Consider the following 72,089-nt stretch of genomic DNA (forward strand, 5'->3'; position numbering starts at 1 on the left):
GCGCATTCATGCACCCTGAAAAAGAAGAGGCAGTGTGTAATTTCAAGTCACGGTTTTGTAGGAAGGAGACAAGTGTGTGACAGTTTCGACCTGGAGTAACTAGTTGGACTTGATAGGAAATGACATTGTATATATTGCTATAGATAGATTAGTTGTAAACATTTCTAGTATATATACAGTGTTTAGTTATTGTAAATTGATAAGTTAGCATATTGTGTATTTTACTCTAGTGACATTTTGTAGAGACTTTGCTTGTATATAAACTCCTGTCCCCTCTTACCCTATCCCTCGACTCTTTAATGGGAACATAAAAGCAGGGTTCACATCCCGTTCCATGGTTCAAATTTATTTTTGTAGCCGATACTTTCCTTTTCATAACTTTACAGTGAAAAGGTTTCTTTTTTCAGTTTGTCAATATTTTAGTAGCATAATGATGATTAATAACAGTAGGTGTAATTAGCTTTTTCATATCCCAATCACATGTACTGTGAATTTTATTGTTTTTTTCTCGAATAATGATTACTACAAAATTTAGTTTGTTTTGTGTTTTGCTGTTTTCCGCAACACTCAACAATATTTCGGTTATCTAGTGACGCCCAGGTTTTATTGAAGAGACCACCGACCTCCCGAAAGTAAACTTTCTCACTTACCGGCGCGAGCAGGATTCGAACTCGCGCCGACCAGAGGCTGTGTGATTTTGAATGTGATACTCTAACCACTCGGCCACAGAGACCCCCAAAATTAAGTAATTTCAACGACATGGATTTTGATTTTTCAGCTGTATCAAATTGTAAGTAGAGAACTAGGGCTGAATTTAAAATGAAAATGCATTTCTTGCACATACCTGCATTATTGTGGGTCCCTGAAACCCTCAGTCCTCAGATGGAAATGCAGCTCTTATCTTTTTAACAGCACAAGATGGTAAGGGGACTCTGACATTTTTCCCAAGGTAGCCCCAGCACCAGCACACAAGTTGTCGATATGATGTATATCTGTTCCTTCTGTGAAAGTTTGTATACATTAGAAAACCACTTATTTGTATAAACACTTATGAATGTGTTCATGTACACCTTTGTTTCCTGACTATTTAAAATGAAGTAAAGATAGGATGATTATAAAATGAAATACAGTATAAGTTCTTACTCTTCAATGCTGGTCTGTAATTCTCCATACTGGGAGCGGTACTGATAGTAGGCTGTCTCAAGCACATACACATCTAGGCACACCGATGAGAATCCAGGATGATAAGTGATGCAGGAAAGCTTTCGGTCAGATGAATCCTTTTTGCTGTTGACTCTGTCAATTTCACAACAGCAGATGCTCTCCCTCTGTGTAGGCATTAGTACACAGTATACACAAGTACACCTACAAATCATATAGTTATACACAAATTCCGTGTCTATGCAAGTCTAAATATTTATCTTTATTTACAAGATTCTATTATTAACGGTATTTAGTATTTTTGTTACTGTTGTTATGGACGTAACTCACAAATCTGAAGCCAATAAACAATATATATTAGAAAATATACGGCTTGGATACACGACTATCCGCTTGTCCATTAGATATATACTGTGTACCCTAGATAGAATGTCCTATCGTTAAAATGACTTAAGCAGTTAAAAACAGATAAAGAAACGAATTTTTATATTCGTTTATTTAGAATGTACCACTTTTTGAAAACTAATAAAGTTTTGGGTAGAAAAAATTGTAAGCAGGCTATATCGAAGTCAATTTCAATATACCAATCGGTGTTGTCCAGTCTCGGCTGATCTTCGAGGAATCTTGCTCGCTTTCATTCGATTCAGAAGCCTCAGGTTCAAACTGGTAAGGAACAATGTCCTGCAGGTCTTCTCCGTCGCTATCGTCACAAGATGAGACTTCAAACGACATGTGAAGTCCGATGTCGGAGGAAGTTGACGATCTGCTATCTCTATGTCTTACGTTGGCCATTTTGAAACTGATGTGTTGTGACGTCACAGACCCCAATCGCTATATATAGTAAAACCGGAAGTGCCGCTGATTGGTTTTGAGCAGGTGCGAAAATCGGAAATTTTACCGTGGATATCTCGCTTATAAAGGCACTTAGAAGCGTGAGACTTTCGAATCTGTATTTTATTAATAAAGATACATCAGTTCAGACTAACTTATATTTTGACTTCATGGACACTTTAAATAACAATTTAAAAAAAAGTAAATTGTTTCATTTATCTGTAGAATCAACGCTGTATTCGATAGATGGTACAGGATGTGTACGAAAGTAGACTTCGCCTTTTGAAAGAAATTATTTAATGCATGTATGAATGGTACATACGGTCTTGGGGCAGAGACAACAGAATCCAAACACTTCTCAAGCTACGGACAATCTTCAACATCGCAGAGGTGCTGACAGACCATTTGAAGATGCCTTGCGTGGTATTGGGGCCAGACAAGAGCAAAAACCCACTCCTTATGGACCAAATCGAAACAACTCTAGGTCTATGGAACATGGTGTGCCTAATAAGGGCCCGCAGACTAAGTTACCCACTTACGAAGGCCAGAACGACATAGAAGTCTTCGTTGTCCCATTTGAGAGGTTATCTGAACGTTATGCTTGGACAGAGGCTGAAAAGATAGATAGGCTGTATGAAAGCTTAAAGGGTAAAGCCATGTGGTATGTGTGCTCATTACCAAGGGCCTTAACAGCTGATTACAAGTCTCTCCGTGACAGACTTACCAAACGTTTTGGGAGAAAGGACCCTCCGGCTACGGTTCGCAGAAAATTGGCGGAAATTCGCCAAAAGAGTGAGTCGAATGATGAATTTGGGGAAGAAGTACGTCACCTTGTCACCCAAATCAACTTGCCGCAGAGGCATTCCTTAAGGGATATCATAACTCAAGGATTGCCTATGACGTATTAAACAGGGGTCCAAAATCTTTGAATGAGGCAATAGAACTTGTTACATACCAGGAGCATAATTATCGGGCGACCGTTGGTAGAGATTATGATCAGCAAAGAAGGGAGAGAACCAGACGGGTTGCTTGGACAGATGAGTTTGATGATGATGCTTCTTTAGAGGAAAATCAAGAGGTTCTTGGGGCACAGAGAGTACAAGACCTACTTATCTCTCCCTGGAAGAACTTGATAATAGACTGAAACAGATCGAGTTGCAGCTCCAGAGAAGTCAAGAAATGGACAAGGCAAAACGTGATCAAATATTCAAAGAGCTAGATTCTCGTTGTTTTCAGTGTGGGCAAACTGGGCATTACAAGAATGAATGCAGGTCACAAACTTCTCAAGCCAAGCTGCCGGAGCAAAAGCTACAGTTGGTGAAAAAAGGCTCATCGGTGAAAGATGACAAGATAAAGTGCACAAGACTTCACTCAGCTGGTAAAGGAATTATTGTTCCGATTGCTTTAATTATGTCAAGACAAGTGATGTGATAGAGACTGGGGCTGACGCGACTGTGATCTCTTCAAGTGTTGCTGCGGAAGCAGGAATTGAAATTGAGGGTTGCAGAAAAGTGTGCCTCCTTAATGCGGAAAGTGGAGCAGAAATGACTGCATTTGGTGGGGTCACTGCGACCATTCAAATTGGTATTCATAAAGTCTGCTGGCCTGTCTACGTGGCTCCTATACGGGATTTGGTCTTAATTGGGGTGGATATCCTGAAGTTTTTAAATGCCGTCATTTTTGCTGGACAAGACAACCTCCGTATTGGGAAGGAGGTTATCATGAGGACTGTGAGCTATGATGGTGGAAGTTCCATTTGCAGTGCAGTTGTGGTTGATGAAAATTGTTGGTTGCCACCAGAAAGCGAAAAGGTCATTATAGGTCGTGTACAAAATCCTCATGCAGGAACTCTAGCTTTTTCTTGATGCTTGTGATGATGGGCTCCCTGGAGGAATCCTAATTGGGTCTTGCTTGGTAAACATGAAAAAAAATTACCTATTAGAGTACTAAATGTCCGGGGTGAAAAAATCCGTCTTGTGAAAGGAACTCATCTAAGTAAACTTTGTGAGGCAGGCAGTGAAGTCCAAATAATATCGACATGCACTGAAGGAAAGCCGGAAGTTGGGTATATCTGTCATGTATTACCTCATGTCGCAAGTGAGAATATCCCAGCTTATCTCGCTGAACTCGTAACAAAATCCTCACAGAAGATGACTACCTCCCAAAAGCAAGACCTTACTAACTTGCTCTGCAAATACAAGGGCATATTGTCCAAAGAGGAATATGACATTGGTACTTTTACTGCCGTAAAGCGCCAGATTGATACTTGCGGAGCAAAATCGTTAGACAGACTCCATATTGATTTTTGGGACCCTTTCCTGTAAGTCTACGTGGAAACAAATACATCATGGTAATTACCGATCAGTTCACGAAATGGGTTGAAGCTTTCGCAGTTCCAGATCAGAGCAGTGAAACAACAGCAGGAAAGCTCGTGGAGGAATTCATTGCCAGAATTGGGGCCCCATTGGAGATCAACAGGGACCAAGGAAGGGATTTTCGGAGTGAAATGTTTAAGACCGTTTGAAAGTTACTTAGGGTTACCCAGACCAGGACCACCCCCGATCATCCGACTTTGAATGGCCAGGTTGAGCGTTTTGGTAGGACGCACCAATGTTATCTTGATAAGGTACAAGGGACCTGGGATGATCAACTATCCATTATCCTTGCTGCATATCGAATTACACCACATAGATCAACAGGGATTTCTCCAAATGCTATGCTGCTGGGTAGAGAAGTGCACCAAGTGACTGATTTAAGCTATAGGGACCTAGATACCTTCAGAGAAACTCTTGACTGTCCAACTTATTTAGGCAGGCTGAGGCATGCTTTGGAGATGGCCCATGATGTTGCCAGGAAATCTCTGCAACAAGCCCAAAGGAAACAGAAACATTTGTATGACATGCGTGTTCGGGAAAGACAGTATGAAACTAGAGATTTGGTATACGTAAACAAATTTTCTAAGCAGGTTGGAAAGTCTCCAAAGTTGCAACCTGTCTGGGAAGGTCCGTTTATCATTACAAAAAAGTTTGGACCTGTTTTGTACGAGATACAGGGGAGACGGAAAGCTGATGTAATTCACCATGACCGCCTAAAATTGTACCAGTCAGATTGTGTTCCAGGATGGGTATCTCGGTCTCAAGCTGACAAAACTGTACCTCTGGGAGCCATTGATGAAAAAGAAGACCCAGGAGAACAGGCAGAGGATACCAGTAGCCATCTAACAGACAAGCCGACCTACCACTGCATGCTATGTGAGGACACTAATTTAGGTGAGAAAGAGAATGTCCCAAACCAGCAGCCCCCAAACCCTGGGCCACTGCGGACCCGAACGGGGCGGAAGGTAGTTAAACCAGATCGGCTCGACCTTTAACGGGACTTAAAGGAGCCTGGAGAGGACAGTGTGATGCATTGGACTAGTTTTACATAACGCTTATATTCTATTTTTACCCCGTTCTTTTGTTAACCCGCGCAGAGTTTTCGCGGGCTGTTTCATAGAATACACTTCTTGATAGCCAGCTCGCGTCTAGTTGTTGTTTTTTCGGTCATATTGGCCGATATTTGTAGTGCTGCCACCTAAAGTACTACAATACTATAATACTAAGCAAACATATTTAGATCCTAACTTTTAATTTAGAGATAACGTTATGTGATTTTCAAATTTGATACAATTATCCAACAAAACCAATATAATATTTAGATATTTTTTCTTTGTTCTAGTAAATTGAGAAGAATGAAGTTTTATATGAAAATTAAAGAAAATCACAATATCGTTTTGAAATCATTTGAAAAGCATTCAAAATTATATAGATGTAAAACTTATACGGTACCAATTTTGATGCACCAGATGCGCATTTCGATCTAAGACTAATTTTCTTTCTTTTATTATCAAGTACCCCATTTTAATCCTCGCCTAGAGTGCCAGGGGCCCCTGGATTGGACACATCTATAGCACAGTAATTACAAAATCATATACATGTGTCAATTATTACATGTATTAAAGAAAATCTTGTTATATATTGAACAATATTCTCGCAGCCAATACTTTTCCTTGTTATCATGTGTATGATTAGAAACAAAGAAAAGTATTGGCTGCGAGAATATTGTTAAATTCAGAAATTTGATTTCAATGTTTTATAAAAGAAAACATAGCTCAAGGTATTTTAATTCTACACAAGAGAGTTCATCGATTACCCTGCACTACGCTACTATGGGCAGGGCACCTCAAATAATGGATTTCTAGGTAATATAAAGGAGTTATTGTTATACAATGTTATATAACATAATGCACAATGGATGCAAAAAGGGGCTTATTCCTCAACTAGGGCACCGTGGATTGGATACATTTATATGATACAAGTTCTAGGCATAATTAAGAACGTGTTTGAGAAAAGGAAATTTACTTTCAAATGTTTTAAGTAGTGTGATACTAACAAATTAAGAATTATTAACAGTTTTAAGAAATACAAGATACATTATGTAAAAATCTAAGTGGGAATAATTCGATTTAACATTTCTTTAGAATGTGAGATATATTGAGATTATACACTTAGATTTGATATAGATAATGAGGTATACTCTTGAGATTTCATCAGGCGAATGAAAATACCTTCGGAATCATTTGAGAACATTGAAATGATATGAAGTAAATATGTGAGAATTTATCAAATGATTTAGAATTGTTTTGGAATTATTTGAGAACATTCTTGAGATTGTCGAAAAATACAAATTACATTTAATCGAGAATATTTACATTTGCAACTGTTTTCTCCTACATAACACTATTACGAGCAATACGTATTTATTTCTGGATAAATCTACTACGGGGTCAACAGAGGTCACGGCTGTGCGTATGAACATTTGTTAAAAGTAGGTAACAGGTACTACTTTTACTAAGGTAATACACATCTAGCAATCTCTCTCACTTACTACAGAAATCTTTCAATAGATGATATCAACATCACAAAATGTATTTAAGGTTTTATTTGTATTCCAAGCAGTGGACTTTCATCAATAATTGATAAAAGCATTTCTGTAAACAATGTCTTTAGTTACTATCCTACTAGGCCTAATGTATGTCTAAAATTTCGTCTGCTACAACTTCACCCTGGTCATCGGTGATGCGGAATTGTACCTACTGCTAGACGATGACATTAGGCTTTAGCAAAAAGGTCATTCACAGGATGTATGGCCGATAAGTCGTCAAAGTGCATTAAGACCTACACACCACACTGCTTCCGTGTCACAGCAGCCATAGTGCTTGATGTCGGTTTCCAAGTTTATGTCGGGACATCGAAGCGAGGCGTCGTTAAAAACCTATTACAAAAAATGATCGAGTCAAAAGAAGCGTTCAGTGAGCACATGTTTATCAACAGTTACATATCCAAATCCAAACCGTCCCTTACCTTCGTGCACTTCCACATTCTCTGCGATGTTCAGTTCTTTCCGGAGATTCATCTGAGCTGCGTCCTCTGTCCTGTCTATAAATTAGTTGCCTACACCTGACGACTGCTGCCCTGTTCTTCATGTTCCTCCATCTCAGTCTTCTGTTAACTCCGTAATATCCACACAATATCTTTCACAGTCGGTCTTCAACGTCTTCACTTTTCAAAAATCAAAGCGCATCAGAAGTCTAAGTGTAACACTGCGCATCTCCGTTTAAATCATAATTCCCCCACCCCCTAAAATTAGACATATGGAAGAGTTTTCCATTATATACTCCCGAGTTAATGTATAAGTATATGTTGATATACTTGCTTTCTAGCGTCTTAATAATTAAAACAGTTCTTTATTTTATAGAACTTTGTTTTGTGTTGTCGTCATTTTGAACATCTATGACGCTTCGTTGTGGACGTCAACAATTTGAAATGTATGGAAACGTGTTGTTAACACAATTCAGCAATGTTACCGACCAAAAATGTAAATATAAGTAATAAGGTATCATTTAAAAATATTTATCGGGATATAAATACGGGTTGGTACATGATCAAATTTTCCATAAAGCCCGAAGGGCTTTATGGAATTTGATCACGTGACCAACCTGTATTTATATCCCGATAAATATTTTTAAATGATTCCTTATTTTTTAATGAAATGATGAGACATATTTCTAACATTTTATCAGGGGAATGAAAATTCTGTTGGGTTAATGGTTTATAATGTTTCTCTGAGTGGTATTGTGTGGTAACATTGTGTTAAGGAAAACCCAAATACTCTTTTTCTTAGATGTCATTTAATAAAAAGGTGTACTATTTACATATCAAAACGAGTTTGTAATTTATTCCAGTAAACTGGTTTATGCATAATATCTATAGCATTGCAAAATGCTTTTCTGGTGTTCTACAATATATCCAAGTTTCATTTGATTCAAGTTAAAAAATTTCGAGTTATCCTCCGAAAACCAATTTTTTGGGAATTTTAAATGTATTTTCGGTCACTGTGACCTTGACCTTTGACCTATTTTCTCCAAAATCAATAGGAATCTTCCTTACCTGGTACAAAACAATATCATTTGATTCCGATTTAAACTGTCTGAGTTATCATCCGGAAACCAAATATTTCTGAAATTTTCATTCTATATCGGTCACTGTGACCTTGACCTTTGACCTTTTCTTCTCCAAAATCAATAGGGGTCTTCCTAACTTGGTACCCAACAATATATGAAAGTTTCATTTGATTCGAATTTAAACTGTCTGAGTTATCATCCGGAAACCAAGTTTCTCTGAAATGTTCATTCTATATTCGGTCACTGTGACCTTGACCTTTGACCTTTTTTCTCCAAAATCAAAAGAGGGATTTCTTACTTGGTACCCAACAATATATCAAACTTTCATTTGATTAGATTGTAAGCTTTTTTAGTTATCATCCGGAAACCAATTGTTGACACCCAACCGCCCGCCCGCCCGCACCACCAAACCAATTGCCGAGTTCAACTTCGTTGCAACTCGGTTAAAAATAAAGATATTATTTAGAAATATTTTTGAATAGGATATGCTCTGTAGTTCCATAAAATCCAGCCCCCAAAATTGCGTTTTTCAACACGCTTATCAGTTATCATAGCCGGGAAACCACATGTGGAAATGAAAACACCAATATTTCTAGAATACTGATTCGATATGCAAGAGCTTGTTCTGCGTATAGTCAGTTTTTAAATCAAGGTAAGCTACTGACAAACAAGTTGATGGTACAGGGGTTTCAACAGTCTCGATTGAAGTCAGCATTTCGCAAATTCTATGGTCGTTATAACGATCTAGTTCGTCAATACAACCTAGCATAGGGTCAAATGCTGTCTAACGTGTTTCATACCGATTGTTAAGCTGTTCTTGGCACACTGATTTTGACTATGGATAACTCCGTTTACCTGATCAGGATATAGGGCTCACGGCGGGTGTGACCGGTCAACAGGGGATGCTTACTCCTCCTAGGCACCTGATCCCACCTCTGGTGTGTCCAGGGGTCCGTGTTTGCCCAGCTATCTATTTTGTATTGCTTATAGGAGTTATGAGATTGATCACTGTTCGTTATCTTCACATTTCATACAATTAATGCTAAGAATTCATATAAACGAATTCATGCAATTTTTCAGGTTGAGAATGGACACTAGACATGACAACGGGATTAAAGAACAAGTGTTATTATCATAAGACATGGCAACGGGATTAAAGAACAAGTGTTATTATCATAAGACATGGCAACGGGATTAAAGAACAAGTGTTAGTATAACAAGATTTAAAATAGCTGATACATCTATCTACTTAAAATGTTGATAATAAGCTCTGCCTAATCAAAATATTGATTGAGTGATTGTATATTGTTTAATGCCCCTCTCTAGAATTTTTCACTCACATGGAGACGTCACCATTGCTGGTGAATGTTTGCAAAATTTAGGCCTATGCTCGGCTCTTACGGCCTTTTAGCCGGGAGGGATGTTTATCGTGCCACATTTGCTGTGACATGGGGCCTCAGGATTTGCGGTCTTATCCGAAGGACCGCCCCATTTAGTCACCTCTTACAACAGGCTGAAGTTCCCACGGGATTAGCCTGAGAGAAGATACATATAATTTGTTACACAGAAATATATTCAAAATATTGAAACAACGCTTGTCTCCGTGTGTTTTACAATCACATTTCTATGGTACTTTGCAGGTGATGAAGATACAGAATTTTGCGTCACATTAAGACCAGAATACGTTGCGATTGGACATGGCGGAACTATTAAACTCGATGGAGAAATTTTGCCTCAGAGAGCCGATTATGAAATCAAATGGTACAAAGATCTTGGAGATGGCCCTGAATTGATCGACACTGGACAAATAAAGTACGCTGGTACTAGTGATTCTGAACTCGTGATCAACAGAGTGGAAGAAAATGATGCATGTGACTATCATATGGAAGTTTCACTGGAAAAGAAGACGTCTTGTAGCAAGAAGTCAGTTGTGCACCTATTTGGTCGTAAGTTTTAATATGGGATATGTTAAACACACACACACACACACACACACACACACACACACACACACGCACGCACGCACGCACGCACGCACGCACGCACGCACGCACGCACGCACACACACACACACACACACACACACACACATGTACACGCACACACGCATACACACACACACACACACACAAACACACACACACTCACGCATGTACATACACACACAAGTGTGGAAAATGTAAATGAAATGATATAAGATGCCACATGGGAAATATGAGCTCGTTCAAAAGATACTTTAAGTATCTGCAACAAGAGTAGAAAATTACTGAATATTAATGAATAAATATTATTTCGTAATACTTGACTTAAAGTTCAAGAAAGCATTTGTGATCAAAGTCTGTCACTACATGTTTATCCTCCTGTTAATCAGTATATCCAAAAAAAATTCCATCGCCGAGTCAAGCTGCGGTCAATGCATGCAGATGCATGCAATAAATAAAAATTTCGAAAAGTATACAGCCTATCTTCATGAAAACTATTCTACAGTATCTTTTACCGTTCGGCAGATTTCTACACTATTTCTAAATTAAGGCCACTATTGTACAACATTTCTATATTTACATGTAGGCTATTATTGTACAATATTTCTACAGTTAGGTCAGTATTGTACAATATTTCTACAGTTAGGTTAGTATTGTAGAATATTTCTACAGTTAGGTCGGTATTATACAATATTTCTACAGTTAGGCCAGTATTGTATAATATTTCTAAAGTTAAGTCGATATTCTAAATATTTCTACAGTTATGTTGGTATTCTAGTAAATATTTCTACAGTTAAATCGGTATTGTACAATATTCCTACAGTTAGGCCGGTATTATACAATATTCCTACAGTTAGGCCGGTATTATACAATATTTCTACAGTTAGGTCGGTATTGTGCAATATTCCTACAGTTAGGTCGGTATTATACAATAATTCTACAGTTAGGTCGGTATTGTACAATATTTCTACAGTTAGGCCAGTATTGTATAATATTTCTAAAGTTAAGTCAATATTCTAAATATTTCTACAGTTATGTTGGTATTCTAGTAAATATTTCTACAGTTAAATCGGTATTGTACAATATTCCTACAGTTAGGCCGGTATTATACAATATTCCTACAGTTAGGCCGGTATTATACAATATTTCTACAGTTAGGTCGGTATTGTGCAATATTCCTACAGTTAGGTCGGTATTATACAATAATTCTACAGTTAGGTCGGTATTGTACAATATTTCTACAGTTAGGCCGGTATTATACAATATTTCTACAGTTAGGCCGGTAATGTGCAATATTCCTACAGTTAGGTCGGTATTATACAATATTCCTACAGTTAGGTCGGTATTATACAATATTCCTACAGTTATGTCGGTATTATACAATATTCCTACAGTTATGTCGGTATTATAAAATATTCCTACAGTTAGGTCGGTATTATACAATATTTCTACAGTTAGGTCGGTATTATACAATATTCCCACAGTTAGGTCGGTATCATACAATATTCCTACAGTTATGTCGGTATTATACAATATTCCTACAGTTAGGTCGGTATTCTAAGTTTTTCTACAGTTAGATTATTATTGTACAGTATTCCTACAAGCAAGTGGTGTAGCAACCACGAAATATCTGTAATCTCTCAATTAAGTATTATTTTGATGTTTTCTTTTTCTTTTCGGAGTCATGTATGGTTTTGTAATGAAAAGGGAGACAATTCAGTGAACCATCAACCACATGATTAAGGAATTCGATATGTTTTAATCTTATGCTACATGTATCTCATCACATCTGACTGCGCTAGATTTATCCCTATTGTTTATCATCATACCCGAAAACAATGAAGCCTTCCCGGCAAACATGTTCGTTTGTCTGTCGCGGGCAGGTCGATGACATCAAATGTAAAAGGGATCGAAAAATCAAAGAAGACGGATCCTACTGGGACTGGACCAGTTCCTTGGAATATTTAGTAAAATGATCTTCAAATGGAGTTTAGAGTTTCCATTGTATCTAATTCGACCCTTCCTACCGGTTGTGCAGTAAAGATATTAAATATATTATTTTTCACAATCTAAATTCTGATTGTCATGAAGTACACTAAAAAAAACCCAAAAGCTCACATTTTGGAACATGATATTTCGAAGGATTTTCCGTATAATACATCTATTACAATGTACATGTAGTTACGAAAGTTGTCGAAAAAGTTCGTGGACATGTATAATGTTTTTTTCTAAATAATGACGACAATAGCAGGAATGTATGATAAAATTTTAATATAGACCATAATACTTTAAATGTATAAAAATTAAAACAATGCATATTCGTATAACAAAGTTATCAACGTATGTAGAATATATTTGATATTTTGCTCACCAAGACGCTTGCTCTGTTTGATATCGTTCAATGTGATTTTGAAAAGTTAGCAGTAAAACTTTCTTTACACACATTAATATAAACGGGATTAGCAATCCGACATAAACAAGGTTTGACCTCGTTTCGTGGCGTAATATAGGTCACTACTAACAGTTTTGTACTTATTGGCAGAGAGCAAATGTGGTTGGCACCCTATGTAGAATATATCACATAATTCAGAAGAAAACGTAGCATTTAGGGAAGAGGTTACTTCAACACGATAGAACTGTATATGCCACGTTAGGCGGCACCAAGTCACAAGTATATCGCCTTAAACCTCTGGTATATTGGAGTAGATGACAGGTTTATGCTATAGATTTTATTGTTGTAATTTTAGATAAGCACAGGAACATCTTGACAGTAGAGGAAAATAACTTTGTAAGATTTGTTCTCCTTATAAAAATAAGCGAGGACGCTCTTACAATTTTATTTGACAAACTTATCCCTCCATCAACTTTAAACAACCATCTTCTCCAGTATGAGAATAAGCTTGCAAAGAAGTGCACAGAAGAACAATACAACATATTGTTTCCAGGTAAAGTGTATGAAAAATTTTCATTGTTTCTGTTAATAACTGTTTAAAATGTAAAATAGAGTGAAAGTTTTTTTTACAACGACGGAAACAATATTATTATTTCACACTAGAAAATGTATGATGAAAACATGTATTTTTACTGTGTGTATTCTGCTTAATTTCTGTTGAAATCCAGTGCTTGTCATTTGCAACTATGAAGACACGTTCTGTTTCATTCTAGTTAAATCCGGTTTTGGTGCCGTCTGTCTGGATATGAATATGCACATTCCATGAACTCCGCCACCTATTTCGCATTTTCTGGTTCATTCTTCACCTTTTATTAGAATTTAAAATAACAAATAACGCTTACCTATGGTTTATTATTTTTTTTAGTTTAGAGTTTGTATTTATTGGACTATTTCCCTTTACCGTTTTTCAAATATGGAAATCATAACCAAATATGGCAACAAGTCAAAGTCATGATTTTCAGCTGTTACGTCTGAACAACTTACAAGTCAATAATATATATATATATATATATATAATTCAATAAAAAAGCAGGAAAATACACAGTTCCAAAATATATTTAAATCACTAGCGCTTTCTGGATTTTAACATCCATCCTCAGGTGAATACAAATAATGAATACAAAGTTGTTTATCTTAGAGACGTCTATTGTGACGTCATGACGTCATGATAGTCTTTGCGAGGAGGGAATAGATGCTTTTTTATTGAATTATATATATATATATATATATATATATATATATATATATATAGAGAGAGAGAGAGAGAGAGAGAGAGAGAGAGCACAGGAAATTTCACTTTATTTGGATACTCACTTCCGCCCCTACCCGGGGTTGAACTCACGACCTGCGGAACCCAATCTCCTAGCAGCATTTAACCAGCGCGCTAGACCGCTCGACCATCTAGGCAAAACTCTTAAACTTGCTTTCGATGACGATAGAATTCTCGCCACGCTGTGCTTTATATGAAATATTTTGAATGCAATGTGTATCATGTATGATCCTCTTAAATGTACGTTAAATAACTGTATCCCATTACCATTCTCAAAGACCGTGTAGCGTGTGACAGCGTGGCGAGAATTCCAACGTCATCGAAAGCAAGTTGAAGAGACTTGTCTAGATGGTCGAGCGGTCTAGCACGCTGGTTATATATTACATGCTGCTAGGAGATTGGGTTCCGCAGGTCGTGAGTTCAACCCCGGGTAGGGGCGGAGTGGGTATCCAAATAAAGTGAAATTTCCTGTGCTTTATATATATATATATATATATATATATATATATATATATATATATATATATATACACCTTATGTACTTTATAGTACTTATATTTGAAATATTTTTTTTTATAGAAAAATATGACTATAAATGATAAAATGTCTGTCTTTAAAACGGGTTATGCAAATTGTCTGCAGTGTTTGTGACATTCATCTAACAAACCAAAGCAATCATTTTATTATTCCAATATATGGTACTTTTTTCTGGATGGTATGCATATACTTTGTCTTTAAGGATTAAAAGTAATTTCTAATCATTTTAAACGATATAAAGTAAGTTTGGACAGAGGATGTTATATGACGTGGAGCACTATTGTCGTAGCAACAAAACGGAAATAAAACAGTCAATGGTATTGTGACATTGTTCATAGGAAATCATATGGTGGACAATAACGAGATCGATTCAACTAATATATACGATAAGTAGATCCTTGTAACTGATCAGCATCTTTCAGATTTAAAATAAGAAATAGTTTCCTTTTTAATACAAAAAATAATATCATTACTGTATTATATCAAATAAATGTTTTATTATAAATGGCTCACATGAAGAAAAATCCATGCATTGAAAAGACAGACGGGTCGACACTTAGCTTACATTGCCTTATAACAGCAAGGGAGAAAATGCAACGGACCAGAAAGGATTCGAACCCGCCCCTGAACCTCTAGTCGGGTGCTCTACCAACTGAGCTATCTGGCCACTGGCGATCGAACCCGTCTTACCGCCACATACCTACATCCTTAATGTGTTCACACTTGAAAAAGCACAACCCAGGATCTTAATCCCCTGACAGATATTTTACCCTGTCGGTTCCAAGGACTGGTCTATGGTACCAAATGTAACGGGAAGGGAGAAAATGCAATGTACCAGACCGGGATTCGAACCCAGTTCCCGTGAATCTCTAGTCAGGTGCTCTACCACCTGCGGTATCTGGCCACTGGTGATTGAACCGTCTGACCGCCACCAGAAAGGTCGACATTTTTTGCATTCAATCTATATGCCTTAAACGTTCACCGTAAAAATCGATACCTAAATGCAGAATTATATACCATTAAGTTGTCAGGTACATATCAAACCTGCATACCTTAATCCATCATCACAAATAATTAAGGTAAATCTCACAATCACCTGAGATATTAGGGTAGTCTTTGCACACAATTTGACTGATTAGGGCTAGACCCGCACCCACTCACGCCATTAGGGCTAGTCATCGCATATCATTCGACTGATTAAGGTTAATCTCGTATCCACCCAAGAGACATAACTTATCATCCTTACTCCAAAACGCAAGGCTAGTGAAGTCTCAGGATATCAACAGGACTTTGCTGCATCTGTCAACACTAGAGCTTCACGTGTCAAATATCATGGGATGCTTTTTTCAACAGTAGACTTAGCATGGAGTGTTAAATAAGTGCATTGACTAAATCATGTTATTTCCAACTCCTAAATATCGAGATTTCAAAACACTGCTTCCGGGCCAATAACACGTTGGCGGAAACATGAACATATTACACCAAATCTCATATCGCTTCACTGCTTCTGCATGGATTAGCTCCAGCATTCATCTAGGAGCTGATTCAAGTCTACCGTCATCTGCAAACTCGTTGGTCTTCGGTTTCCCTTCTAAAAGCACGTGGTCGTACTAAACTGTATGGTTAAAGACGGTTCAATGTGTCCTTATCAGCCCCATGGAACTACCTCCCTCTGGATCTTCGTTTCGAAAGTGTATTAGATGTTTTTGAAAATCAACTTAAAACATCTTTTTAAATTTGCATTCAATTTGTAATTCTATATTAATGTAAACAGTTGTTTTACATATTAATACCGTATAGCGGGATTTTTCTGATGGGTGATCAATTTGGCTTATTTTATTGATTTAACATCGCCGCATACCTCATGAAGCGGTATTGCTATATTTCACATTGATAGCACAAGACTGGATTTCAGTTTGTAAAAGGTAATATTTTCGCAATGTTTCATATATGTAATTAGGAAGAGAATGGGGCATCAGTCAAGGTCGGTGTGTGAATCCACGCCTTATATACCCATGATAATAAATGTAGCGTTGTAGTTCATACCCTCATGCAATTTTAAAAATGAAATATTTCTTATAGTTCCTAACCGTTAAAATAGGAGTTAGGAAATTGTTATTTTCACCTTTCATTGATCACTGTTTGTTATCTTCACCTTTCATTGATCACTGTTTGTTATCTTCACCTTTCATGATCACTGTTTGCTATCTTCACCTTTCATTGATCACTGTTATCTTCACCTTTCATTGATCACTGTTATCTTCACCTTTCATTGATCACTGTTCGTTATCTTTACATTTCATTTAGACCTGCAGTGCGTTCAGTGTCTGTTGTCATTAGAATTTGTAGAGACATGAAAGACGAAGATAACGAACAGTGATCAATGATGTGTCAATCTCATAACTCCTATAAACAATACAAAGTAGAGAGTTGGGCAAACACGGACCCCTGGGTATACCAGAGGAGGGATCAGGTGCCTAGGAGGAGTAAGCATCCCCTGTCGACCGGTCACACCCGCCGTGAGCCCTATATTGTGATCAGGTAAACCGAGATATCCGTAGTCAAAATCAGTGTGCCAATATCGGCAAAACAATCGACATGAAACACGCCAGACAACATTTGACCCAATGATAGGTTGTATTGGCAAATTAGATCGTTATAACGACCATAGAATTTGCGAAATGCTGATTTTAAACGAGACTGTTGGAATCCCTGCACCATCAACTTGTTTAGCAGTAGCCTGCTTCGATCTAAAAACTGACCATATGCAGAACAAGCTCTTGGGTATCGAATCAGTTGAGAGATATAAACACCATATACAAGTGATAATTGAATATTGCTACATAGATATGGGAAATTGACGATGGAAAAGTTGAAATCATCACGTTGTTATAAAGTTGAATTGTTAGTTCGCCGTTAATATCTACTTTCAATAAAATATCAAAGTATGAAGTAGAAGTGGACGACTCTTTGGTGTATTTTAATTCGAGTTCACTGGGATATATTGAATCGACATATGAATGAAAGTTATTATTGTTAATAGATAATACATCGTCGATATACATGTATCTAAATGTCGAATTGAATTCCACAGCAAGAGATTTTTTCTTTTCAGGTAGAAGTTTTTTTAATAACTTCTGCTTCCTAGGCAGTCAGCTAAGAAAGGAGCACATTCGTGCCCATGGGAATTCCAACAAACTGTTGGAAGTTTATCCAATAATAATAATAACTGATAACTAGATTGTTACTGTTAACTTTTTTGTATTTTCTTTTCCTTTAAGATACCGGGACTAAAGTATCCTCTGCAGATTTCGATACAACATTGATATACAAGCTAATACGGAATACGTGCAGTCAGAGTAACAGGAAAAATGGTATTAGAAATCCAAAAAATGGTTGGGGCAATGATCCAGATAAGAAAAGTATTCGTATTGGAGATGATCTTGAAAGAATACGGTTTCATAGGAATTTTACTTTCCATAAGAAAAGATGGCTTTCATTAGAAGAATTTGACGAGAAATGGAACGATTTATCGGAGGTTTGTGTAGAAAATTAACTACTTTGCATTGTAAATGTCAATGAATTAGTTTTGACTATATAAACAGTACTTTGAACAATCCGTAAATTTACAATTCAAGGATGTGCTTGCATATTTACGTAACCTGACATAGTTTTACTTAACATTGTGAAGCTCAATGGTAGATTATTCGCTTCGCGAACGGGAGGTCGTGAGTGGGAACCCCGCTCCTAGAATAGCAGCGTCAAAACTTAGACATAAACATAGGTAGTGGTATTGCTCATTTGCCTAACACTCAGCATTTAGAATTTTCGGATTTGATCTTCAAAATCAGAGGTACCGTGTTGCGGCAGGCCTTCGCACATTAAAGAATCCTTACTGCTATGGCCCTATATACTAGGCATAGGTCTACATTTGTGGTCCTTCAGTTGATGACATCTCAATGTAGGAGAAACATTCTCAAAGGGACGTACAACAAATGAAGAAACTATTTAATGAAAATAAACCTGGCTTAACCAGCTGAATCATTGCCTCCAGAATACGCGTGCAAAGGTTTATATTTTGAAAAAGAAAAACGCTTTTGCTTCATTGGGCTCGTCATAAGTCGACATTTTAAGTGAAATTTCATAAGCTTCCAAGTATTGTAATCATTCTTCCCATTTGCTTTGTAGGCTATTCATAGAATATGCGACAGAAAACTAGACGATGAAGTTGCAAAACTTAAAGTAAAACATTTAGATATTGGAGTGGACCTTGTACAGAGTTTTGAAGGTAAATGTAAAATTTCGAGGTAATATTGGTGCCTTTTCAATTCAAGAAAATAATTCATCAATGTTTTAAGTATGTCAGAATAAGAGTGAAACTGTTGCAATGCGATTCTTTCGCCATTCAAAACTGCTCTTGACAAGCGTTGAGAAGAAGAATGATGATTCCACATCGTATCTATTTTCCCTCATTATAGGTAACAGTGTACTATGCATATATTGTGCCTCAGAAAAATGTTCAATACATCAGAAGTTGAAAATAGCCTTAAAATACGTGTTAAACATCGAACACAAATTGTATAATACATATGTGCTTAAATGCTATGATGATATAAACATCCTTGGACTTTACTTACACGTTTATGTGCATTGTATTTACAAAGGTTATTTTACGTATTGCTTATAGGAGTTATGAGATTGATCACTGTTCGTTATCTTCACCTTGCATAAGCAATGCAAAATAGATAGTTGGGCAAACACGTACACCTGGACACACCAGAGGTGGGATCAGGTGCCTAGGAAGAGTAAGCATCCCCTATTGACTGGTCACACCCGTCGTGAGTCCTATATCTTGATCAGGTAAACGGGTTATCCGTAGTCAAAGCAGTGTCCCACGAACGATCCAACAATTGGTATGAAACACGTCAGACAGCATTTGACCCAACGATAGGTTACATTAGCAAACTAAATCGTTATAACGACCATAGAATTTGTGAAATGCTGACTTTAAACAAGACTGTTGAAACCCCTGTACCATCTACTTATTTGGCAGTCCTTGCTTAATTTAAAAACTGACCATACGTAGAAGAAGCTCTTGCGTATCGAATCAGTTGAGAGATATAAACACCATATGCAAGTGATAATGGAATATTGCTACATAGATGTGGGAAGTTGACGATGGATAAGCTGAAATCATCCCATTTATCATAAAGTTGAGTTGTTAGTTTGTCGTTAATAAAAATATCAAAGTAAGAAGCATAAGTAGACGACTCTGTGGTGTCTTTTATTTCGAGTTCATAGCGATATATCGAATCGACATATGAATGAAAGGTATTATTGTTAATATATAAAACGTCGTCGATATATCTAAATGTCGAATTGAAGGCCACAGCAAGATATTTTTTCTTTTCACGTAGAAGTTTTTAAATAAATTCTGCTTCATATGAACATAAAAACACGTCAGCTAACAAAGGAGCACAATTCGTGTCCATGGGGATTCCAACAGACTGTTGGAAGACCCGATGACCAAAGACCACGTAGATATTGTCAATGAGGAACTCTAGCATATTTACTATTTCAACTTCAAAATACTTGTGCATGGAATCAGAGTGGTATCTAACAAAGTTATTTTTTGGATTACGTATCACTAGATATGAATATTTCTGTTTTCCATTTTTGTTGAAGAAGCAACTGTCTACGATGTCAAAAAGACTAGTCTTTAATTTGTCGTGAGGAATGGTCGTGTAAAGTGTTAAAAATTCATAGATTTTGATGTTTTTATGTTTTCTATGGTCGTTATAACGATCTAGTTCGTCAATACGAGCTATCATTTCGTCAAATGCTGTCTGACGTGTTCCATACCGATTGTTAGGCCGTTCTTGGCACACTGATTTTGACTACGATAACTCCGTTTACCTGATCAGGATATATGACTTACAGCGGGTGTGATCGGTTGTCAGGGGATGTTTACTCCTCCTAGGCACCTGATCCCACCTTTGGTGTGTCCAGGGGTCCGTGTTTGCCCAACTATCTATTTTGTATTGCTTATAGGTTTTATGAGGTTGATGACTGTTCGTTGTCTTCACCTTTCATCTTGAATATGAAAGAAAACCAAGTAATATTTTGTGTGCAGCAAGGAAGAGCTTATTTTATATTAAGCTCTAAGTTCACCGCTCGTTCAACCATTACAATTATTTTCATAATGACCGCTTTAAAAAAAACCCACTGCACTACAGCTTATCTTCATACGTTATATATTTCTACACTATGAGTGATCATTGATAGTCATAAGTAATTGGAACATTAATTTGAATTAATATCTTGACAAGTACTCTGAAGTTGAAATAAAAAAAATATGCTGGAGTTTCTCATTGACAATGTCTTCGTGGTCTTTGGTGATCAGGTCTTTCAACAGTTTGTTGGAATTCCCATGGGCACGAATTGTGTTCCTTTCTTAGCTGACTTGTTTCCATATTCATATGAAGCAGAGTTTATTCAAAAACTTCTAAGTGAGAAGAAAAAATATCTTGCTGTGGCTTTCAATTCGACATTTAGATATATCGACGACGTGTCGTCTATCAACAATAAGTTTCATTCATATGTCGATTCAAAATATCCATGTGAGCTGGAAATAAAAGACCTCACAGAGTCGACCACTTCTGCTTCATACTTAGGTATTTTATTGAAAGTAGACATTAACGGCAAACTGACAACTCAACTGTATGACAAACGGGATGATATCAGCTTCTCCATTGTCAACTTCCCATATTTATGTAGCAATATTCAATTATCACCTGCATATGTTGTTCATATCTCTCAACTGATTCGATACGCAAGAGCTTGTTCTGCATATGGTCAGTTTTTAAATCGCGGTAAGCTAGTGACAAACAAGTTGATGGTGCAGGGGTTTCAACAGTCTCGACTGAAGTCAGCATTTCGCAAATTCTACGGTCGTTATATCGATCTAGTTTGTCAATACAATCTATCATTGGGTCAAATGCTGTCTAACGTGTTTCATACCGATTGTTAGGCCGTTCTTGGCAACTCCTTTTACCATATCAGGATATAGGGATCATGGCGGGTGTGACCGGTCAATAGGGGATGCTTACTCCTCCTAGTCACCTGACCCCACCTCTGGTGTGTCCCGGGGTCCGTGTTTGCCCAACTATCTATTTTGCATTGCTTATAGGAGTTATAATATTTATCGATCACTGTTCGTTATCTGCACCTTCATATACAAAAAATGAAAGATCTACCTTAAAAATTCAGATCATATTGAATAGATCAGACGTTTATTAAACATAGTTAAAAAATTCCAGGTCAAGTCCACCAAATTACACACCACTGCATCACATGATGTAATCGGTCAACAGGGGATTCTTATTGATCAATACCAATGGTATATACAGGAGTCCGTGTTTGCCTAACTCTCTATTTTGTATATCTTACTCGTATGTAATGAGATTGATCAATAGTACTTATCTTCACCTTTCATGAAAGGTCCTGCAATAAAGAATGTATAAACAAGGTTTGAGAGTCCTACCTTATATAGTTCAAGAGATATTCTAGAGACTTTTCCTTTACAGCAGCATATAAAACTTTCACATTCTTTTATGGACACACCTTATCCCTGGGTTCCATGATGTGCATACACTTGAATCTACTTTATATCAGGAAGCTTTCATGTACATCTCCACTTTTCTGGCCCAGTACTTGTTAGATGTCTGTTTTTATAAACAAAAAATCATTATATATTCCTATATGAGATTGTGATCAGTGTGTGCATGTTTACATGTACCATATACCAGCCTTGAGGAAGTTGCTAATATCTGACACTAAAAGGAAACACTTCTGCAGAAAAAGTAAACAGGTTACGGTGATCTAGTAGTTAGCACGCTCGTTTCTCAACCGAGAAGATCAATTCTCGATCCCGGGGCCATGACTAATCTAATTTGACAAGTAAATGTTCATTCGCCAAGCTTACAAAAGCAGGTTCCGTATCACAGTATGTAAAAGAGCCATCATTGTTACGATCCTTAGCACCATGCATAGTTCTCAATTTGTGGTATTTCACCTAAAGCTGTTGACGACTGTATATGAGTAAAGTAATATCGAATGGGATATAAACATTATTTAAAAAATCTTTTCCCCAAAAATAAACACTATAGCTGTGACAGTGACATAAAATATGACAAAAGTGATGTGAATTAAATATTTAGTGGACTCTAAAAAATTCTAAAACAAACTTTTAGTAAATTTGAAATCACAAAACCTTTCTCAAATCAACAAAATAAAAAGGTATGACTTTTCAACACTTTACACGACCATTCCTCACGATAAATTAAAAACTAGATTTTTGACATCGTAGACATTTCCTTCTTCAAATATAAATGGAAAAAGGAAATATTCATACCTAGAGATCAGTCATCCAATAAATTACTTTGTTAAAAACAATTCTGATTCCACGTACAAGTACATTTAACTTGAAATAAAAAATATACTAGAGTTCCCCTTGACAATATCTTCGTAGTGGTTGGTGATTAGGTCTTCCAACAATCTGTTGGAATTCCCATGGGCACGGACTTAGTTAGCTGACCTGTTTTTATATTCTTATGATGCAGAATCTATTGAAAAGATTCTTTATGGGAAGAAAAAATCTTTTCCTGTAACCTTCAATTCGACATCTCTCTCTCTCTCTCTCTCTCTCTCTCTCTCTCTATATATATATATATATATTGACGACGTTTTATCTATTAACAATTTTTGTCAACCTCCCATGATTATGTAGCAATACTCCATTATCACCTGCATATGGTGATTGTGACTCTCGACTAATTCGATACGCAAGAGCTTGTTGTTTTTAAATCGAGACAGGCTATCAACAAACAAGTTTATGTTACAGGGGTTTCAACAGTTCCATTTCGCAAATTATATGGCCGTTTTAAAGATCTGGTTTGCCCATATAACCTATAATTGGGTCAAATGGTGTGGTGTTTGACGTGTTTCATACCAACTGGTAGGCTGTTCTTGGTACACTAAATTTGAGTACAGATTACTCCATTTGCCTGATCAAAACATAGTGTTCACGGTGGGTTTGACTGGTCGACAGGGGATGCTTACTACTTCTTGGCACCTGATCCCACCTCTGGTATGTCCAGGGGTCCGTGTTTGCCCAACTCCTTGTAGGAGTTATGAGATTGATCACCGTTCGTTATCTTCGCCTTTTTGTAGCAATATTACATTATCTCATGCAAATGGTGTTTACATCTCGCAACTGATTTGATTATGCAAGGGCTTGTTCCGCGTATCATCGGTTTTTAAATTGAGGCTGGCTACTGACAATCAAATTGATATTACAGAGGTTTAAATGGCCTCGTTTAAAGTAAGGATTTCACAAATTATATGGTTTTTATAACGATTTTATTTGTGAATAGAACCTGTCATAGGACCAAATACTGTCTGACATGTCTCATACTATTTGTTGGGCCGTTATTTACACAATGATTTTGACTAAGGAATACTCTGTTTACATGAACAAGATGTGGAGCTCATGGCGGTCGTGACCGATCGACAGGGAAGATGTATCCTGCTAGTCACTTCATCCCACCTCTGGTATGTCCAGGGGTCCGTGTTTGCCCAACTTTTAATTTTGTATTCCTTATAGGAGCTATAAGATTGATCACTGTTCGTTATCTTCAACTTTTCATTACAGACATGAAGTCAATTGCATGATCCCACACTTGCTATTACATCATTATCTGTCGTCGTACTGTGATATATTTAAGATCGATAAAATGTTTCTAAAATCGTAAACGTCCATTAGAATTCAATTAAAAGAAAAACCGTAAGTTGTTCACTCTTTGTCAGTATTAAGAGATGCAGTACCTTGCTTCTAATATTGAATGGGAATCTATTTCAGACACTGATCAATTGGAATATGAAAAATGGAAAGACGAAGACAATGTTTTCATAAAAACGCGGGCTTATTATGAAGCAATGCTACGCATCCGAACCACAAAATGTGTTGCAATTATCGGGGGTCCGGGTGCAGGGAAAGTCACAACCGCCAGGCACTGCGCCTTAGTTCTTCAGGAGGAAGGTTGGAAAATAATTGCAGTGTCATGCGTAAAACAAATCCGGCAGCAAATGCGCAATTCACAAAACCATGTATATGTCATTGAAAATCCTATTGGTAGATACAAATTGAACCACGATGAGTGCGAGAACTTAAAAGAAGATGAATCATTTTTGGAGAGCATATTGAGTAGCACCAAAGGGAAAATAAAATTAATATTTACCGCAAGAAGAAGTATTTATAGAGAGGCACAATGTTTAAAGTTTTTCATTTTTCAAGACAAATACATCGTAGATTTAGAATCAAAGGAATTCCAGTTGAACAGTGAAGAAATGCAGAAAATGTTTGCTCGACATTGTTTTACACAGAAGGTTGATCCACAATTCATGAATTTGAAATTCCAATCTTCGGAAACCGATGCTCCTCGACTGCGAGGAAAAGCTATTTCAACTAAAGAATTAAGAGGAATACCTTCGAATATACCTAAAAGTATTGAATTAGATCTAAACGAATACCCAATGTTTCCATTGCTTTGTCGGATATTTGCAAGGAACTCCTTAATTCAGAAACACGGTATTACGTTTTTCAAAGAACCTTGCGATACTTTGATAAAGCAGCTTGAAGAAATGTGCCTATTTGAAAAGGAAAAGTACTGTGCGTTAGTCTTGTGCATGTTAGGTGGAAATGTTGTAACAGAGGAGACATACGAAAATCAGGAACTTTTGCGAGATATCTTTAAAGTTTGTGGTGAAATTCCAATTAGAAAACTTCAAGAGGCATATGTACAAATGCAAGGAACATTTATTGTACATACTGACTATGGTTTTTCTATAAGCTCAGATATTCTGTTTGAAGTTTTGGCATGTAAACATGCATCGGAGAATCCTAGGCATCTGTTGAAATATATGAATAGCAAATTCATTTCAAGTCATTCGTATTTCAGCAGGCCAACAATTCACAACAATCGAGCTTTAAGTATACTTTTGCCACGTACATTATTATTGTTTACTGAATTGTCGGAAAGGCTTTATTCCGATTTGCAACAGAAAAAATATCGAGAATCGTTTGATAATGAATGCATGAAAGATACGGACTTTCAGTGCTTCTTTGCAGATTTTCTTAACAAGATTGACTGCGGTGACATTTTTGAAATCTTCCTAAAGCCCTTATCGCATTGTGATGATTATTTCTCTATAAAGTCTTCAATGGTTGAAGAATTGACTAAAGTTGATATTTACAAATCTGCCTTCCTGGTTAATCAACAATTTGATGGGAGTGCTTGGGTGCAAAGTGCGAGAGGAATCAATTGGGTCATTGGATATGGCCATTGTGACGTTCTTCTGACCATAGTGAAAAAATCAGAAGAATATTTGTCATCAAATAAAGGCATATTTGGCTTTGATACAAAAGAACAGACTCGAATGTTAATATTAGGATGCTACAGTAAAAATATAAGTGTGGTAGAAGTTCTCTTAAAATATGTAGATCGGTGCTGCATTGACAGTGAATACGAAGGCACCTACACGCCACTAATTGCTGCATGCCAGACTGGAAAGGAGGATATAGTAGAATGTCTTATATTAGCAGGCGCCGATGTTAATAGAGCCAGCACAAGTTATTACAACGTCCTCAGAACCCCCCTCATTGTTGTAGTAGAAAACAACCACTTACATCTGATGAAACTGCTTCTAAAATATAACGCCGACCTAAATAAATGCAATTTTGAAATGGAATCTCCGTATAATATAGCTTGCAGATTAGGCAACTCCTCCATTGCAGATTTATTAAGGGCAAACGATGCTGATGTTGATACTACACCATTAGTTAGAGCCATAAGGAACTCACGACGAAATGCCATCAAATTGTTGCTAAACAGAACAGATTTGATTAACAAAGCTGACTCTTCCGGAATGACGCCTCTCCATTGGGCTGTGCATTGTAACGATCTGGTCTCAGTTGAGCAACTGATCAGTAGTGGCGCTCAATTGATCATGGATGATAAGGGTTTTACTCCATTTGATATGGCTTGTTGTAGCGGTTTTTCATCTGCTGTAGAGGTTTTCTATAAGACGAGAGACTGGCATAGAAGAATCGAAAAGGTCCCTTTACAGACACCAGTGTTAAATGAATTGATAAAGGCTAGGAATTTGCCAGTAATCAAGTACTTGCTATATCACGGGGCGGACCCAAACCATATCAATGAAGGTGAATTGCCCCTTTGTGTTGCATGTGCATGGGGAAATGTGTTTATTGTTAACTGTTTGCTTAATTACTCTGCCAATGTGAATGAATGTGACAATGTATATGGTTCTCCTTTACATGCAGCAGCACAAAACGGACGTTTGACTGTTACAGGTGTATTATTGCGAAAAGGTGCATGTTCAGATGTATTGTACAACGGATCATCGCCCTTACACATTGCGACCAAATATGGATATTTTGACGTTGTTCGATGTTTAGTTGAAAATGGGAGTAACGTAAACTCAAAAGATGATAGAAACTTCACAGCTTTTCATCATGCTGTGAATGAAAATCATTTAGACATTGCAAAGTACTTAGTTCAAGAAGGCACCGATATTGATTTTTCCGACACCCAAGAAGATTTGTTATTCAAATTATTGAAAAACTATGATGTATTAATGTGTCTTATTAGGCATGGTGGAATTGTGCAGAAAGCTGTTGCAGGAAATCGACTCGATATAATTAAACTTTTAGTCGAGAACATATCACCACTAGCAAAAGCGGATATATTTCGTTATACACCTATCAATTTCATTCTGGCGACAGAAAAGGGGAATATTGAAATGATTGAATATTTCATCACAAATGGTGTCGATATAAATGCACAAGATACACATGGACGATATCCTCTCATGTCAGCAATAATAAATGATCATTACGAAATTGTGAATATTTTGCTAGATCATGGAGCGTCAACTACAGTAAGAGATGTATTACAACGTACGCCACTTCACTGGGTAGCGGAAAGACAGTGTCCTAATCTCGTAGATACTCTAATGGCGCATGGATCGAAAATAAATGCCCAAGATATAGATGGAAAAACCCCTTTACACAGAGCATGCGAAAGTTCCAATCTTCTGTTAGTCCAAACATTAAGTGACAATGACGCTGACATAAGTATCAGTGATAACAATGGACATACACCTATTGATATTGCTTTTATGAATGAGGAAAGACATATTTATGAATATTTGATAAGACGCCTTCATTCATAAGCATGCCTTTTGTGTTCACGATTCGTGCTTGTATGGGCATTTCAGTCCACATCGGGAAACAAGTTGCACAATGTAACCTCTCTCCCAAGAGAAACAACATTTTCGAATTTGGTATATATGGACAGCCATATCAAGGTATAGTCCTCAAACTGTGGGCAACAACCTTATAAATATAACCTCTGAGATTATAATATCTACCTGTTGATAACTAACAGTAACACTTTTCAAAAGATGGCTGTAAGTTATATGATGTGTTATTTGTATTGTATATGAAGATGTTTTATATATACAGTTTTCTTTTCATAACATCAACAAACTTTCGATGTTCGAATACTGAAATATTTCGTAGTAATTGTTGGGTTTGATTACTGTTACATTTTACAATGTACTCAATTATACAGTCATATTACACATAATCATAACGTTATCTCAGACAGAGGCAAGGTAATGATTGAAATGTATATAAATGGATGATTCCATATAGTTAACCTCGTCAATGTCACTAAATCAGTCGAGGTATATGTACAGTGCATAAGCTGAATTTCAGTTGAGTAGAAAAATAACAGGTTTGTGGAGTAATCTCTCTTGTGATGATGTTGTCGTAGGCAGTCGACATATCGATGAAACATTATAAAGGTTCTAAACAGGAACATTTTGACATAAGTAAATTAAATTGAATGTACCTTAAGATATGAAGTTATGATTTTTGTAACATGTATGTTAGAATTTGTAGGTGATACAATAATGAGTGTTTACATGAATAAATAATAAATCATGATAAAATACTCTCAATCACTTTCTTCTATATGTGAGACAAAGACTAAACTGTGATTTTCAAATCAATATTCATATCGGTTGCTGTGTGTTTTGCACAGGTGCTCATATTTTCTTATTTAGAACTACTGGATCATTCCGGACCAATCAATGACTTCTCTTGAACAATACCAAAGATCACATAATTTGTAATGAGTAACAATAAGAAAATAATTCAATGTTTTTTTTTTCCCTCAGAATTCTCCAGCAGAACCACAGTGGCAAGAGTAACGATACTTCCAAATCAGTTTTAGGTCACATTCGTCAATTTCAATCGGTGGTTGTCCGTCATGGCATGTCGTTAGTTAGATACAATCCACTTCTCAGAAAAATCATGTCATTCTTCATTGGTCAAGGTTAGCTAGAATGCCTCTACCAAAATTGTGAAATTAATTTCTCCTTTTTAAGGGGTTCTGGTATTAAATGGACTGCATGGTTCATATAGTGAAAATGTCTTATTTTCATTAACAAACATTTTCTTCCTCATTGACAATATCTGCGTGGTCTTTGGTGATCAGGTTTTCCAACAGTCTGTTGGAATTTCCATGGACACGAATTGTGCTCCTTTGTTAGCTGACTTGTTTCTATATTCATATGAAGCAGAATTTATTCAAAAACTTCTATGCGAGAAGAAAAAATCTCTCGCTGTGGCCTTCAGTTCGACATTTAGATATATCGATGACGTTTTGCCTATTAACAATAATAGCTTTCATTCATATGTCGGTTTGATATATCCCTGTGAGCTTGAAATAAAGGACACCACAGAGTCGTCCACTTCTGCTTCATACTTAGATATTTTATTGAAAGTAGACATTAACGGCAAACTGACAACTCAACTGTATGACAAACGGGATGATTTCAGCTTCTCCATCGTCAACTTCCCATATTTATGTAGCAATATTTCATTATCACCTGCATATGGTGTTTATATATCTCAACTGATTCGATATGCAAGAGCTTGTTCTGCGTATAGTCAGTTTTTAGATCGAGGTAAGCTACTGACAAACAAGTTGATGGTACAGGGATTTCAACAGTCTCGATTGAAGTCAGCATTTCGCAAGTTCTATGGTCGTTATAACGATCTAGTTCGTCAGTACAACCTCGCATTGGGTCAAATGTTGTCTGGCATGTTTCATACCGATTGTTAAGCCGTTCTTGGCACACTGATTTTGACTGCGGATAACTCGGTTTACCTAATCAGGATATAGGGCTCACGGCGGGTGTGACCGGTCAACAGGGGATGCTTACTCCTCTTAGGCACCTGATCCCACCTCTGGTGTGTCCAGGGGTCCGTGTTTGCCCAATTATCTATTTTGTATTGCTTATAGGAGTTATGAGATTGATCACTGTTCGTTATCTTCACCTTGCATTATGGACATCGGGCAAGCACGTTGAGACTCTTTGAAATTCATGAGCCCTGCACCAGGGGCTACGGTGCTAAATCTACGATAGCTGCTGGATCCGATCCTAGGGGAGGAGTGGGTGATTCTGACTCACTGAGTAAAAATGTGTTTTTTCTATAAAATTTTCCTCTTTACTCCTGTATATCAAGCAACCAATGATGTGGAAAGAAGTCACTAACCAAATTGTGAATTTCATGGTTCTATAAATATTGAGGCACGGTTATGTCGCTGGGATGGAGCTCTAAGCTCATTTTGTTAATATGTTTTATTTTATTACAGCTCATTAAAGCTCTGTATGACTTCTGAACATCAAGCAACCAAACTGGGTACATAATGATAATATTGAACAAAACCGTTCTCAAAATTGTGAAGTTCATGAGCATTGTGTCTTCGGGTTATGTGATATTGAATGTGTCTAAAACTGAATCATTGTTTTGAAGAATTTCATCTTTTCAAAGGGCAGTTGGATACAAGTACGAATATCAAAAGTGGAATAAATACTAAATTTCCGTACCCCATGAGATATTTGTCGATTAAAAGTTTACACTGCTTATCAGCTGGTTTTAGAGCTCCCTTCATTCCCTATAAATCTTCTTTGATTATTAAAAGACTAATAACAGTTGTCTATCCGTTGAATACTTTTGATATTTTTTGTCTCGAGTCATACATAAAAAGTTAGTATATCCAAACGTTTTCATTGAAAACATATAACTAGCACGACACCGTGATACACTGGGCTAATCATAACTACCGGAAATGGAGAACATTTCAATTTGCAATATATATGTAGTATGCATAAGTCAAAAATGTTTTCTGTCTTGGAAAGCCCCAAAAAGCCATAAGACCTTATTTCCATTAGGGTCAAGCTATAGATGAAAGCGAAAATATAAAATACAATTTTGATCATTATTGATGTTACTTTTTAAATATTCTTAAGGCTTTGAAAATGCATTGAATGCAAGGTGAAGATAACGAGCAGTGATCAATCTCATAACTCCTATAAGCAACACAAAGTAGATAGTTGGGCAAACACGGATCCCTGGACACACCAGAGATGGGATCAGGTGCCTAGAATAGTGTAATGTTAGGGAGGGGCTCTATCGTTTGTATGTTTCAAGGTTAATAACGTTGTATAATATTTTTTCTTGAGTACAGATTGATGACTGTTCGTTATTTTCACCTTTCAGAAATACTCCAAAGGCAGATTATTTTGATGAAATTATCTGTTCATTCGAATTAGGGTTTGGAAAATATACACACGCACAAGGTGATCAACAAATATAATGAAAATAACTCGCATACGTCCAACCTTACAAGAAATTATGACGTGAAAATAATTTTACAATGAAACATTATCTTAGTTAAAATGATTTATAAGATAGTGGTATATTTGAATAGTAAAGTCTTACTGTATGAGATAACTTTACGAATCCAGAAGATTAAAATTTGTATTAAATGAACAAATGCTGTATTCACGACCGTCGTTTAAGGCGTAGGGATTTGTAATGGTAAAACAAATCAAAATTTGATAAGGATCATAGATATTTTTCGGTTAAAAAAATTAATAACTGCATAACCGGCAATATTGTGTCCAAGTGAAATCAAAAACGTTTTCAACAAACTTGCACGTGCATTTCATGCCATGGGAAATGCGTTTCTCATCACAGTTTATGCTTTTGCTACCTTGCACGATTTTCACTCAAGCATCGGTGTCTGATTCTTTCTAAAATTTCAAACTCACTTGAGTGTTTACACTACGTTTATCAACACAATGCCCCCCTCAACGTGTAAGGTGTCGCCTGACGACAGAACAACTGGGCAGATGTATTGGAATGCTTGATGCTGGCTATTCACAACGTGACGTTGCAAATGCACTAAACGTCAGCCAGAGCATTGTAAACAGGGACTGGAACCGACAGCAAACTTTTGGTACAGCAGCACACCGACATGGGGGTGGTCGTCAGAGGTCGACAACCCAACGCCAAGACCATTTTGTGACTCTTCAGGCACGACGCCATCCCTTCTGGACAGCAACCAGCCTACGTAACGACCCCCTGAACGCCTCGGGGCTGAATGTGTCCACTCAGACGATACGGAATCGGCTTCACAATGCAGGTCTCAACTCGAGAAGGGCATGTGTTCGAGTTCCTCTGACTGTTCGACACCGGCGGGAGCGATTAGACTGGGCTGAAGATCATGTCACTTGGACACAGAACGATTGGGTTCAAGTTCTGTTCACCGATGAGTTCAGGTATTGTTTGGACTTTACAGACAGGAGGCACCGAGTGTGGCGACGACAACGTGAACGTTTCCATGATGCCAACATCAGTGAACATGACCGTTATGGTGGTGGTTCCATCATGGTCTGGGGTGGAATCAGCAGGGATGGAAGAACATATCTTCATGTTCTGGAGAGAGGAACAATGACGGTGGTGCGGTACCGGAATGAGATCCTCGATGTTTACGTCAGACCCTACGCTGGTGTTGTTGGCCCTGAGTTCATCCTGATGGATGATAACGCCCGTCCTCATCGCGCCAGGGTGGTGGAGCAGTACCTTCAGCAGGAGACAATTGTCCGTATGGACTGGCCAGCGCGCTCGCCGGACTTGAATCCGATTGATCATGTATGGAACATGCTGCATGTTGCCCTTTCAGGCCGTAGAGCACAACCCATGTCCTTGGCAGAGCTCGGAAACGCCCTCGTGGAAGAGTGGAACAACCTTCCCATTGGAAACACCCAAGTGCTTATTGACAGCATGGCTCGACGTTGTCAAGCCCTCATTGATGCAAGGGGAGGTCATACCCGGTATTGACACTTCATCGACTAAGTGTAATGATGGACTATCCAAAAAACTGTGTATTCTTTCTCTGGTTTGCTGTTAACATTTTGTAATGAAATGCCTTTTGGTGTTGTTATCAGTTTTCAAGCATTCCGTATTGATAAAAGTTCATGCCGTTAATGAATTTTCATTCATACCTGAGTAAACACGTTTCTGAGTAAAATTTATGTCTTTTGTTATGTTAGTGGTAAATTACACACATATAACCTAGTGATCCTTATCAATTTTGTAGTAGTATATATTAAAGTTGGCGTTAGATATGTACACTCACCCACAAATCTAATACAAGAGGCCCATGGGCCACATCGCTCACCCGAGTCACCTTGGTCCATATCAGAAGATTTTCCATATCTATTTGCATGTAAAACCGTAGTCCCTATTATGGCCCCAAACCTACCCCTGGAGGCCATGGTTTTTGCAAACTTGAATCTACATTATGTCAGAAAGCTTTCATGTAAATGTGAACTTCTTTGGCGCAATGGTTCTTGAGAATATTTTTAAAGATTTTCCCTATATATTTGTATGTAAAACTTTGATCCTCTATTGTGGCCCCATCCTACCCCAGGGGGCCATGATTTTAACAAACCTGAATCTGCATTATATCAGAAAGCTTTCATATAAATCTCAGCTTTTCTGGCTTAGTGGTTCTGGGAAGATTTTTAAAGATTTTTCCTATATATTTGTATGTAAAACTTTGACCCCCTATTATGGACCCATCCGACCCCCGGGGGCCATGATCATAACAATTTAGAATCTGCACTATATCAGGAAGCTTTCATATAAATTTCAGCTTTTCTGGCTCAGTGGTTCTTGAGCAGAAGATTTTAAAAGATTTTTCCTATAAATTTGTATGTAAAACCTTGATGCCCCCTTGAGGCCCCATCCAATCCCCGGGGTCCATGATTTTAACAAACTTGAATCTGCACTATATAAAAAAAAAGGAAAAAAAAAAAGAACCAAACAAAAAAACCCCAAACAACTTTGACCCCCTATTGTGGCCCCATCCGATCCCCGGGGGCCATGGTTTTAACAATTTAGAATCTGTACTATATCAGGAAGCTTTCATATAAATCTCAGCTTTTCTGGCTCAGTGGTTCTTGGGAAGAAGATTTTTAAAGATTTTTCCTATATATTTGTATGTAAAACTTTGATCCCCTATTGTGGCCCCATCCTACCCCAGGGGGCCATGATTTTAACAAACCTGAATCTGCATTATATCAGAAAGCTTTCATGTAAATCTCAGCTTTTCTGGCTTAGTGGTTCTGGGAAGATTTTTAAAGATTTTTCCTATATATTTGTATGTAAAACTTTGACCCCCTATTATGGACCCATCCGACCCCCGGGGGCCATGATCATAACAATTTAGAATCTGCACTATATCAGGAAGCTTTCATATAAATTTCAGCTTTTCTGGCTCAGTGGTTCTTGAGCAGAAGATTTTAAAAGATTTTTCCTATAAATTTGTATGTAAAACCTTGATGCCCCCTTGAGGCCCCATCCAATCCCCGGGGTCCATGATTTTAACAAACTTGAATCTGCACTATATAAAAAAAAAGGAAAAAAAAAAAAGAACCAAACAAAAAAACCCCAAACAACTTTGACCCCCTATTGTGGCCCCATCCGATCCCCGGGGGCCATGGTTTTAACAATTTAGAATCTGTACTATATCAGGAAGCTTTCATATAAATCTCAGCTTTTCTGGCTCAGTGGTTCTTGGGAAGAAGATTTTTAAAGATTTTTCCTATATATTTGTATGTAAAACTTTGATCTCCTATTGTGGCCCCATCCGACCCCCGGGGGCCATGATTTTAACAATTTAGAATCTGCACTACCTGATAAAGCTTATCTATAAATTTCATCTTTTCTTGAGAAGAAGATTTTTTAATGACCCTACCCTATTTTTAACTCTTTCTTGATTATCTCCCCTTGGAACGTGGCCTGGCCCTTTATTTTAACAGTTTAGAATTCCCTTTACCTAAGGATGTTTTGTGCCAACTTTGGTTAAAATTGGCCCAGTGGTTGTTGAGAAGAAGTTGAAAATGTGAAAAGTTTACAGACGGACAGACAGACGGACAGACGGACAGACAGACGGACAGACGGACAGACGGACAGACAGACGGACGGACGCCGGAATACGGGTGATCAGAAACGCTCACTTGAGCTTTCAGCTCAGGTGAGCTAAAACAAACCTGTTAAACACACCCTTACTTTCACGGGTATTCAAAAAACAATGACCACTATTAAAGGGAATTACCTCTCACATGATGAATAAATGCATGCTAGTTTGTCAAAAATAATTTGACAAATTAGATATGATTTTTATAATAGATATACACGTACCAAATATCACATGGTTAATATACAATGATTCTTTAAAATTTCTCTAAAGCCTTGGATTCTAAACAACTAAACTGGTAATCTAGCACAGAAAAAAAATGCACAAATAAACATAGGGTAAAATGACGTACACGATTCCAAACTGAAATTTTCAAGACTTTCTTGTGAATATTTGGTATGAAAAGAAAACGAAAAGGAAGATGTACGATATTCGCATGATATATTCACATGGTTTTCATGCAACATATTTTGTAAAAAATAGACAACAAACATTCATGGAAACAGACGTTGTCTACAAGTCGATCTTCCGGCCATACCACCGAGTTTACATGATTTTAGCAACAGCATTGTGATAAAGAGACGTGTATACGTGTCACGAGGATGGCTTATTACAAGACAATGTTTAAAGATGTAAAACCCATACGGTACCAATTTTGATGTACCAGATGCGCATTTCGACAAATAATGTCTCTTAAGTGATGCTCAACCCAAATGTTTGAAATCCGAAATAACAATACACTTTTAGAGCTATGTTAGGGAAAACAGAGTGCCAAAAAATGGAGTTAAATTCGTCTAAAGATAAGAGCTATGCGTGAGGGAGATAATCCTTAATTTTGAAATGAATTTCTAAATTTTATAACAGCAAATAAATATACATCCGTATTTTCAAGCTAGTAATGATAAATCACTAATTCCGAAACCCATTTCGTTCGTCGGATATGTACCACTTCCTATATACATAACAAGGTTTACGTGTGATCCTCAGGTGACCCCTTAACCCCATGGGTCTTCTGATTTTCTGAATACACGGACCGTAAGCCACGGAAAGTTGTCCTGACTCATGCTTGGGTACTGCATACAAATATTCGTGACAATAATTAATTGCAGATTAAGAAACCAATATATGAATATTTGATATACCATTTGTAGTGCATTTAAAGTTTTGCAACCCACGATGATCGATCAAGATATGCATTATCAAAGAAAGTGTTGGCATATTGTTGTCACCCAGGTCCCTCTGTCTGTCGCTCTTTCGTCTTCCTTAAACTCGTCTTTTATTTTAAGCTGTAACGAAAATTATTAGGAGAGGGGGTCAATAAGATGTTTGAATTTTCAATTTAATCCGTTTCTAACCAATATTCAAGTTTGGCCCACCCATGTGTCAGAACCCCTACCCCGGGGATCATGAAATTTACAATTTTGGTAGAGGCTTTCCTCCTCTACATCACTATTTTTGAAAATTGGTCGATTTGGGCAGTTTTTGCCCCACCTTTAAAGTCACAAGGGTGCAGGAGTCCTGGAATTTACAATTTATGCTCCCTTGCTCCAAATATGTTTTATACCAAAATTGAAAAGAATTGGAATGATAGTTATCAAGAAGTTAAAAATGTATAATTGTTCACACATTTGATAACTGACCATTTTGGCCCCCACCCTGATATCAAAACACCTACAACTGGGATCATCAAATTTACTTTACAATCTTTCTGAATATCTAATTAATTTCAATTTACAATCAGTAGCACTAAAGAAGATGTTATTTAAGTGTTTTACACATAAATACAATATAACAAGTTTGGCCCGCCCGGGGGTAAGAACCCCTACCCCGGGGATCCTGAAATTTACAATTTTGGTAGAGGTTTTCCTGCTCGACATCACTATGGACTTAGTTTTTCTTACATGTGCGCGGTTCCTGAGAAGACGTTTTTTGTAAATTTGTCAGTTTTGGGCAGTTTTTGCCCCGCCCCTAAAGCTACAGGGGAGCGGGAGTCCTGAAATTTACAATTCATGTTCCCCTTGTCCCAATGATGTTTCATACCAAATTTGAAAAGAATGGAATCGTAGTTATCAAGAAGAATTTTAAAATGTTCAATTGTTAACGCACGACGGAAGGCAGATAATGGACGACGACGGACGACAACCAATTGCAATGGGTGACCTGAGTTTACTCAAGTGACCTAAAAACCTATTTCCCAGAACTCCTTATATATCTTAGACAAAAGTCAAATATTTAGTAAGATGATTGGTGGTGTCTTATACAGGTGCAATACGGTTTCAATAAGGTTTCACATTTTCTTTTTCACCCTGGAGGCCATATTGGATTAAAAACTTTTTTTCTACAAAAACCTGGGTCCTAGAACTCCTCTTACAATTTACGTAATAGCCAAATCATCTTTTGGACGATGATTGGTGGTGTCCTGTAGATGTGCAATGAGGTTTCAGAATTTTTGTTTTCACCCTGAGGTGATTGAAAAATGATGTTTTTCTATAGAAAAACCTCGTTTCCAGAACTCGTCTCACATTTTTTGCTGTAACGAAATCGATTGGTGGTGTCATTTAGATGCACTATAATTTTCGGATTTTTTTTTTACCTTAAGGGGCAAATTGGGTTAAAAACAACCAACCGAAACCTGGTTCTCATCGCATTCTGTCATATGCAACAACAATATATTTGCTTCAAGGGTTGAAATCCTAACCATTTTAAAGATATTTGAATATTCAAAAATATGAGGGTTGGAATGACCTCATGGCACTTGCCCAATATAATATTTTAAATCATAATTTAAACCGATATCGGAGTATAAATAGCAGCCAATCAGAAATATGGTGGTAGATTTGACTTTTGGGCTCCATTCAGATTGCAGAGAGTTGTTTACAATTATCAAAATACTGATTCAAGTTTATAATCAGAATTTGCCAGGCATGTTCTTCTGTTCAATTTGCATCTTTGGACACAAGTTATATTGTAAACGTTTTGCTAAGCTGTATTTGTCAGTGAAAAGTGTGAAGCAGGACATTTGTTTTCGTTTGAAATTCAACATTGACAGCCAATGGGCGTGATTTAGATTGTTATTGTTTACACCGAATGTAACAACTTGGGCATGGAGACCTACAGAGTGTAGCTAGGTTTGACTTACTTAATATCAGCCTCCAAAATATAAATCCAAATAGAATTTTGTTTTTAGTTTGTATTGATTATGGATTCCTTAAGCTGAACATTACATACATGTAATCTTGAATATTTAAAATCCTTACACATAAAAATAACAACAAGGGGCAATGACTGTCAACTATGAAATAGAAGATTATCAAATAAATATTCCCACAAATGACCTATACATTGTGCATCTTTCGGATTTGTTAGTCATGGTTCTCACAAAAACCCTGTGTCATTCCTGTCCTGAGTGAAAATGTTCCAAAGCTTGAAGTTTTTTCTCGGCATATTGTTGGTCACTTCATCTCCATGATGTGAAAGCATTGTCCAACGTTTGTCATATATCTTTCTTTCCTAGTTTCGAGTCCCGGTATGAGGTGGTGTGAATGGCACCATTTTAAACCATGATTGCCCGTCGTTGTAATCGGCATGCATGTATAGTTTGCAAAGGCTGAATGGGCATTCTTCTTTGTTACTCAGTGTCTTGAAGGATGATAAATCTTTCTTCATCATCATTATCGGCATTGCATTCAATTTCCAAATATCCAGTAGATTCTTTATTTGTTTGCACCTCTTTGTCCACACATTGTGATGGTACACATGTGTCCATATTTTACCACCAAATTCCTCTTCCTGTGAGAGTGAGGAGTCAACTTGAGGGTAAAAATTCCAATCACTATGCAAAAACTAATGTTTATTACCTCTTTTTGCATTTCACTAGTTACATCCCAAATTTATTTCTGCTTTCCCCAATTATGCTTACAAAAAGACAGTAACACATGTTCTGTAAATGATTACCGAGTAGATAGTATTATAACTGATGCTGAGGTGTGAAGTCTAATTACACATGATAACATGGGTAATAAAAGAGTGGTCTATTACTTTATAAAATTTTACTCATGAGCCAAAATAAGGAGAATTTTGTTTGCATTTTTAAAAATTAATGTTATTTAACTGAAGATTCACTCCTTTAGTGGAGATGTTCTATAGTCCATCTATTATCAGCATCATCAGAATTTATTCAAAAACTTATACGCAAGAAGAAAAAAATATCTTGCTGTGGCTTTCAATTCGACATTTAGATATATCGACGACGTTTTGTTTATTAACGATAATGACTTTCATTCATATGTCGATTCGATATATCCCTGTGAACTCTAAATAAAAGACACCACATAGCCGTCCACTTCTGCTTCATACTTAGATATTTTATTGAAAGTAGACATTAACGGCAAACTTAGAACTCAACTGTATGGCAAACGGAATGATTTCAGCTTCTCCATCGTCAACTTCCCATATTTATGTATCGATATTCCATTATCACCTTCATATGGTGTTTATATCTCTCAACTGATTCGATATGCAAGAGCTTGTTCTGCGTATAGTCAGTTTTTAAATCGAGGTAAGTTGCTGACAAACAAGTTGATGGTTCAGGAGTTTCAACAGTCTCGATTGAAGTCAGCATTTCGCAAATTCTATGGTCGTTATAACGATCTAGTTCGTCAATACAACCTATCATTGGGTCAAATGCTGTCTGATGTGTTTCATACCAACTATTAAGCCGTTCTTGGCACACTGATTTTGACTTCACATAACTCCGTTTACCTGATCATGATATAGGACTCACGGCGGGTGTGACCGGTCAACAGGGTATGCTTACTCCTACTAGACACATGATCCCACCTCTGGTGTGTCCAGGGGTCCGTGTTTGCCCAACTGTCTATTTGTATTGCTTGTAGGAGTTATGAGATTGATCACTGTTCGTTATCTTCACCTTGCATTCAATGCATGTTCAAAGCCTTACGAATACGTAATAGATAACATAATTAATGATCAAAATTGTATTTTATAATTTTGCTTTGATCTATAGTTTGACCCTAATGGAAATGATGTTTTATGGCTTCTTGGGGCTTTCCAGGACAGAAGATATTTTTGACTTTTGCATACTACATACATATTGCAAATTGAAATGTTCTCCATTTCCGGTAGTTATGATTAGCCCAGCGTATCCCGGTATCGTGTTAGTTATATGTTTTCTATGAAAACATTTGGATATACTAACCTTTTATGCATGACTCGAGACAAAAAATATCAAAAGTATTCAACGGATAGACAGCTGTTATTAGTCTTTTAATAATTAAAGATGATTAATAGGGGGCTCTGAAACCAGCTGGTAAGCAGTGTAAACTTTTAATCGACAAATATGTGTCATGGGGTACGGAAATTTGGCATTTATTTAGAACACTTTTGGTAATCGTACTTGTATCCAACTGCCGTTTCAAAAGATGAAATTCTTCAAAACAATGATTCACTTTTTAGACACATTTAATACCACAGTCAATGGGTCAGATGGATATGAGTTAACGTACCTATACTGGATTTTTAAACTTCATAACAGCCATTAGAAACAAAGATAAATTGCTGGATCCAGTAAATGTTCTTCCAAGCCCCCATATTTGCTCCTTACAATAATTTTAACAGCGGTGAAGGTAACATTTCAAACGTTCTATCGACTGCATATGCCAGAAGTTGTATAAATTTAATGTGGATTCTAAAAAATTCTAAAGAACTTTTAGAAAACTTGAAATCGCAATTTTTTTTTCCAAATCAACAACATCAGAACGTATGACTTTTCAACACTTTACACAACCATTACTCACGATAAATCAAAGACTATACTCTTTGAAATCATAGACAGTTGCTTCCTCAAGAAAATTGGAAAACGCAAACATTCCTATCTAGTAATCAGTCATCCAAAAAATTTACTTTGTGAAACGTCACTCTGATTCCACGCACAAGTACTCTGAAGTTGAAATAAAAAATATGCTGGAGTTCCTCATTGACAATATATTCGTGTTCTTTGGTGATCAGGTCTTCCAACAGTTTGTTGGAATCCCCATCGACACGAATTATGTTCCTTTGTTAGCTGACATTTGATATATTCCTATGAAGCAGAATTTATTCAAAAACTTCTACGTGAGAAGAAAAAAATCTTGCTGTGGCCTTCAATTCGCCATTTAGGACATGATCCTATCCCTGGTGTGTTCAGGGGTCTGTGTTTGCCCAACTATCTATTTTGTATTGCTTATCAGATTATGAGATTGGTCACTGTTCGTTATCATCATCTTTCATAAATCATTGTTCTGTGATATTGACACATGAAGTTAAGAGTCCTGAAACATAAGAAAAGGTAAGAAGAGACACCAGAGATCGGGGAAAAATATTTATTCGCGGTTCAAATTTCCTCCATTGTCTACATATAGGTTATAGTGCAATATCATTGACCCAGACGGCTATGATTTCATGTAATATTTGTTATGTTAAAAAATACATTGTTTCCTCAACTGACACTGTAAAAATAAATTCAATTTCTTTCTTTTACAGAATAAAACGACGAGTATTAGCGCGCAATTGACAAGATAATTGCATAGAAATGTACAATCGTTCACCCCAATATAAATAAATAAATGTTCGCTCATAAATAAAAGAAATTGTGCAAGAATTGAAATGAAAAGTTTTTGTACAGAAATAAAAGTATTAAACGCACGAATGGCATGACTACTGTTCACAAGATATATCTATTTTTTGCAAAATATGAAAAAAGTAATTTTATCACTTAAACGAAAAGTTTTCTCAACCAGATGAAAAGTGCTGCACTCTCAAATTAAATGTATTCGCAAACCGATTTTTATTTTTACTCTAAGATGAAATGTTTTTAGATTTAGTGCACAAATATAAACGATATCGATACCTAGCAAACTCTGGATTATCAATCGAAAGAAGGAAGTTTTGTCTCTGTTGAGTGTGTACTTTAAAAAAGAAATAGCCCGGAGTTTCCTGACATTTAAATACTGTAGTCTGTGTGGTGATTCACACTAAGAAAGAAATTAAAAAGATAATTTTCTTCATGATACCCGATACTCTGTATTTCAAATACACAATGCTATTTTGCGTCACTGCACTGTACTTTATCCCCATCACAGGGTCGGTATATTGTTCTCTAATGCAAAAATTTCCTTGTTCCTTAATTCAATAGCCCGTTTTAAATTGGAGGGGGTTCAACACGGGACCTTACTAATTAGAAAATAGAAGCAATTCGTTCTCAATGCTAATTTTTACACATAACCACAAGACTAAGTTCTAAATCCCCGAAAGCTGGACTCGGTGATATTGCAAATAAAATGAGGGGGTAGTTATTTTGCGGAAAATAATATTTTCGTTACTACTTATACGGAAGCCAGTAGCTGCCAGGGTAGGGCCTTGTTATCAATTCAACTGAATGTCGCCACTTCCTTTGAATTAACTAGTTGCTGCCACATATCTAACTATCAGTTCATTTAAGATTACATTGAAAACATTCATTACTATCACCAGTGAAATAGGGTGGGGACATTCCGCCAATATATCTTACTAATACCAGAGAAATAGGGTGGGGGCAGTCCGCCAATATATCTTACTAATACCAGAGAAATAGGGTGGGGGCAGTCCGCCAATATATCTTACTAATACCAGAGAAATAGGGTGGGGGCAGTCCGCCAATATATCTTACTAATACCAGAGAAATAGGGTGGGGGCAGTCCGCCAATATATCTTACTAATACCAGAGAAATAGGGTGGGGGCAGTCCGCCAATCTATCTTACTATCACCAGAGAAATAGGGTGGGGGCAGTCCGCCAATATATCTTACTTTGTATTTGAAAACAACTGAACTTTGCATCTAAGAATAGTAAAAAAAAAATGAAATTGTCAAAAAGGTAGAAGGGGGCTTCCCCATGGTTCTGTGTGCCAGTTATGTTGGAATATTCATTTTTACAGTAAGTTCGACAAATTATATTGGTCTTAATTGTAAAACAATCACCAGAAGGGGGGGTATAAGAGTTGCACTGTTGCACTTCCATATATATATATATAGATATAGATAGATAGATAAATAGATTTTATGTTCCTACGTAAATTGAACTCGCCAAGGAGAACTTTGCTCCGTTTTTTGCTTAGGCAGGCATAACCAAGAACACATCATTGAATTGAAAAATTGTCATTTATTCTGTAAATGACGAAAAACAGTTAGGGGGTCAGTTGACTAGTACACAGGAAAACCCATCATCATCACAATATGTAAGCTGACCCCCTAGCACCAAAAATTACAAATAATACTGCATTTATACACAATGTAGAAAACTATTTAGCTTATTAGGGGGTCAGTAAATTATACCTTGTATGTAATTGGCATCATAATGTGCAGGCTGACCCCCTACTGACAAATACAATAATAATACACCAAGTAAAAACCCAGAACAAATGCCATCCAATAGCTGCCTGCCCACAAAAAAGGTGGGCATCCACCAACAAAAACGGCCAAAATTCAATGATAATTGGATTCGCCCACCCAAAGGCGACTTGGCGCAGGTATAAAAAAAAAAAGAAAGAAAATTGTTGACAAAGGTACAAATGAGTGAACAGGCTCAAACTGAACAAAGCAATAGCAGCCAGCAGAATAGCAAGATACAAGAAGCAATTACACAAATTAAGTGAAATTCCCTAAAGAGACAGCAGTCATATGCTGTCCTTCTGTTGGAGTAACAAAATGGGAAAACAAACACAATAGGACAAAAAGGTGAATTGACAGTAGAAATAGTTTGGCCTGTCCAGTTCTACAAAATGAATACCAAAACATAGTAATCTACATAGTTTCTTGACAGCAAGAATCTCCTGGACTGACAAGGTTTAAGACGAGGGAGAATAAGTAACATATATACAGTGTCTAGAGAAAGCAGAAATCTTCTGGACTGTCAAAGTGTAAACCAAAAAAAAAAAGGGGGGGGGGTAAAAATTTTAAAAGCCATAAGTACCCTATACAATATCTATAGACAGCAGAAATCTTCTGGACTGTCAAAGTGATCCCCACCACCTAGCAGAAGCACCTTAGGAGATGACATATAATTGGGAGATACTAGAGATTAAATGACTGAATCCGAATATATCGGTGGAAAACATCCGAGTTCCACCTGCCTAACTTTTTAATAAGGTTTTCCGAGTATCCTAATGAAGCTGCATAAGTGGCCGTCCCAATTCTAAAGCTGTGACCTTTAAAATGTGATGGATTAAGACCAATGAACTGTATTGCTGATTTGAGATGGGAGGATACCTGCGAGTACGTAACAGGGGTCCCATCTGCATTTTGAAATAGAGGACCCGATGCATTATGCGACATATCAAAATATTCAAAAAGTGCTCGAACGGGACAGAAAGTAGACCCAACATTAGTTGTAAGTGATATGACAATCGGATTGTGGTTTTTGTTAGTTTTGAACCCACTCATAATAATCCTGACCCCACTTAATGCTGGCCCTTTGACTATCAGCAGTTGTTTTTGCTGCAATCTCTCCTATCCTTAAAAAGGCATGAAAAGCCACAAGAAACATGGCTTTTAAGAGGTGCCGCTGGAAAAGCAGGGGAACTGTGTTGTCAAGGGCATTGATTAATCTGCGTAGAATTGCAGGAGTGACCGGCAAACGCGTGTCCCTTGGGGAACCCAATGACTGACAACCCTTTAATATCTTTTTAGTGATGAAGGCTTGTGTGGGATCATGAAGTTCTAAAATTGTGTGAACGTAAGTAATGGCTGATATATGAGATGTGATACTACTTGGATAGTAGTTTGGGTTATATAAGAAACCTATAAAGTTGCATGTCTCATTGACTGTCAGAGGCAAAGTAGCATGTGGATTCCACGACCGTAAAAGGGTCCAACTTCTATAGTAAGCCGTTGTAGTGGAAGTGGATAATGCTGAAGTCAACAAAAGTCGACAGGTGGAACTTAGATGGTTAAAAGGTCCCTGGGAACTACTGTCTGATGGGGTTGAGATGTGGGGCGATTCTGAACGCGGCCTGAAAATCAAGACGAGACAGATAATCTGCAAGAGTGTTAGACTTTCCCGGGATATGTTTTCCTTGAACAAAATATTGTGAGATAGCCCCGCTAGGACCAACTGTCGTAAAAGATGCATGAGTGTTTTTTCTTTGCAAGATTGTTTATTAATTGACTGGAAAACTGCCGCATTATCTGACAGCGCCGACCCCCATAACTTTAACGCTACCACTATAGGAAAAGTTCTTTGATGGCAATTTGCCTATCAGGGAGATCAGGAACCTGATCCCAACCCATAGCGAACCATCAGTACCCGGACGGCTAAAAACCCAAGGCGCCCAAGGCGTCAGTGAACAATAAAACTTTATCCGAAGAAAGCCAGGAATTCTGGAGGATTAGGGATTTGCCATTGTAATTTTCTATGAAAGTGGACCACATATGGAGGTCCCATCTAGCATTGCAAGTGAGGCGTATATAACGGGAGGGGTGAAAGATGCCGCATGCGAGGTCAATGAGACGCCTGAGAAAAGCCCTACCTGGAACAATTACTAAGCAAGCATAATTAAGGAGACCGATTAATGACTGTAGATCACGTAATGTGACTTTTTTTTCTTCCTGGATTTAAACCACTTAAGATTTTTCCTAAGTTTAAGAAGTTTGGGCTGAGGCAAGCGACATTCTAAAGACAACGAATCGACTTCTATACCATATATAGTCAAAAGTGTTGTAGGTAAACCAAGAACAATTGGTCCAGAATTGGACCAATCGCAGCTGATGATGCTGGAACAGGGGTTGCGATAAGGTCCCCGGTAGCTTGTTGCAGTGGAACTAGTGGTTCAGGTGCGATGGCCTGCTCCTGACTAGAGTTGATCATGCTATTCAGGGACCCTTGTTCCAGTAGAGCCCTGGCTAATTTGTTGTAATCCATTGTAGGTTGGGGGCTGGCTCTGCTGCATTTGCACTTGGTACAGGTGTGGATCTGCGCGTCCGTTTTGAGTGGATGACCCAGGATACAGAACCTCTCCTCTTTGGAGGCATTGGCCACTGGTACTAACCTGCCCTAAACAAAGAAAATGATATCACAGTACTAGAACCGTATGATCCCGTTTCAAGTAACCAATTGTGACCGCACAAGACTTATTCACCTGCCCAAAACAAAACAAAATCTGTCACAGACTAGAAAACGTATGGTCCCGTTTCAAGTACTTTGTGACCAAACACATGTAAGAGCCATACAAAAGTGTACAGAGACGCATGGTCCCGTTCAGAACAAACAAAATTTGTCACAATACTAGAAAACGCATGGTCCCGTTTCAAGTAATTTTGTGCCCAAACACATGCATGTGCCATACAAAAAAATTGTTCTAAGACGTATGGTCCCGCTCTGAAAAAACAAAAACTGTCACAATACTAGAAAACGTATGGTCCCGTTTCAAGTAATTAGTGACCACACACATGCAAGTGCCATACAAAATGTTCACAGACGTATGGTCCTTCTCAGAACAAACAAAATGGACACATTTATGATTACTAGGAAAGTTCAAACGTATGGCCCCGTTTCAAGTAATTGAGTGACCAAACACATGCAAGTGCCCCACATGATACAAAACAACATACTTGAAAAACGTATAGTCCCGTTTCAAGTAGCCCACATACATGACAAAACATCTGAATATCTACATGCTGTACGGACACGTATGGTCCCGTTACAGCAAAAGGAGTCCTATATGACTGAAGGTAACAATAAGAGATAACACAAATAATCATAATCATTAGAGGCTCGATGGCATATAAACATGTAATAAAACAACTCAGGCCTGACAACATCTGAGCATGCAACAATGTAATTAAGCTTAAACTAGCTTCATATATAGATACCAGTTACCCAAGCCCATTCCAAATTTGTGGTTGTGTGTTGAATTAACAAGCAATGCAGCCTGGGAATTGACATAAATACAAGTAATAATAGATATATAGGACGTACTACACTGTCAACCTAACGAGGTCTAATACACATGTAAACACTGAGCCAAAGTAAGCCCTATGCTCACTATGTATAATAATGCTGATGTGATGTCTCAAACAAAATATCAATAACTCAAAAAGGAATAACAACAACCTGAGACACAACTTAACTTATTGGGAAGGCTCTCAAGCGCATGCAGGAATTACTGTTGCTAGAAATTTCCCATATAATGTGTGGTACTGATTATGCATACTGACAAACAACTGGATCTTAAAAGCGAGGGGAAATGGTGTGACATGGTTAAGTCACCTGTAAGAGGGTATGCATCCCGCCCTTGGACTACTATGGCCCAGGGTCAACAAATTGATATCACTCTGCAGCAGGGGCTCCCATTTAGAGATATTAATTAGAGTGACTATATAAAAGGGGGGGGGGTCATGAATAAGCATCAATGAGCTGATTTGACTGCATATTGCCAGTAGCCCCACCCATGCTTGCTTTGTACCACATTGGGTGAAACAGACAAAGAAGTTTTAAATCTACATGAAAAACACTCTTACGGGGAGAGCAACAGAGTAGATGCACAACCCCAGCACCTGCTTATGGTCCCGCAGATAAAGATCCGGACCAAAATTGTGCTGGTACCCCAACTGGAGGTCCCGCATCAATACAGTGCACTGCATAAAAACTTAAAATAATTTTTGCCACATGAAAACTCACAGACCCAGGAGGAAAGCTTAAACTCACCCCGGACATGTATGTGCCCATTGCACAAACCCGTGTATGGTCCCACTGGGAAAATGTGGCATGAGATCTAAATGTAATTCATGATGCAAACACCAATCTCACTGTACTGGGTCACACAAACCATAGGCAACAAATAAGCGAGAAATTGTTCTTCCTACCTATGGCTGTGATATAACACTGCGTATGGTCCCGCAGATAAATGTACACAGTAAAACCATTACAGTGCATGAAACTAGGTGTGTATGGTCCCACACCGTTATAGGACATAACTATTACCTCAATGTGAGATTCTGCATAACAACAAATTAATGCGTAATTCCCCAATGTCGAAATAGGGAACAAATGACAATGATATTATGCTTTGTAATGTCTCACAACAATAAGTGGCAAAGTAAACCATAACTGTTAACCAACACAGTGTCATAACCTGAGCCAATTGTTCCTAATCAAGTAATTACAGGCGCTAATGAAAAAGGGGCGTATCAGGCATTGGCAACCATGAACCCAATTTTCTGCATAAAGGCCAATAGATACGCCCACCGAGACACACATAGATATATTTATACATATACTCACGTACAGGCAGCAGTCACTGTGCAATTGCCTGACAATAACCCATATTTGTTGAGGAAGCATCAACAACAAGTACATTATCATTTTGATACTGGCCTGAGGCATGCGCCATGATGGATCACGGCTGATCTGATGTTCCGCCAAAATTTGTGCATCGGAGAAAAGTGGCAAACGTCCCTTGGACACCTTAAGTGGACCCCATCCACGCTAAAGAAGGCTAAGCTATTCCTAAAAACCCCTGTGGCGCCAGAAATGGACTCCCAGATGCGAGGGTACTCTCTCTTGTAAGCGTATGTTAATCTCCACGACTTTTGCGTTAAAATCAGGGGAAGCCCAGGGTTGTCTGTGGAGAAGCTGTTCTATTACAACCGAACGGACGCCAATGCCCTCATGTAAATACGAGGCGATGGAAAGAATGTTCCGTACAATATGATCCACTTCTAAACAGTTAATGTCATTTTCCCCAATATGTAAATAGCACAGATCCGGGGTAGTCTGAAAATCAAACATGTGTGAGGATCGTGCTAAATGGCACGTACGAAGGCCGCCCCGTGCATGCATTCGTATATTGAAATTGTCACTGGACAAGTCCAAGTTGCCGAGATGGGGATGCGAACGCATATATCTGTTCAAGCGAGCAATAAAAGAATGTCCAATTAAGGCTACTTGAAGTGGGGTACAGGCTTTAGTGTCGCTCATCTCCGAACCGCGCACACGAACATCAAACACACAAAGGAGAACACAAAACTACTGTTACTCACGAAATCACAGTCACCGTGTTCAAATTCACCTAATTCCGTCTAAATAACTGAGCATAAATAATAAATGGAAGTGAACTGCAACACGATGAAAATTCCTTTGTGTTGAAGTTGCATAAAAGCGTGGTGACCGAAAATTGCTTTGTGTTGAACAAAGCCTGGCGTCACCTTTGTTGAAAACAAAATCAATAATGGTCAGCTGACCAAAGGAATAGAAATGATTGGCTAAGGCCGAACCAGAAGACTGTAAAATCAGGTTTTAAATAGAACTGTGTAAAAGAAGATTACATAAGTGTCGGTTAAGCACAAAGCTGCAAACCATAAATATAATTATGACTATGATATAATAATTTAACCGGGGAACAACTGATACGTAAACAACACAATGTACTTAGTCACATAAAGGTTATTATCTAGCAATAATCACTAATTTAATGTCACTGAAGAGACATTATTTGTCGAAATGCGCATCTGGTGCATCAAAATTGGTACCGTATAAGTTTTACATTGATATATATATATATAGAGAGAGAGAGAGAGAGAGAGAGAGAGAGAGAGAGAGAGAGAGAGAGAGAGAGAGAGAGAGAGAGAGAGAGAGAGAGGAGAGAGAGAGAGAGAGAGAGAGAGAGAGAGAGAGAATTAGAGAGAGAGAGAGAAAGAGAGAGAGAGACTAGTAGAATAGCTGGTGGCTTTCTGATGAATTAAGTGGCGACCGACATCTAAATTGAGTGGTGACCACCACCTATATCAGAATGGAAGCTCCATCCTCAGATCACATGCAGAATCAAAGTTCTTAACATATGACGTTTATCATTAGAAATCATTTCACCAGATGGCATATCTCATCATGATTCAGCGGATGTTGCAAAGACTTTTAACGCACATACTTTGAAAATATTTACATTATGTTTGAAGTCCTATCGATCAGTGCAAACGTTTACTAACAGATACGTCAGCATTAAAACTCGATGTTGACAATCACGTGAGAATCTTTGTCACACGGGTTCTCATTCTCTTCCAAAGAAGGTCTATTTGACCTGTTTGTATTCATTCTTGGAGGATGATTTCGATAAACAAGGATACATTCCTGATATGATTATTATTTTATCTATCTAAAGTTTACTGATGACTTCCAAACCTGGCTGTTGAACAATTCATTTCCATCAAGACATGCCTGGAAAGAAAGTGTAAGATATGCAGTGAGTAAACAGGTAGTGTGTGAACAGCATAAAACACAACGGATATTCACCGTTTCCAGTCCAAATTCAAAGCCCCCCCCCCCCCACTTTGTCATCTAAACTATACCAAGATTTGATTTAAATGACGACCGCCAGATAGTAAGTGATGACTGTCAAGTAAATTAATGTTAATTTCATAAGTTGGCAGGTACTGGCTTCCGTACCTACTCATGTTACGTACATCTGTTCTTTGAGGCAGCCAGTCATTAGTCCATTGTCAGTCGCTGCTAGGATATGGAAAAGACAGGCCACTAGTCAAACTATAATCACCTAAGCCAGTACTCAGGTAAGCGAGAACACTCAATATCTATATCAGTGTATAGGTATAGCTACGGTAGGTACAGATTTTAGGAATTGTTTTAATCATGTACTAAAGCTCTACTGACATCGATAAATATACATTTTATGGGTCTGTTGTCTAATCTGATCTACCTAAGATATGTGTGCATTGAAGCGACCCGAAATTGTCGGTCGCAAGGACGCAGACTGAAATAACCACAAGTATCAGGGAGGGGTCAAAATTGTCAGTGCATAAATGTGTCAACAATTCACATTTTTGAATCTTTTCTTGAAATCTATCATTTCATTTTTTTAAAAAAAAAATCTAATAGGCATGCGCAACAATACCGATATTCCGGTGTATTGCGGTTCGTTGACAAAAAATGTCGTATTGCGATATGTTTTTTTCAGTACCGATATACCGACAAAATGATCGAGTTCGGAATTAAGTTACAAACTCGGGATTCCTAAAATAAAATTGCATAATATACCACTGGCACCTGTGTTATCGTGAATGATGGCTTTGCAATATTAAAGAATTCCGTGATTTACACACTATAGTTTATTCTACTTACCAACTATCCTGTCGTGCATCTATACCAAGAAATTTATTCGCCCGTAGCAAAATGTTTGCGTTGCGAGTGGTCGGGCGCAAGGTTATTTCAATCACTGCTTAGAGGCGGGGCAAAAACTTCCAAGAATTGCCCAATTTTCAAACATCCTCTCTATAACCGCATCCGACGAAGAAACATTTAATGCTTAGTGATGTAAAGCAGTAAGGACATTACCAAAATTATGTTTCCTGATCTATTGGGTAGGTTTTCTGACTCCTGAGCGGAGGCAAACATACATGTATGGTACATAGTATTTATGTGCAAATATCTAAATAACATCTTCTTTAATGCTATTGATACTGAATTGAAACTAAATGGATATTTCAAATGAGCAGGCATTATTGTCTTTATAATTTGAAATACTTCTTTTAAGTTTGCTAATACGGTAGAAAAACTAAATGCATATTTAGGAAACTCAGAAAAGAATGCACAAACATTGTGAATTTCGCAACCCTACGGTGTTGCCTCTAGGATGGGTCAAAATTAGTCGTATCTATATCATGTTAATGCTACATATATTATATTACATTATGTAGATAAAGTCTTTCATTAATAAAGGCATTTTCGGGGGTGGGTGGGGGTGGGGGGGGGGTGGGTGGGTATTTAAGTTTTGTTTTGTGCTGTTGCTGAATATGCTAAATATTAGAATTTAGCAGATATATACAGAACAGGATTTTTTTCTAGATCTATAGCCCATGAGACTAATGATACTTTCAAAGTAATACCCAGGTGATCGATAAGGTCCATTGGCCTCCTGTTTTTCTACACAACTGTATGTTCGCATTGGGGATTTGCAGTGGACATGTAAAAAAGAAATCCATTCGCTAAAAGGGCAATGAAATGTAAAGTTAACCTACTTTATGAATTCATCGTCCTTTTTTATGTTAATAAACAAAGCTTACAGCAAGAACGCTGTTGTGTGGAGGTGCAACAATCCACAGAGTAGTAAAAAAAAAATTAAAAAAAAGAACCCCAAAACGCTTCCATACGAGAAGGATGGTTAGTTTTCAGGGAACCATTTGTTGCTAGAACAGACAGCAAAACTAAGTTACACTTAGTACTATTTTTACAAGCTCCCTGGAGACTTCCTTTCAAGGGAAGTGAAATCATTCATGAGAATGGGAAGTGATTACACTGTTTTCAAACGAATTTACCAAATAAGACAACCGGTGTTCACTTTGACAGGTAACAACAACGTACTAGCGCGGATTTATCTGATGGCGAAGGTAAGTTTTTATTTTATTCTTGGTGCTTATTTTGAGGACTCCAGCCCCCAAGGTCCCACTGTTTATGCTCATACGACGTTATACTTCCGTTTTCATTGGCCTTTCATTTTCTTTCGCTTCGTTAGAAAACAAAATGGCGCCCATGATGGTTGATACGTTAAGTTTTCATGCAGCACAACCTCAGGCGCGGAATCCAAATTGCGCATTTTACTGATATTTATTTCTGTAGCATTATAGCCTACTGACTGTTAAGAGGTGTATGATTTTGACGGTAAAATTCGATCTGACGAGATCTGAAAATTCTATCCAACTGGAACTAGAACAACAACAGCAACAACAACACATTTTAGAATTGGAATTTTGAGTTGTATGATGGAGTGACAATATGTTTACTGGTGGAATGCCAATCGTGTTTATCATTGTACATTGTGATTATTTTTAAATAAGCGAAATAAAGAGAATATTTGTGACGTATAGTTTATACCTCGCCACAATTAAGCGGGTCCAGGTAATTAATTATCCGCGTTCAACGCGTTTTCTTAGCGTGCATAAAGCTGTAGTTAACAAGTTATCATATATCTGTAATTTATGCAAATTTATGTTCTCTATATATCCCATTCTATCAGCTGATCTTGATGAGTTTTCACACTTTGTATGGCATGCAGACATCTCTACATTTTCAGCCAATTATACAATTATTTTGAATATACTACTAATTTTGATAGTTTTATTGACCTTTTGAGTACATGAATGACACGATATAACATTGCCCATACCTCCTATCGGAGATGTGCACTGCTCGAGGCAACCTAGAAAATTAGTCAGGTATTACAAACGCATCTGGTGTATATATGGGTAGACCAAGACAAAGAAATAAGGTGGACTTCCTCATTAGTTGTTTACAGCTACGTTTATTCAAGATGTCAGTAGCCATTTAATAAGTAAATATTCAGTACCCCATCTCTCTTATTTTACTGTGTAATTTGATAAATCTGATTGGATTGTTCTATAGCACGTGTAAAACTATATTTTACCTATATTGATTTGAGTTACTGCAAGAACAAAAACCGTGATAATCCAAAGACACAAATCAACACTAATCACATTGTTTCTTCTCTGTTACTATGATATAATAAATGTAGCGCTTTGATATTTTGAATATACTAACTTCAAAGAACAGCATATGGACCTTGTACACCTTGCTCGGTCGATATGCATTTCTGTGAAGCCAATAAATCTAGGGATCGACCTTATAAAAGGGGTACATTAGTATAATATGTAACTAATAGAGTGTATTCAGCGCTGTAGATAGACATAAACCGTTCGACCAATAGGCAGGACTAATAAGTTGTTTTTGATCACAAAGGAATTGTCACTAGCTCGTCGTACGCTAAATGGTCATCACGTCAGTGGCCGATCTGGAGGGAGGTACCGTGGTTAATTGCAACCCTCCTTTTGTTGAACATTTTCGGATGTGCTAGTCTTTCCAACAGTTTATTCAAGTACAGTGCTTTTAGCATGTTCAGAGTATTTAGTACTATCCATTACCTACTCCATCTATTTTATTACTAGTATATTACATTTGTTTGTACAGAATTTATGAAGGTCTCTTACAATTCTCTAAATAAAAACCCAAAATATAACCGTCTTTCATTTATTTTGTCCCTTGGGCGGTGGAAATTCAATTGTCATTGGATTTTATGGCAAAAGTTTAAGGTGCAACCTTAGTTTTTCTATTTTATTATGTTTGTATTTAACAAGATTTATAAAAATTAGGGAAATCCCAATGTCATTCTTGTTTAGGTTGTCTGAATTGTAGTTTTGATACTCGGGGATCTCGCTATTATAGAGGTTGTAAATAAATTGTCAAGTTCTTCAATCGTCATTGATAAATGCCAATTTTTAACCAACAATATGTATTCCATTGTTAATTGCCAAGAAAAATAACAAAGCTGCGGGACAATAGAAAACTGGTTTCTTCGAATAGTATTTTATATTCTTATAAAAATGAAGAGCATAAATGTATTTTTGCCAGTTTAGTGTCTTCAGCTTTCCCTTTTTGGTGCAAAAAAGTGCAATATTGGTGGCAACCTCACTTTGAAAACTTTCTGAATCCGCCACTGTCATTGTAAATATATTTAAAGAGGATCATATAAGAAACACACTACACACTCGAAGCGAAAAAAAAAAAAAGAAACGAAAAGTCAAAAAGACGACAAATCGAAAAGTCGACAAAATGTAGGCGAAAAGACGATGAATTAAACCCGCAAATTACCGACCTAATTTGCCGTCTTTTCGCTTGGCTTTTTGTCGTCTTGTCGTATTTTCGACACGAAAAGTCAACAAAACAATAATTAGCGACTTTTCGCCATATTGAAAAGACTACAAAATACAGATGTCCCCCTTATTTTGCTATGCAAGGTGAAGATAACGAACAGTGATCAATCTCATAACTCCTACAAGCAATACAAAATAGATAGTTGTGCAAACACGGACCCCTGGACACACCAGAGGTGGGATAAGGTGCCTAGGAGGAGTAAGCATCCCCTGTTGACCGGTCACACCCGCCGTGAGCTCCATATACTGATCAGGTAAACGGAGTTATCCGCAGTCAAAATCAGTGTGCCAAGAACGGCTTAACAATCGGTATGAAACACGTCAGACAGCATTTGACCCAATGCGAGGTCGTATTGACGAACTAGATCGTTAAAACGACCATAGAATTTGCGAAATGCTGACTTCAATCGAGACTGTTGAAACCCCTGTACCATCAACTTGTTTGTCAGTAGCTTACATCGATTTAAAAACTTACTATACCCAGAACAAGTTCTTACATATCGAATTAGTTGAGATATATAAACACCATATGCAGGTGATAATGGAATATTGCTACATAAATGTGGGAAGTTGACGATGGAGAAGCTGAAATCATCCCGTTTGTCATACAGTTGAGTTGTCAGTTTGCCGTTAATGTCTACTTTCAATAAAATATCTAAGTATGAAGCAGAAGTGGACGACTCTGTGGTGTCCTTTATTTCGAGCTCACAGGGATATATCAAATCGATATATTAGTACCGTATAAGTTTTACATGAATGAAATGTATCATTGTTAATAGACAAAACGTCATCGATATATCTAAAAGTCGAATTGAAGGTCACAGCGAGAGATTTTTTCTTCTCACGTAGAAGTTTTTGAATAAATTCTACTTCATATGAATAAAAAACAGGTCAGCTAACAAAGGAGCACAATTCGTGCCCATGGGAATTCCAACAGACTGTTGGAAGACCTGATCACCAAAGACCACGAAAATATTGTCAATGAGGAACTCTAGCATATTTTTTATTTCAACTTCAGAGTACTTGTGCGTGGAATCAGAGTGGTGTTTAACAAAGTAAGTTTTTGAATGACTGATCACTAGATATGAGAATTTCCGTTTTCCGTGTTTGTTGAAGAAGCAACTGTCTATGATGTCAAAAAGTCTAGTCTTTAATTTATCGTGAGGAATGGTCGTGTATAGTGTTGAAAAGTCATAGGTTTTAATGCTATTGATTTGGGAAAAATTCTGTGATTTCAAGTTTACTAAAAGTTCTTTAGAATTTTTTAGAATCCACATTTGATTAACACCACTTCTGGCATATGTAGTCACACAGTAAGTTTGAAGTTTCTCCTTCACAGCTGTTAACATTTTCGTGAGGAGCAAAGATAGGGGATTTGTAGAGCACTTACTGGATCCAGCAATGTATCTTTGTAATTTTTTTTTTGTAGTTTAGGAATCCAGTATAGGTACGGTAACTCATATTCATTCGACCCATTGACTGGAATAGTAAATGTGTCTAAAACTGATGCATGGTTTTGAAGAATTTCGTCTTTTGAAAGGGCAGTTGGAGTATAAGTATGATTACCAAAATTGGAATTAATGCCAAGTTCGTTTAACATACAGTTGTAATAACGAGCCTTACAAACAAAGACAATGTTGTTACTAGCTTTGTCAGCTGGAACCAAAACATATTCCTCATGTAACCTATCTAATTCTTTTATCACTTCTGGTTTACTAAACACAGAAGGATAGATGGTACGTACTTTTGTTTTCATGTCAAATAGTCTAGACTTTAATTTATCGTGAGGATTGGTCGTGTAAAGTGTTGAAAAGGCATAGGTTTTAATATTATTGATTTGGGAAAAGTTTTGAAATTTGAAGTTCACTAAAAGTTCTTTAGATTTTTTTTCTTCAAAATCCACTTTTGATTAACACCACTTCTGGCATATGTAGTCGCATAGTACGTTTGAAGTTTCTCCTTCACAACTGTTAACGTTTTCGTGAGGAGCAGAGATAGGGACTTGGTAGAACACTGTATCTTTGTACGATTTTTATGTAGTTTTTAGGAATCCAGAATAGGTACAGTAAGCTCATATTTATTCGACTCATTGACTGGGATATTAAATGTGTCTAAAACTGAAGCATGGTTCTTTTGAAAGGGCAGTTGGATTATACGTACGATTACCAAAAGTGGAATTAATGCCAAATTCGTTTAAAATACAGTTGTAATCATGAGCCTTACAAACAAAGACATTGTTATTACAAGCTTTGTCAGCTGGAGCCAAAACATATAATAGCTATCCCTATAATATAATCCCTATAATAGTTCTAAAACTTCATTGTTATTTTGGATTTCAAACCTTTCGGTCGAGCATCACTGAAGAGACATTATTTGTCGAAATGCGGATCTGGTGCATCAAAATTGGTACCGTATAAGTTTAACATCTGAATGAATTATTTTATTTTAGTTCATCTTTTTTCATATTTAGCCTATCGTCTGGTATAGTCTTTGACAGAATTCATAATAGAGTTAAAGTTCTGTCGCCAATTGAAAGACCAAGGTTCCCTGTATTTAGGACCTTTTAGAATAAGTGATTTGAGGTCCTCCTTAATATCATCAGTAATAACATGTCCAGGTGGACTATAGTTGAAAGAAGATGAAGTACAAAACACGTTGATGGATTACGGATAAGATGGTCTGTATCTAGGCACTGAAGAGTTTGTTGATAATTAAAAAGTTTGGATACAATAGTAGAAGTATAGTTTTAGGAAACTCTGTAACTGTACACAAGTTTTTAACATTCTGATCACAATCATGATGTCGTATTGAACACGAGGGCATCATTTGTCGCTTATCATTGCAACTTTTAAATACATTTTGATTAAAATTGCCTGTGAAGTAGATTACAGATTCCTAAAAGTATTTCTGGAATGATCTCTTCAACATAATATGTTTAATTAAAATAATTCAGGGTAGTGTGTTTAATTTAGGGTCAGGAACACAGCAATTTCTATTTGAGGCCTTATTATTCTAAATTTTTAAACCTCCATCAACATGCGATATACGTGATAACTTACAATTATATAATGGAAATTCACATTTCTTTTCACAAGGCTAGCTATTCAGTAGAATAAAGCACAAACCGAAACATTAATAATAATCAGCATCGGACACAGCTTTTCATATAAGAGATCTTCATGTGAAAGAAAGCAATATTGTTTATGCATTTGATAACCATACTGAGTGCACACAATTAATCCTAATGTGGCAAAAAATGACACAAAATTTCTAGTATTGTTTCTGGCTTAATTTTGATTTCTGAAACTTTGGTAATCGTACTTATAACTTCCCTTTAAAAAAAGAAATTCTTCAAAACATGTTGCAGTTTTAGATACATTTGATGTCCCAGTCAATGCAATTGTTGAATATCAGTTACCGTACCAAAATTGAGTTCCTAAACTTCACAAAAGTCCTTACAAAGACAGATACATTGGTAGATCGAGTAAATGTTCTACCAAGCCCATATATTTGCTCCTGATGAAAATATTAACAGCTGTGAAGAAACGTCAAAGGTACTGTGCCACAGCATCTGCCAGAAGTTGTGTAATTGTGGATTTATTTGATTTAGATTTAAATTTTTGTACAGTATATGACTAATTTAGATATGAAAAAGATTCTTGACGTGATATATTACATATATGTTTTTGTAATAGTTTGTAATTAGAGTGAATAAAGAAACAAAATCATGATGTACAGTGACCCCCGCTATATTGCCCCCTGGTATCATGTCACCCCCGCATATCGCCAAAAAAGTCCAAAGTCCCGTTTTCCTCGCTATGTAAAACCTCGTTATAACGCCATATCCCGCATACCGCCATCCACCAACCTGTTTACAGGTACGATTTGGTCAATTACCGTTATAATCACCCCCGCTAATTATCGCCAATCAACGGCAGGAAATTTTCAGTGAGCAGGCTTAACCAATTATTCACCGTTAGTCCTCCTAATCTCAAAGTTTGGAGCAGATAATAAGTTACGTAAACGATAATGATCTGAGTTCAAATATGCTCATTGTTTTTTTTTTAAAAATCTGATTATGGCGGACACACCGAAATCTAATAGCACATTCATGGAGTAGATATAATTTATTTGATTTCTTATGAAAGCTGTACACCCCCCCCCCCCACCCCGATATAATGCCACGCCGTTATAATGCCAAAATTGCATAGGTACAAATGTTCGCGTTATAACGGGGGGTCACTGTACTTGAATTTTTCCCGTCACATTAATATATGTGTTAATTATTAATATAAACATAAATACGTGCATAAATAAAAATTAGTAATCCATGTATTTGCATATAGAAACTAAGAGCTATAGACTATCAATCGGTAGATAATGGGCATGCGACCACCACTCAGGATGTTCAAATGTTTTCTACTATGATTTTATATTAAGAATACATGTACATGAAATATTAAGATAACAAACAGTGATCAATCTCATCTATTCTATAAGGAATACATGATTGATAGTTGGGCCTTGAACATACGAGATTAGGTGCCTAGGAGGAGGAAGTATCCCCTGTCGACAGGCCGTACCCACCGTGAGCCAAATATCTTGATCAGGCAAACGGAGAAATCCGTAGTCCTAATTAGTGTGGAAAAAACGATCTAACGATCTGTATGAAACACTTCAGACAGTATTTGACCAAAGGATAGGTAGTATTGGCAAACTAGATTATTATAACGACCATAGAATTTGCGCAAGAAAATCTTTTTCATTAAAAAATAATTATTATATAAATAAATGTCATGTACTTTTCATTCATTATGATTCTTTAGGGTTGATGTGTGCATCAATGAGTTTAATTGTGGAAATGTTCATATTTCAATAAAATATGAATTAGTGGTATGTACCACCCCTAAGAGATCAACTGAATAAAATTGATTTTCTTTATAAAATAAATTCACTTTATTTAATACCGCCAAATATGTGTGGGTTTTTTTAGAGTTAAGTTAAAAAGTTTTAAGACACTCGTATTGCATCTTTATTTGTTGATATATACATGCATACCTCAAACAACATGAAACAGACTATATATTTTCTACGTAAAATGGTAAATTGTATGTACAATTTCAGTGTTTGATGAATTTCACCCAGTCGCTATGCAATATTGATATTTAGATGTAAAATTTATACGGTATAAATTTTAATGCACTAGATGCGCATTTTGACAAATAATGTCTCTTCCGTGTTGGTCAACCGAAATGTTTGAAATCCGAAATAACGATAAACTTGCTAGAGCTATTTTAGGTGGCAGGGGACAGTTTCTTTGGTTTTGAAACATGTGGATAGGGGGTATACACCAAAGTCAGATTATGACAGACTAATGAAAAATCATATTTCCCCTTTATGTCAATACTTGTATTTCATATTAGTGTAGTTAATAAATTATGACCCTAAATTACTTGTAATCTATAAATACTGGTGCTGGTGCACAAAACATGCTGTGAGAAGGTTCCCCTTTTTTTGCTTTGATTTTCCCTCATTTGGGCTAATCCACACCACCCCCACACCATCAGAGTACCAAACATGGGGATTTAGACACTGTGCACAATCAAGAACCCTATCTGCCCTTCTCAAAAATCTACCTCTCATATGGGGCCATCCACCTTCCCTCACAGCTACAGACCTTTTGCTAGACCCTGCATGTTTTCACCGGAATTTCTTCAGCAGCTGACCACGTGTCTTAGTTTCGTATTTGCACCCATCTATATGCTAGGAATCATGGTGACACCTACATGTTGTATATCAACATTTTTACTGAGCACTCAGCTACATTTGACATGCATCCTAAAATTATTGTATACATTTTTACACATGTAATATCACTTCAAATACGGGGTAATTTCATTTTTTTGAAAAAGTTGACCGGGCCTATAGTGCGAAAATGTCCCCTGCTACCTTAGGGAAAAACAGAATGCCAAAAAAGTAGAGTCAAATTCGTCTAAGGAAAAATGTTATGCATGAGGGAGATAATCCTTAATTTGGAAATGAATTTCTAAATTTTATCACAGCAATGAAATATACATCCGTATTTTCAAGCTAGTAACGAAGTACTTAACTTCTAGGCTGTAGAGATCCCCGGGGACTATCAGTCCACAAGCAGAGGTCTCGACCCAGGGGTAATAATGTAAAACTTATACGGTATCAATTTTGATGCACCAGATGCGCATTTCGACAAATAATGTTTCTTCAGTGATGGTCAACCAAAATGTTTGAAATCCAAAATAACGATAAACTTGCTAGAGCTATTTTAGGGAAAAACAGAGTGCCGTGCCAAAAAGTGGAGTCAAATTCGTCTAAGGATAAGAGCTATGCATGAGGGAGATAATCCTTAATTTTGATATGATACTTTGACTTTCAAACAGAGAAAAAGATAAGAACAATAACTCTGTATTATCATTTCTTATTTGTTTTTTAGATGATGTCCTTTGAAAACTAATACATTAATATGTAAATATGTTTATTGCGCAAAGAAACAAAGTACAATATGCCATAATTTCTAATTAATAAATACAATAACACTGGAAGTCCTTAAAGCACATTAATTTCCGGTAGAAATTACGTCAGGTCTCGGGTAACTCGCGTCAAAGTCTCGGGAGCAGCGAGATTAGATTTCACTCGGAAGTCCCAGATCTTATGCTCTACTTTCCACCAATAAAGGCTATATTCCGATCACGTTAGTATTGGTGTATATGTTACATACTTTGTACTTTTTGATACGAATTGTATCTTTCAACAATGTTGGCTATATTGATGAAGCATACACTGACTTGACATAATGTTACTGTAGTCTGTTTTTGACATTTCATTTGCTGAAAGTAGATAGTGACAAGTGTGAATGCAGTGTTCACCAACACTTTAAGTATTATAGTAAATACATTCCACTTTTAAATGAGATATGTTATCATTACATACCGGTCGCAGTAGCTCAGTGGCAGAGCGTTCACCTGGTAACCGAGAAGTTGTGAGTTCGAGCCACACTCGTGACAATGTATTGTTAAACCTCAGACGTAAATACAGGTAGTGATTGCTCCTTCGCCAAGCGGTCGGCATTTAGAAGTGAGAATTAGTTTTATCGGGAATTCTTGAAGGGACATAAAACACACAACATATTGTTTAATGGTACATATATCAGCAAATTCTACAGTGTCACATTTCCAACCATCCCGATACACGCTTGGAATCACTCCGAAAAGATTTGCTTCTTTATGCTCAACATTCAACCCTAACCCTAACCCTGATTGTAGATATGTAATATGTTGATATTTCTGACACTTAATGCTAAGAATTCAGATGAACTAATTCATGCAATCTTTTAGGTTGAGAATGAGCCCCAATCATGGCAACGGGATATCGTTTAGATAAAAACGGTTAGTATCACAAAAAATTAAAATAGATGACATCTACTTAAAATGTTGATAGTAAGCTCTGCTAAATCAAAATATTGAAACAACACCTATCTCCGTGTGTATTACAATCACATTTCTATGGTTATTAACAGGTGATGAAGATCCAGAAATTTGCGTCACATTAAGACCAGAATACGTTGCAATTGGACATGGCGGAACTATTAAACTCGAGGGAGAAATTTCGCCCCACAGAGCCGATTATGAAATCAAATGGTACAAAGATCTTGGAGATGGCCCCGAATTGATCGACACTGGACAAATAAAGTACACTGGTACCAGGAATTCTGAACTCGTGATCAACAGAGTGGAAGAAAACAATGCATGTCACTATCATATGGAGGTTTCCCTGCGAAATAGAAAAATCGCTTGCAGCAAGAAGTCAGTTGTCCACTTATTTGGTCGTAAGTTTTCATTAGATGGTAGGCTTGGATGATATCATATATATATATAAAGCACTGGAAATTACCAGCGACACGAACAACAGTCAATAACCAAATTTGCCGAACGATCTGTCCTTTCTTCAGGACAATAGAATATTCACATAGAAAAGAAAATTAAATTGAAAAGGAAATAAAAATCTACAATTAAACTACAAAAGCTGATAACAAACAAAACGTCTACATATTAAAATCATCGAGTGTAATGTGTGGCAATAGAAAAATATGTAACAGGTGATAAAGATCCAGAAATTTGCGTCACATTAAGACCAGAATACGTTGCGATTGGACATGGCGGAACTATTAAACTCGAGGGAGAAATTTCGCCCCACAGAGCCGATTATGAAATCAAATGTTACAAAGATCTTGGAGATGGCCCTGAATTGATCGACACTGGACAAATCCTATTGTGGGTCAAGACTAAACTCTTTATATAATTATATATTTACTTTTCGCAATGATCGGTACAAGTATAGGTGAAAAGATAGAAAAGATAAAACACGAAGACGTTCAGTAAAGCTTTTGTGCTTTCATTTTAAATCTTCAGAAGCTTTACATTTAGTAACACAGCGACGTTACGTCACACACAGAGGAACGTTAAAATTACACAAGTCTAGACGTCATTAGATACTGACCGTTAAAACGTAGTTTTCATTATAACGTGATAGTAAAGCAATGCGTGGAAGCAAATTTCTACGTCATAGGACACTGAATGTTAAAACGTAGTATCATACTTTCATGTAAAATACTCGAATCTGATTGGTCGAGAAGCATTTGAAAAAAACATATTGTTACCCTCTGAGAACAGAAAACACACACCCCGGGGGTATAATATCTAGCAAGGGGTAACAGTACTTGACAACGGGTGATATTATAAAAAATTATCACATGCGTCAAATTTATGCGCGTACGGTTCGCCGTAGATTGTTAGAAGACGTCATTTTTGCGTTTGTAATAAACGGGAATATCCGCATCGATATACGAAATATTTCATGACAGTGATTGATCAAATATCAACAGACGTAAGTTTTTTTTCTGCTTTCCTGTTTACATAGCATTCAGTATAATAAAACAAATATTGCATGTAGTTGAGGGTAACATTGAAATTTTCACACCTCGAGAAACCATTGTCAACCTCGGCTACGCCTCGGTTGACAAAGGTTTTCTCGGGGTGAAAATTTTCAATGTTACCCTCAACTACATGCAATATTTATATAATGTTTACAGTGACGCCATTTTAAAGTAATGCTTGAAAACATTTTCATATACAAACGTGATAACGTTAAGCTGAATTATTGCGTTTAGGTTTGAACATAATATGTATACGGTGTGACCGTTGGACCGGGCGAAGCACGAAATGGTCTTTGACGTGTCCCAATTGATAGTTATAATTCCGTTAAGTACGGTCGATTATGATTCATTTCAAAATATATCTTTTATAAAAATTTCCTTGAGGTAAACACCCTGTAACATTTCAATATTCAAGGAGGATATATGAGGATACCAGTTCTACAGGATCCGCCTATTCATTTAACGCGGAACATAAAACGCAAGGCGACGTAAAGCGTGCATTGTGACGTCACATTTAACCTCAACTTGTTTTCTCTTTCAAAGCAAACAATTATAAACAACAACAATGCATCCCGTTTGCAATTAAAAAGACTGTTAAAACCAATCAAAATTAACCAATAAATTCGAAATGGTAAAACAGTAACCGTAATTATATCGTATATTCTTCTTTAAGGAGGTATGCTACACCAAAGAAATTTGATATGGATGAAAAGTGGAGGATATGTACCATAATATTTTGAAATTGAAAACTTTTATATTTACTTTATTTAGTCAAAAAATGCATTTTTAGTCGTAAGCAGTTTGAGAAAAATTTAAAACCCCTGCAGGACTCGAACACGCGATCTACAGTTCAGCAGTCGATGTGTTAACCTACTGAGCTATTCAACTGCGCGAGGCATTTTAAAATGAATAGACAAATATTGCTGATATTTATATTTTCATCCATGTTTTAAAAGGAAGTCAGCCATTATGACGATGTAGATTACCTCGATAAAGAAACTCATGAACTCGTTCATCTATTTAGTCGTATAACTGTTTTTCTCTTTGATGATTGACTCGTTCATCTATTTAGTCGTATAACTGTTTTTGTCTTTGATGATTTGCTAAACACTGTAACAACAATGATCATACCATTCGTTTTTAACAAACGGGGTGTTTGAAATACAAATTACATGTCAGTCTTGTATTTGTGGCATTCAAAATGAAAAAAACCCTCTAGAATCATCTAATGAACAAAACAATATGGCAGCGCCCATAGGGATCACAAAAATTTCAGTGAATGAATGTAGAGATTATCTCTATTTTTATTTGGTGATTGCGGACGGGCCGAATCTTCGCTTGGTATTACATGTAATGGAATCTTTTTCCTTTTCACATCTCTAAATGCCAACGCCACCTTTCTGCCTTGAACCTTTTTTTTTTTATGAACACAGATATGAATGCATGAATGAACAATTTGTATCTATTGTTATAGATAAAAAGTTGTCAACAAATGTAGAGATTTAATTCAGGAGAAAACCTAAGGTGCATAATGTCGTTTTATTGTTTTGATTTTAGATAAACACCGGAACATATTGACAGTGGAGGAAAATAACTTTGTAAGGTTTGTTCTCCTTGTTAAAATTAGCGAGGACGCTCTCAGAATTTTATTTGACACACTTGTTCCTCCATCAACATTAGAAAACCATCTTTTCGAGCATGAGAGTAAACTTGTAAAGAGATGTACAGCAGAGCAATGTCATATATTGTATCCAGGTAAGGTATCTTACATGCAATAGCAAAGAGTGATATTCAGAAAATAACACAGTGAAATATATCTATATTATCATATTTATTTTATATTATATTTATTATAAAATATAATTATTATCAATCACTTAAATATTTTTTATTTCTTCAAGATAATGAGGTAAAGGTTTCCTCAGCAGATTTTGATGCAACCTTGATATACACATTACTAAGAAATACCCTTAGTAACGGTAAACAGAGGAATGATATCAAAAAGCCAAAAAATGGCTGGGGCAATGATCCAGATACGAAAAGTATTCGTATTGCAGATGATGTTGAAAGAATACGGTTACATAGGAATTTTACTTTCCATGACAAAACAAGATGGCTTTCATCAGAAGAATTTGACAAGAAATGGAACGATTTGGCGAGGGTTTGTGTTAAAAATTACCTACTACCTATTTCAAATGTTGATGCTAATGCAAGGTGAAGATAACGAACAGTGATCAATCTCATAACTCCTATAAGCTATACAAAATAGATAGTTGGGCAAACACGGACCCCTGGACACACCAGAGGTGGGGTCAGGTGCCTAGGTTTGATTGATTCTATATTGTTTATATAGTGGGACACTCAAGATTTTTTCACTCATATGGAGACATCATCATTGCCGGCGAAAGGCTACAAAATTTAGGCTTATATTCGGCGTTTAAAGCATTTGAGTAGGGAGGGATCTTTATCATGCCACACCTGCTGTGACACTGGGGCTCGGTTTTTGCAGTCTCATCCGTTTTATTTAGTCACCTCTTACGAGAAGAAAAGGGTACTGAGAACATATTTTAACCTGGATTCCCACAGAAAAAAGATGTTAATGAATTCAAAGATAATGATGTGCTGAATCGTATATAATAAGTAATGAAATACAAAAATGAGGATCATTATAGTTCCAATGTAACGCCTCTACGAGAATTCATAAGAAAAGAAAGAGGTCCATATCACTCACATGAGTAGTTGCATGTTCCTGTTTTGAGTATCAAATCTCAGTTAAGCCTGGACAGATATGAATCTACATCACATGACGATTTCTGCAAAATGTCTTTGAGGTTCTAGCCAAGTTTATAAAAGAATAATTTCAAATATTCCCATTTACAACCGTAAAATTTCTAACATACATATATGTAATCCACTCTGTACTATAGGAGCAAAGCTCTGAGGAAACTAATTCAGACTGTATGAAGGTGATTGCCTTTTAATTTGAAATATCATTTTCTCCTGGTTTTGGAGAGGATTTTTCATAAAGAGTTCTCTGTAAACATTTAAACCCATTTTTTGGCCCTACTCTGAACTTGAGGGTGATAGGCTGGTCAAACGTCAATCTGAATGAGGGTGCATATGAAAGGTGAAGATAATGAACAGTGATCAATCTTATAACTCCTATAAGCAATACAAAATATATAGTTGGGCAAACACGGACCCTTGGATACACCATAGGTGTGGTCAGGTGCCTAAGAGGAGTAAGCATCCCATGTCGACCGGTCACACCCGCCTTGAGCCCTATATCATGATCAGGTAAACGGAGTTATCCGTAGTCAAAATCGGTTTAACAATCGGTATGAAACACATCAGACATCTTTGACCCAATGATAGGTTGTATTGACGAACTAGATCGTTATAACGACTATATAATGTGCGAAATGCTGACTTCAATCGCGACTGTTGAAACCCCTGTAACATCAACTTGTTTGTTAGTAGCTTGCCTCGATTTAAAACTTTAAGTTGTCAGTTTGCCGTTTTTTTAATAGAGTTTTCTTATTTCCAAACCCCTTTTGTGACCACTGGTCTTCGTTTGAATTCATGCAACCGAAATACGCTTGTATGTTTTAATTTGTAGATGTGTTCTCAAACATCTTGTTAAGATTATTTTGAAAACTTCAAACCCGAGTGATGATCGCGTGTAAATATCAGTGGTCATGATGTGAATAAACACCAATGCCCATTACACGAGAATAGATGTTGTTTATTACGACATATTACACTTTTGTGGTTATAAAAGAGCCATCTTCCAGATATTTTAAACATTTCCCCTATTTGCTTTGTAGGTTATTCATAGATTGTGCGACGGGAAACTAGACGATGAAGTTGCCAAATATAAAGTGAAACATTTAGATCTTGGAATAGATCTTATCCAATTTGAAGGTAATTGTAAAATTTCAAGGAATGGCTGTGTCTTTTCATTTCAAGGAAGTAAATAATAATGCATTAAAGGACACAACGCATGTTTCTAAACTTTTTCATTTTTTCAGCAAAATTAACTCTTTTTATGCCTAAAACCACTTTAAATGTGTTTTGAATGAAATATTTTGCGTAGTTTTCGAGTTTGAAAGCGATGAAATTCAAATCTTGCGATATGCATATTTTCTTTCGCTAGTTTACGCGCCATTTTGGTGACGTCATATGAGCCCTCGGGTTTGAAAACATCTATCAGCCATTTCATAAACAGATTAGATTTAATCGACAAAAAACCAATTGTCACGTTAACGGCTTGTAAGTAATAATGCATTAAGATGTTTTGTGCCGTGCTCGGGTGTACTAGTTGTCGGTAGAAAGGATTTAGACTGAGTATTTTTCATTTTTTCGAAGGAAGGTACGAGAAAAAAGACGTGGATAATTTTTTTGTTGGAGCAAGAACTTTACCTTAAAAAACACACCCAGTCACCTTTTCAAACATCGCTTGGACAGAGACCCTGATAAACTGCGAGAAAATGGATATATCGAAGCTATAAGCACTGGTAGACCTATAGCATACATTCTGTTTTGCTCTTCAAATTCAATACACACTCGGATCAACTGACCTTCACCTTGTAACAACATATATCGACGATACAATGTAACTTCTACCAACTGGTAGATTTACAACAACAAAAAATAAAGATACAAAATAATTGAACTTTTAATTATACAAATAATAGAATATTGTATTTCCTAACTTTAAATTGAATTATAAAGTTATTTCTTTATTGAACTCGTAGCATCTTGAGTGCGTCAGTAGGCTATAACGCCGTGCTCCCACTTCGTACTTCCTAAAGACGTGCAGAATAGTAATAAGATTGCTTTATCAAAATAAAATAATGTGATTACCACTTTAAATTTGAATATTTTTATTGATTTGTGTGTGTGTTGTCTTTTTCTTTCTTTCCGAAATGTACGCGTGACAATAGCTTGGCATAGGGCCTAGTTGTCAACAATTTAACGTATCATAATTTGTCTAATCCAAAAATAAATAATGATTGCACTGTTTATTTTAGAAAAACAGCGCCAATTACAGATGTATAAAGGAATAACATCCCCAAACAGTTTGTAGACAGCGACCCTTATAAACATTATTTACGCACAATTTTGCCGATTTCATACACGCTTTACTCGCTATATTTGGGGATTTACATCGTTATATGTGTGCACTGGTGGCGAACACATATAAAACTCGGACAATTTATCAACATCGATTTAAATGTTGCCCATGGTAAATTAATTAGGCCCCTAAAAGTTGAGTTTTTAATCATATCTCGCAGTACTTTTACAATCCGAAGGGCGCATGTGACGTCACTGTACCACGTGACTACCTACCTAATTAACTTGACTTTTTGAAATCGGGGCTTAGATTTAAGTCTGTATTGTGGTTAATTATCGCAAAATTTCGGCGAACGAACTATTAGAATTAATAACTATAAGCATAAAGAAGACAAAATGCATGTAATATTGTATACTTTGAAAACATGAGATGTGTCCTTTAATAAAATGCTACAGGTATGCTTAGAATCAAAGCGAAAACTACTAGAATGCCATAGCGCAGACACTGTTATTTCCAGGTTATTGTCTGAATGAAAGGTGAAGATAACGAACAGTGATCAATCTCACAACTCCTATAAGCAATACAAAATAGATAGTTGGGCAAACACGGACCCCTGGACACACCAAAGGTGGGATCAGGTGCCTAGGAGGAGTCCTTTAATATATAATATGTGTATTTCTTATGACAAGAACGTTACATTGACATCATCCGTTTTAACCTGGCGACCTTAACATTGATCTTTGACCTACTTTTAGAAAATTTTAATATACATAGGGGTCCTCCGTGGCCGAGTAGTTAGAGCATAGCACTCAAAATCAGACGGCCTCTCACCTCTGTCGGTTCGAATCCCGCTCGCGACGGTAAGTTTGAAAGTTTCCCAGTTTACTTTCAGAAGGTCGGTTGTCTCTTCCCAGGTACATTGCATCTGGGTTCTCTTTTCCACCAATAAAAACTGGGAACCACCAGATAACTGCAAAATTGTTGAGTGTGGCGGAAATCAGCAAAACAAACAATCTAATATACATCATCTTTCATATTGTTAGATATACTGTTTTTATATTAAACATATTCATCTTTTATGAGATTATATTTCCAATGATACCATATTTGTTGAGCTTTAGACCTTAGAATTGACCTTTGGTATAAATTTCGGAAATTAAGAAGAAAAAAAGCCCTTTAACCTTGGACATATCTTTTACAACATAAGCTTTCATATCTGGCATATGTATTCCTTGTGTCGGATCGTTTCCATTGGTTCCAAAATCTTTGACCTTGTGACCTTACATTGACCTTTGAACTACTTTAATAGAAATCTTCATACAAGAATGTATATAAGGCATATTTTTTCAAACCGTAAGACACGGCTTTCATATTTAGTATGTGCATTTCCCTTGAGAAGACATTTCCATTGGTACCAAATTTCTTGACTTTGTTACCTTTGAATTGAACCCTAACATACTTTGAAAATTATTCACTGAAATGTTGAAAACATCAGTGTCACGTAAAGACATCTTGTTTTTACATTATTTTGAAATTCTGTGAACTTCTAATTCTAGAGATTTAAATTCCTTTACATTTTTGATAGCAGCTGAATTGTGTACAGCCATCATAATTTGTGAACAGATTTGACGTCACAATAGTCGATTTATGTAAGGACATTTGACGTCTGCCATGATTGTGTTCAAGTAGTACCTGAGCATAGTGTGGACTTTTAATGGCTAAGTAAAAGTACTGGTGCTCTTTTTTAGAATCGATAGGGAAAATATCAAAATACACTGTATGTAATAAATGATAATAATCTAAACTCATAGATGTATTGTTAAGATCGAGACTACTCCAATGTTTATATTTATAATGATGTTTATATTTAGAATGATGTTTATATTGAGAATGATGTTTTTATTTAGAATGATGTTTCCTATTTTAGAGTATTAGGTGTGTGTATCTTCGCTGTTAAACACAGATAGACTCACTATATGTGTATAGCAATACATATATGCAACACATTAGGCAATGTTATATACATGTATATATACATGGGGACAAATTGTGCTCTTTTATTAGCTGACCTGGTTTTGTATTCTTAATAATAATAATTTGTTAAAACACCTTTGCATAAATGGAGAAAACTCTTAGTGGGATTTATGGTAGATTGATGCTCGTGTTATGTCATCGATGGGCTTTAGCAAAAATCTTTATTAAAGGGACTAGTTCACGATTTTTGATAAAAATATTTTTCATTTTTGATGTTAAACATTAAAGATATAACTCATTTAATGTTGACAGTCAAAATTTTGACCTTCTGAATGCAAGAATTAAAGCAATATTTTAGCCTTGAATCTGTGTTATGTAAACAAAGACTCGAGTCTTTTTATGTATACAAACCAACAAGTGAAATATTGATTTTGTAATATAAAGCATCTTAATTTTGCGTAGTCACAAATTTTAACTTTTAGATGACATATTTTACCTTTAAAATGCTTGAAATATGAAAGATATGATAAATTTAGATGAATATACATTTCTTTTGAAAATTTCGTAAACAATAACATACCGCAATCTTTGTTTACAAAACAAATTATAAACTCTCTAAAATGAGCTTCTGTGATAATGTATAATCTTAATTTTTATGTGAAATCTTTTAAACACATTAGACAGTAAATTTTGATCACTAAAAGGGAAAAAATGGTGAATCAGTCCCTTTAACGTTGATTGATTGTATCTTGCTTAACGTCTCATTCGAGAATTGTTCACTCCTATGAAGACGTCACCAAGACCGGTGAAGGGCTTCAAATTTGGGCCTCTGCTCGGCGCTTATGGCATTTGAGCAGTGAGGGTTCTTTAGCGTGGCACACCTACTGCAACACGGGATATTCGTTTTCAAGGTCATCTCGAAGAACCCATGACATTCACACTTGATGCCGAGCGTTTGATGATGGAACTGTAACTACCTGTTTTAATGACTTAGATCTGTCGCGGCCGGGATTCGAACCCCGGCCTTCCGCATGCGGGACGAACGCTCTAACCTCCAGGCCACCGCGGCGGTTTCTTTATTAAGGAAGTT

The 72,089-nt window shown here is 36.8% G+C and overlaps 2 protein-coding genes and 2 pseudogenes across 4 annotated transcripts in view; 3 read left to right on the plus strand and 1 right to left on the minus strand.

The window, feature by feature from the left end:
• Nucleotides 1-530, plus strand: part of LOC125651227 (uncharacterized) — a 4,503-nt pseudogene extending 3,973 nt beyond the window's left edge.
• A 244-nt stretch (nucleotides 531-774) lies between these two features.
• Nucleotides 775-2,013, minus strand: LOC125649924 (uncharacterized; annotated as a pseudogene).
• Nucleotides 2,014-9,327: 7,314 nt separating this feature from the next.
• On the plus strand, nucleotides 9,328-28,838 carry LOC130047888 (uncharacterized). Its single transcript, XM_056143588.1, has 6 exons — nucleotides 9,328-9,701; nucleotides 10,135-10,440; nucleotides 13,224-13,421; nucleotides 18,017-18,273; nucleotides 18,924-19,023; nucleotides 24,655-28,838. Exons 1-6 carry the CDS (start codon nucleotides 9,677-9,679, stop codon nucleotides 28,044-28,046), a joined length of 4,278 nt encoding a protein of 1,425 aa, XP_055999563.1. The 5' UTR covers nucleotides 9,328-9,676; the 3' UTR covers nucleotides 28,047-28,838.
• A 21,856-nt stretch (nucleotides 28,839-50,694) lies between these two features.
• LOC125656648 (uncharacterized) overlaps nucleotides 50,695-72,089 on the plus strand; it is a 27,807-nt gene continuing 6,412 nt past the window's right edge. The window contains exons 1-7 of one of the 3 annotated variants that reach the window (XM_056143589.1): nucleotides 50,723-50,810; nucleotides 52,603-52,643; nucleotides 62,351-62,401; nucleotides 62,533-62,841; nucleotides 65,506-65,703; nucleotides 65,850-66,109; nucleotides 67,776-67,872. In XM_056143589.1, the coding sequence (XP_055999564.1) occupies nucleotides 62,371-62,401; nucleotides 62,533-62,841; nucleotides 65,506-65,703; nucleotides 65,850-66,109; nucleotides 67,776-67,872 (895 nt within the window). In that variant the 5' untranslated portion in view covers nucleotides 50,723-50,810; nucleotides 52,603-52,643; nucleotides 62,351-62,370. Of the gene's footprint in view, nucleotides 50,811-52,400; nucleotides 52,644-62,350; nucleotides 62,402-62,532; nucleotides 62,842-65,505; nucleotides 65,704-65,849; nucleotides 66,110-67,775; nucleotides 67,873-72,089 lie in introns of those variants that run through there. The other 2 variants (XM_056143590.1, XM_056143591.1) reach the window with 2 other exon arrangements.

The sequence above is a fragment of the Ostrea edulis genome, chromosome 7 (assembly GCF_947568905.1).
Source record: "Ostrea edulis chromosome 7, xbOstEdul1.1, whole genome shotgun sequence".
NCBI classification, from domain to species: Eukaryota; Metazoa; Mollusca; class Bivalvia; order Ostreida; family Ostreidae; genus Ostrea; species Ostrea edulis.

What these genes read in the sequence shown, in the direction of transcription:
- LOC130047888 (XM_056143588.1), top strand. Translation starts at nt 9,677, where the DNA reads ATGGCAACGGGATTAAAGAACAAGT. An exon ending in AACGGGATTAAAGAACAAGT is followed by an intron (nt 9,702 to 10,134) that starts GTTAGTATAACA and finishes GGTACTTTGCAG; the next exon opens with GTGATGAAGATACAGAATTT. An exon ending in ATACAACATATTGTTTCCAG is followed by an intron (nt 13,422 to 18,016) that starts GTAAAGTGTATG and finishes TTTTCCTTTAAG; the next exon opens with ATACCGGGACTAAAGTATCC.